This window comes from Triticum aestivum, chromosome 4B (genome assembly GCF_018294505.1).
Source record: "Triticum aestivum cultivar Chinese Spring chromosome 4B, IWGSC CS RefSeq v2.1, whole genome shotgun sequence".
Classification (NCBI taxonomy): domain Eukaryota; kingdom Viridiplantae; phylum Streptophyta; class Magnoliopsida; order Poales; family Poaceae; genus Triticum; species Triticum aestivum.
The window spans coordinates 385,974,812-386,046,170 of NC_057804.1; the positions used below are offsets into that span (position 1 = coordinate 385,974,812).

At 45.7% G+C, this 71,359-nt stretch overlaps 3 protein-coding genes and 2 pseudogenes across 5 annotated transcripts; 3 read left to right on the forward strand and 2 right to left on the reverse strand.

Moving 5' to 3' along the window:
* Positions 1-17,426: 17,426 nt before the first annotated feature.
* LOC123090121 (paramyosin-like) lies at positions 17,427-21,909 on the forward strand (annotated as a pseudogene).
* On the forward strand, positions 21,676-31,222 carry LOC123092274 (uncharacterized). The gene is made up of 3 exons (XM_044513993.1): positions 21,676-22,262; positions 22,583-22,789; positions 30,553-31,222. The coding sequence occupies exons 1-3, from the start codon at positions 22,005-22,007 to the stop codon at positions 30,886-30,888; spliced, it is 801 nt and encodes a 266-aa protein (XP_044369928.1). The 5' UTR covers positions 21,676-22,004; the 3' UTR covers positions 30,889-31,222.
* A 5,958-nt stretch (positions 31,223-37,180) lies between these two features.
* On the reverse strand, positions 37,181-40,677 carry LOC123092275 (tRNA-specific adenosine deaminase TAD2). 2 transcript variants are annotated; one of them, XM_044513995.1, is made up of 8 exons: positions 40,414-40,677; positions 39,171-39,208; positions 39,000-39,066; positions 38,767-38,881; positions 38,566-38,665; positions 38,194-38,297; positions 37,838-37,914; positions 37,181-37,492 (listed from the first exon to the last, which is right to left on the reverse strand). In XM_044513995.1, exons 1-7 carry the CDS (start codon positions 40,450-40,452, stop codon positions 37,874-37,876), a joined length of 504 nt encoding a protein of 167 aa, XP_044369930.1. In that variant the 5' UTR covers positions 40,453-40,677; the 3' UTR covers positions 37,181-37,492; positions 37,838-37,873. The 2 variants fall into 2 exon arrangements, with proteins under 2 accessions (XP_044369930.1, XP_044369929.1); XM_044513994.1 differs by having other exon boundaries at positions 37,278-37,492; positions 38,767-38,926.
* Positions 40,279-41,480, forward strand: LOC123092276 (octanoyltransferase LIP2, mitochondrial-like; annotated as a pseudogene). Its single transcript, XR_006444455.1, has 2 exons — positions 40,279-40,459; positions 40,571-41,480. The product of XR_006444455.1 is annotated as an octanoyltransferase LIP2, mitochondrial-like (transcript).
* A 1,018-nt stretch (positions 41,481-42,498) lies between these two features.
* LOC100192159 (transcription factor WRKY19) lies at positions 42,499-44,029 on the reverse strand. The gene is made up of 3 exons (XM_044513996.1): positions 43,707-44,029; positions 43,489-43,593; positions 42,499-43,226 (listed from the first exon to the last, which is right to left on the reverse strand). The coding sequence occupies exons 1-3, from the start codon at positions 43,757-43,759 to the stop codon at positions 42,764-42,766; spliced, it is 621 nt and encodes a 206-aa protein (XP_044369931.1). The 5' UTR covers positions 43,760-44,029; the 3' UTR covers positions 42,499-42,763.
* Positions 44,030-71,359: the final 27,330 nt, after the last annotated feature.

Genomic DNA, 71,359 nt, shown 5'->3' on the forward strand with positions numbered 1-71,359 from the left:
GTTGCAAAAATGCTTAATGTTAGTGCTGAAAATTTAAAATATCTCCGCCGTACTTGTGAACTTTGCAATGAACATGGTCATTTAAATCTCCGATGCAAACTGTTTCATGATCGAATCGTGTCCAAAAATTGTGATGATTTGATTTCCCTTGCACATCATAATGAACTTAGTTTGCTTTTGGGTTATGAAGAATTGAAACGTGCAACTAAGCATATTCCAGAATTTAACCTTAAGAATTTTCTTGATATTAATCTAGAGGAAATTTATATGTATTGTGCGGTGAATTGCATTGAAATCCTTATATTGCCAATTACCTAAAGAAAAGAAAGCAAATAGAAGATGAAGAGAATACTAATTAAAGGGAAGAGACTTCCCAATATCCTCCTATTATTTCTTATGATGAATCAGGTAACGAGGAGGAGCTTTCTATTCAACCAATCTCATCACTAAGGAGCTCAGAGAAGAAGGTTGAACCCACACATAATGTGAAGAAGAAAAAGAAAAAACGGAGAAGCAAAGGTAAAAAGGTATCCCTCCCAAATGATGTTGCTCCTACTACTCACTGTGATGATGATAATTGCTATACTATTGGTGCTATCCATAATATTAATGATGAGAATGATTATGCTTAGATATGAAAAGGACCAAGCTTGGGGAAGCTATGTTTGATGATGATGAAATATTTGAGAATATATTTGCTGAAATTAATGTTTGTCCCAAGCTTGGGGATGCTACGTTTAATGAAGATGATATTTTTAGCCTCCCAAGTTTTGATATGCAAAGTTGCTATGATGATAGCATGCCTCCTACTTATGATTATATTGATGAAAGTGGGTTTGGAAGAGTGTCAACTTTAGGAAGTAGTGATCCCACTATTTTGGAGGATGTTGAATCTTATTGTGATGAATATGAAAATGGATTTGGAGAGGTCATGACTTTATTTAGTGATGATTCCACTATCTTGGAAGAGGTTTCAATCGATTATGATGAGAACAAAGTTGCTACTTATGATGATTATTGTGATGAAACTTATGCCATAAAAAGTAGTGATGATTATATTTATAAAACTTGTCATGATTATGATTCCCCTTTTTCTGAACATTACTCTTTTAATGTGGAAACAATTTATAGTATTCAAGTCTCTTATGATATTCCCACTATTCCGAATGAGAAGAATTTTGCTTATTTGGTCATGAAAAGAATGCTTTAGGTGCTGATTATATGTTGAATTCATTCATGATGCTACTGAAAATTATTATGTGGGAGGAACATATGCTTGTAGGAATTGCAATACTATCAAGTTTCCTCTCTATGTGCTTAAAGTTTTGAAGTTATGCTTGTTTAGCCTTCCTATGCTAGTTAATTATTGTTCCCATAAGTTGTTTTCTCACAAAATCCCTATGCATAGGAAGTGGGTTAGACTTAAATGTGCTAGTCATATGCTTCATGATGCTCCCATTATGTTTCAATTCTTATCTTTTATGTGAGCATCATTGTCATAATCATGCCTAGCTAGAAAGGCATTAAAGAAAAGCGCTTGTTGGGAGATAACCCAATATTTAACTTTATTGTTTTTGTGTGTCCACATGATTATGCTACTATAGTAATCATGTTTTATAGCTTTTATTTCAATAAAGTGCCAAGTAAGACCTTTAGGATAGCTTACGGCGATAGTTGTGTTGATCCTGCTGAAAATCAGAAACTTTTTCACCCAGTAAATTAGTTTTGATAAGTAACAGAAACGTGATTTTGATCTGATTCTTTTTGCTCTGGATTGGTACAAAAATTTCTTAGGACTTCCTAATTTGTTAGGAGTTTTCGAGTTCCAGAAGTATACGTTTGATACATATTACTACAGACTGTTCTGTTTTTGACAGATTCTGTTTTCTATGTGTTGTCTGCTTATTTTGATGAATCTATGAGTAGTATCAGAGGGTATGAACCATAGAGAAGTTGGAATACAGTAGATATTACACCAATATGAATTTAGAATGAGTTCATTACAGTACCTAAGTGGTGATTTATTTTCTTATACTAACGGAGCTTACGAGTTTTCTGTTGAGTTTTGTGTTGTGAAGTTTTCAAGTTTTGGGTAAAGATTCGATGGACTATGGAATAAGGAGTGGCAAGAGCCTAAGCTTGGGGATGTCCAAGGAACCCCAAGGTAATATTCAAGGACAACAAAGAGCCTAAGCTTGGGGATGCCCTGGATGGCATCCCCTCTTTCGTCTTCGTTCATCGGTAACTTTACTTGGAGCTATATTTTTATTCACCACATGATATGTGTTTTGCTTGGAGCGTCATTTTGTTTTATTCTGTTTTGCTTGCTTTTTGAATAAAATACCAAGATCTGAAATTCTTAAATGTTAGAGAGTCTTCACATAGGTACATAATTATTTAACTACTCATTGATCTTCACTTATATCTTTTTGGAGTAGTTTGTCATTTACTCGTGTGCTTCAATTATATCCTATGAGTAAATGGTTGAAGGAGTTGAATATCATAAATCTGAAATTATATATGTTTCATATGCTTATCCCATGGGGAGTAATGACTTCACATATAAGAAGTAGAGGTAGTAAATTTATTGAAGGTTAGATTGTATTGGTCACTTGAACAATTCATGAAAGAATATTGAAGGAAGAGAAATTTCACATATAAATATACTATCTTGGACATCTTCTATGATTATGAGACCCATTAATTATTTTCAAACCTGAGCAAATTAGTTGAAGTTGGACAAGGAAGACAACGTAATGAGTTATGCTTGGGTGTATTTGTATAGAAGTTATATTGTTATAGATCCTCCAACATGTGGGGCTTGCTTTTTAGAATCCTTTGCTAGCCAAAATATATGTACTAAGCGGGAATACTACTTGTGCATCCAAATTCCTCCAACTGATGCAGCCGCCTTGCTCCGAGCACGACGCGAGCTCGGGGGCACGTAGCTGTCATCGCTCGTCTCCGGAGTCGCGAGGAGCTCGAGAGAGTCGCTGGACTCCCAGGCGTCTCCACTGCTGCCAGGGGAGCCGTTGGGGAAGCGGGTGGCAGGCCTAGCCCTTTCCACATCGACGTCCTGGCTGCCTCCTCTGGGGTAGCACTCCATCCAGTGGCCTTCTGCATCGAAGACCTTGAAGAGCATCAGGGAGGCGCCATCATATTCGAAATGAATCACGAGGGCACCTCCTGTTCGGCAGACCCGAGCGATCTCGCCCCAGCCCCGGGTCATGTAGACCTTGCCCGGAGCGAGGACTTCAACCTCCGCTCCGGTCGCCAGGGTACCGCAGTCGGCATGCTGTAGCCAAAGCTCGAGAGGCCCCCTCGGCGGCATCTCCAAGGCGAAGAAAGGAGGAAAGCGGATCCAGGAGCTCGGAGGCATCGCAGCATGGAGCACGAGCTTGCGAGAGGAGTCCGCGGCGTGGACTCTAGGGGCGACGGCGCGCATCGCCATGATTCGTCGGTGTCGCTCGGCATCTCCTTCTCTAGGGCCCTCAGCCTGGGCGTACAGGGGTAGCGGAAACCCAGGAGGTGGCCGCTCGTACCAAGGCCTTGACGTCTCCAGCCTTGCGACCTCGTCGCAGCGGCCGGGGACCGGCCGTTTCTTAGGCGGGAGTAGGTCGGGCCCCTCCCGGGGGGCCTTTCCTTTATCTGCTGAGAACCGGTGGATCGGTGCCATTGGTGGCAAGATGGAGGAGAAGCAAGGAAGAAGAAGCGAGCGGAGCGAGAAGAGATGGACTGCGGGGCTCGCGCCTCTCCGTACTTATAGTCCAGAGAAGGCCAACCGTCGGCCTCCACGATCGTAGGTAATCATAACTCTTTTTGCATGCAGCATGGACTCGTCAAATCGGGCAGTTGCCGAGGCAGCGTGGGGAAGCGGAGACGCCCACGTCCAATCAACCGCCACGGAGCGACTAGGGCCGCAAGCTGTTGGGGCCCGCGGCGCTCCGCACTTGCCCTTTGGCTTCACTGCTAAGCCAAGTCCGAGTGTGCCATGGGCCCGGGGGCTACTGTCAGCGTTCTGGGAACGGGGGTCTCCAGACTTGCCTGCCTGTGGCCTGCGGCGTGGCTCAAGGGGTGGCCCAGCATGGCCCGTCTTCATCAACCCAAGCTCAAGACCCTCGCGAGGGGCCAAGCCTCGCAGGGCGGACGACGCAAGGCTTCCTCAGGGGCGGCCTCACCAGGCAGGCTCGCGAGGAGGCGGAGAGATCAATGCAAGGAGTACCTCGCGAGGTGCTCGTGACGCAAGCCATGACGATCGAGACCAGGCGGGCGCCAGCCTGTGCAGTGTCCTTGTTTCCTCTTTGGTGCAAAGGGGGCGAGCACAGGCGCGGAGTACCGAGGCATCAAGCAAAGGTTATCATATTGGTGCAACGAGACCAAGACCAGCAGAGCGGCAGGAAGAAGGTCACCGTGGATCCCAAGACGGCGTCATCGCCACTGCCTTTGGCAGTCGGAGACCAACTTTAGTCAAGATAACTTGTACTAGCTGTCCCCCTTCAAAATGGCCGTTGTTGGTTGATACGTCTCCAACGTATCTATAATTTTTTATTGTTCCATGCTATTATATTACCCCTTTTAGATGTTTATGGGCTTTATTTTACACATTTATATCATTTTTGGGACTAACCTACTAACCGGAGGCCCAACCCATATTGTTGTTTTTTGCCTATTTCAGTATTTCGAAGAAAAGGAATATCAAACGGAGTCCAAACGGAATGAAACCTTCGGGAGCGTGATTTTTGGAACGAACATGATCAGGAGAGCTTGGAGTGCAAGTTAAGAAGCTCCCGAGGGCCCCACAAGATAGGGGGCCGCGCCCCCCCCCCCCTGTAGGGCGCGCCCCACCTGTCTTGTGGGCCCCTCGGGCGGCCACCGACGTACTTCTTCCTCCTATATATACCTGCGTACCCCGAAAACATCCAGGAGCACCACGAAACACAATTTCCACCGCCGTAACCTTCTGTATCCGCGAGATCTCATCTTGGAGCCTTCGCCGGCACTCTGCCGGAGGGGGAATCAACCACGGAGGACCTCTACATCAACATCTTTGCCCCTCCTATGAGTTATGAGTAGTTTACCACAGACCTACGGGTCCATAGTTATTAGCTAGATGGCTTCTTCTCTCTTTTTGGATCTCAATACAATGTTCTCCCCCTCTCTTGTGGAGATCTATTCGATATAAACTCTTTTTGCGGTGTTTTTGTCGAGATCCGATGAATTGTGGGTTTATGATCAAGTTTATCTATGAATAATATTTGAATATTCTCTGAATTCTTTTATGTATATTGAGTTATCTTTGCAAGTCTCTTCGAATTATCAGTTTGGTTTGGCCTACTAGATTGGTCTTTCTTGCCATGGGAGAAGTGCTTAGCTTTGGGTTCAATCTTGCGGTGTCCTTACCCAGTGACAGAAAGGGTTGCAAGGCACGTATTGTATTGTTGCCATCGAGGATAACAAGATGGGGTTTATATCATATTGCATGTGTTTATCCCTCTACATCATGTCATCTTGCTTAATGCGTTACTCTGTTCTTATGAACTTAATACTCTAGATGCAGGCAGGAGTCGGTCGATGTGTGGAGTAATAGTAGTAGATGCAGGCAGGAGTCGGTCTACTTGTTATGGACGTGATGCCTATATACATGATCATGCCTAGATAATCTCATAACTATGCGCTTTTCTATCAATTGCTCGACAGTAATTTGTTCACCCACCGTAATACTTATGCTATCTTGAGAGAAGCCTCTAGTGAAACCTATGGCCCCCGGGTCTATCTCTTATCATATTTGCTTTCAATCTACTTTATTTGCATCTTTACTTTTTGCATCTATATTATAAAATACCAAAAATATATTTATCTTATCATACTATCTTTATTAGATCTCACTTTCGCAAGTGGCCGTGAAGGGATTGACAACCCCTTTATTGCGTTGGTTGCGAGTTCTCAGTTTGTTTGTGTAGGTGCGTGGGACTTTTGAGGAGCCTCCTACTGGATTGATACCTTGGTTCTCAAAACTGAGGGAAATACTTACGCTACACTTTGCTGCATCACCCTCTCCTCTTCGAGGAAAACCAACGCAAGCTCAAGACGTAGCAAGAAGGATTTCTGGCGCCGTTGCCGGGGAGGTCTTCGCTCAAGTCAAGACATACCAAGTACCCATCACAAACCCATCTCCCTCGCATTTACATTATTTGCCATTTGCCTCTCGTTTTCCTCTCCCCCACTTCACCCTTGCCGTTTTATTCGCCCTCTCTTTCCCAATCTCCTCCTCTCTTTTCGCTTGCCGTTTTTCTGTTTGCTTGTGTGTTGGATTACTTGTTGCCATGGCGCAAGATAATACCAAATTGTGTGACTTCTCGAATACCAATAATAATGATTTCCTTAGTACTCCGATTGCTCCTCTTAATGATGTTGAGTCTTGTGAAATCAATACCGCTTTGCTGAATCTTGTTATGAAAGATCAATTTGCCGGCCTTCCTAGTGAAGATGCCGCTACTCATCTAAACAATTTTGTTGATTTGTGTGATATGCAAAAGAAGAAAGATACGGATAACAATATTGTCAAATTGAAGTTATTTCCGTTTTCACTTAGAGATCGTGCTAAAGTTTGGTTTTCGTCTTTGCCTAAAAATAGTATTGATTCTTGGAACAAGTGCAAAGATGCTTTTATCTCTAAGTATTTTCCTCCCGCTAAGATCATCACTCTTAGGAACGATATTATGAATTTTAAACAACTTGATCATGAGCATGTTGCCCAATCTTGGGAAAGAATGAAATTGATGCTTCGCAATTGCCCTACTCATGGTTTGAATTTATGGATGATCATACAAAAAATTTATGCCGGTTTGAACTTTGCTTCTAGAAATCTCTTAGATTCGGCCGCGGGAGGCACGTTTATGGAAATCACATTAGGAGATGCTACAAAATTGCTTGATAATATTATGGCTAATTATTCTCAATGGCACACCGAAAGATCTTCTAGTAAAAAAGTGCATGCTATAGAAGAAATCAATGTTTTGAGTGAAAAGATGGATGAACTTATGAAGATGTTTGCTACTAAAAATACTCCTCTTGATCCCAATGATATGCCTTTGTCTTCCTTGATTGAGAATAATAATGAATCTATGGATGTGAATTTTGTTGGTAGGAATAGTTTTGGAAATAATGCTTATAGAGGAAATTTTAATGCTAGACCGTTCCCTAGTAATCCCTCTAATAATTATGGAAATTCCTACAATAATTCTTATGGTAATTTTAATAAGATGCCCTCTGATTTTGATAATAGTGTGAAAGAGTTTATGATTTCTCAAAAGAATTTTAATGCTTTGCTTGAAGAAAAATTGCTCAAAGTTGATGATTTGGCTAGGAACGTTGATAGACTTTCGCTTGATGTTAATTCTCTTAAACTTGGATCTTCTTCTCCTAAGCATGATATCAATGAGTCTCTCAAAGTAATGAGAATTTCCATTGACGAGTGCAAGGAAAGAACCGCTAGATTGCGTGCTAAAAAAGAAAGCTTTATAAAAGCGTGTTCTTCTAGTTTCCATGAAAATAATGATGAGGATCTTAAAGTTATTGATGCGTCTCCGATTAGATCTATGTTTTGCAATATGAATTTTGATGATTATGGGAGTGATGATGAATCAACTTTGCCTAGAAGGCGTCCCAAAAATTCGGAGTCTTTAGATCTTGATGTTAAATTTGGTAAAAGTGAGATTGGAGAATCCTCAACTTCTAATAATGTTGAACCCACTATCTCGGATTTCAAGGAATTTGATTATGATAATTGTTCTTTAAAAGGTTGTATTTCCTTGTTGCAATCCGTTGTTAATTCTCCTCATGCTTATAGTCAAAATAAAGGTTTTACCAAACATATTGTTGATGCCTTGATGCAATCTTATGATGAAAAACTTAATTTGGAAGTTTCTATACCTAGAAAACTTAATGATGAGTGGGAACCTACTATAAAGATTAGAATTAAAGATTATGAGTGTTTTGCTTTGTGTGATTTGGGTGCTAGTGTTTCCACGATTCCGAAAACTTTATGTGATATTCTAGGTTTCCATGATCTTGATGATTGCTCTTTAAATTTGCACCTTGCGGATTCCACCATTAAAAAGCCTATGGGAAGGATCAATGATGTTCTTATTGCTGCAAATAGAAATTTGGTGCCCGTAGATTTTATCGTTCTTGATATAGATTGCAATCTTTCTTGCCCTATTATTCTTGGTAGACCTTTCCTTAGAACGATTGGTGCGATTATTGATATGAAGGAAGGGAATATTAGATTCCAATTTCCATTAAAGAAAGGCATGGAGCACTTTCCAAGAAAGAAAGTCAAATTACCTTATGAATATATCATGTGTGCTACTTATGAATTTAGTGCCAAAGATGGCACTCGTTAGTTCTATCCTTGCTTTTATGCCTAGCTAGGGGCGTTAAACGATAGCGCTAGTTGGGAGGCAACCCAATTTTCTTTATGTTTTTTGTTTTTGCTCCTGTTTAGTAATAATTCTTGCATCTATCTTCTGGTTAGATGTGTTTTTATCTTTTAATTAGTGTTTGTGCCAAGTAGAACCTATAGGATAACCTACGATGATAGTTGATTTGATTCTGCTGAAAAACAGAAACTTTGCGTGCACGAATATAATTTTGTTAAATCACAGAAACGTTCTTTTGCGTTGATTATTTTTTCTGCTGTTCAATAAACAAATTGTCCAGGACTTCCTATTTTTGTATGATTTTTAGAGTTCCAGAAGTTTGCGTTAGTTACAGATTGCTACAGACTGTTCTGTTTTTGATAGATTCTGTTTTTCGTGTGTTGTTTGCTTATTTCAATGCATCTATGGCTAGTAATTCAGTCTATGAACCATAAATAAGTTGGAATATAGTAGGTTTAACACCAAATTAAATAAAAAATGAGTTCATGGCAGTACCTTATGTGGTGGTTTTGTTTTCTTTCACTAACGGAGCTTATAAGATTCCCTGTTGAGTTTTTGTGTTGTGAAGTTTTCAAGTTCTGGGTAAAGCTTTTTATGGACTATGGAATAAGGAGTGGAAAGAGCCTAATCTTAGGGATGCCCATGGCACCCCAAGATATTCAAGGATATCCAAGAGCCTAAGCTTGGGGATGCCCCAGGAAGGCATCCCCTCTTTCATCTTCGTTCATTGGTAAACTTTACTTGGAGCTATATTTTTATTCGTCACATGATATGTGTTTTGCTTGGAGCGTCGTGTATTATATTAGTCTTTGCTTTTTAGTTTACCACAATCATCCTTGTTCTACACACCTTTTGGGAGAAGCCTATTTGATTAGAATTTGCTAGAATACTCTATGTGCTTCACTTATATCTTTTGAGCTTGATAGTTTTTGCTCTAGTGCTTCACTTATATCTTCTAGAGCACGGTGGTGTCTTAATTTTGAAGAAATTGCTAGTCTCTAATGCTTCACGTATATTATTTTGGGAGTCTTTTAGAACAGCATGGTATTTGCTATTATCATAAAGTTGGTCCTAGAATGATGAGCATCCAAGTTGGGTATAATAAAAACTATCATAGAAAGTGAATTGGATGCTATGATCAATTTGATACTTGATAATTGTTTTGAGATATGGAGGTAGTGATATTAAAGTCATGCTAGTTGTGTGATTATGAATTTAAAGAATGCTTGAGTTGAAGCTTGTGATTCCCGTAGCATGCACGTATGGTGAACCGCTTTGTGATGAAGTTGGAGCACAATTTTATTTATTGATTGTCTTCCTTATGAGTGGCGGTCGGGGACGAGCGATGGTCTTTTCCTACCAATCTATCCCCCTAGGAGCATGCGCATAGTACTTTGGTTTTTGATGACTTCTAAATTTTTGCAACAAGTATATGAGTTCTTTTGATTAATGTTGAGTCCATGGATTATACGCACTCTTTCACCCTTCCACCATTGCTAGCCTCTCTTGTACCGTGCAACTTTCGCCGGTACCATACACCCACCATATACCCTTCCTCAAAACAGCCACCATACCTACCTATTATGGCATTTCCATAGCCATTCCGAGATATATTGCCATGCAACTTTCCACCGTTCCGTTCATATGACACGCATTACTTTTGTCATATTGCTTTTTGCATGATCATGTAGTTGACATTGTATTTGTGGCAAGGCCACCTTCATAATTTTCATACATGTCGCTCTTGATTCATTCCATATCCCGGTACACCGCCGGAGACATTCATATAGAGTCATATCTTGTTCTAGCTTTGAGTTGTAAATCCATAAAAGTGTGATGATCTTCATTATTAGAGCATTGTCCTAGTGAGGAAAGGATGATAAAGACTATGATTCCCCCACAAGTCGGGATGAGGCTTCGGACTTTACAAAAAGAAAAAAAAGAAAAAAGGGAAAGGCCAAAGAAAAAAAAAGAAAAAAAAGGGCCAAAGAAAAACAAAAGAAAAAAATGAAAAGAAAAAATAAAATGAGAGAAAAAGAGAGAAGGGGCAATGCTACTATCTCTTTTTCCATACTTGTGCTTCAAAAAATAGCACCATGATCTTCATGTTAGAGAGTATCATATGTTGTCACTTTTATATACTAGTGGGGATTTTTTATTATAGAACTTGGTTTGTATATTCCAATGATGGGCTTCCTCAAAGTGCCCTAGGTCTTTGTGAGCAAGCAAGTTGGATGCACCCCACTTAGTTTCTTTTGTTGAGCTTTCATGTATTTATAGCTCTAGTGCATCCGTTGCATGGCAATCCCTACTCACTCACATTGATATCTATTAATGGGCATCTCCATAGCCCGTTGATACACCTAGTTGATGTGAGACTATCTTCTCCTTTTTGTCTTCTCCACAACCATCATTCTATTCCACATATAGTGCTATGTCCATGGCTCGCGCTCATGTATTGCCTGAAAGTTGAAAAAGTTTGAGATTATTAAAGTATGAAACAATTGCTTGGCTTGTCATCGGGGTTGTGCATGATTAAATACTTTGTGTGATGAAGATAGAGCAACAACCAGACTATATGATTTTGTAGGGATAACTTTCTTTAGCCATGTTATTTTGAGAAGACATGGTTACTTTGATTAGTATGCTTGAAGTATTACTATTTATTATGTCAATATGAACTTTTATTTTGTATTCATTTGGATATGAACATTCATGCCACAATAAAGAAAATTACATTATGAATTATGCTAGGTAGCATTCCACATCAAAATTTTCTTTTTTATCATTTACCTACTCGAGGACGAGCAGGAATTAAGCTTGGGGATGCTTGATACGTCTCCAACGTATTTATAATTTTTGATTGTTCCATGCTATTATATTACTTCTTTTGGATGTTTATGGGCTTTATTTTACATATTTATATCATTTTTGGGACTAACCTACTAACCGGAGGCCCAGCCCATATTGCTGTTTTTTTGCCTATTTCAGTATTTCGAAGAAAAGGAATATCAAACGGAGTTCAAACGGAATGAAACCTTCGGGAGCATGATTTTTGGAACGAACATGATCAGGAGAGCTTGGAGTGCAAGTCAAGAAGCTCCCGAGGGCCCCACGAGATAGGGGGGTCGCGCCCCCCTGTAGGGTGCGCCCCACCTGTCTTGTGGGCCCCTCGGGCAGCCACCGACGTACTTCTTCCTCCTATATATACCTACGTACCCCGAAAACATCCAGGAGCACCACGAAACACAATTTCCACCACCGTAACCTTCTGTATCCGCGAGATCTCATCTTATAGCCTTCGCCGGCACTCTGTCGGAGGGGGAATCAACCACGGAGGACCTCTACATCAACATCCTTGCCCCTCCTATGAGTTGTGAGTAGTTACCACAGACCTACGGGTCCATAGTTATTAGCTAGATGGCTTCTTCTCTCTTTTTGGATCTCAATACAATGTTCTCCCCATCTCTTGTGGAGATCTATTCGATATAAACTCTTTTTCGGTGTGTTTGTCGAGATCCGATGAATTGTGGGTTTATGATCAAGTTTATCTATGAATAATATTTGAATCTTCTCTGAATTCTTTTATGTATGATTGAGTTATCTTTGCAAGTCTCTTTGAATTATCAGTTTGGTTTGGCCTACTAGATTGGTCTTTCTTGCCATGGGAGAAGTGCTTAGCTTTGGGTTCAATCTTGCGGTGTCCTTACCCAGTGACAGAAAGGGTTGCAAGGCACGTATTGTATTGTTGCCATCGAGGATAACAAGATGGGGTTTATATCATATTGCATGTGTTTATCCCTCTACATCATGTCATCTTGCTTAATGCGTTACTCTGTTTTTATGAACTTAATACTCTAGATGCAGGCAGGAGTCGGTCGATATGTGGAGTAATAGTAGTAGATGCAGGCAGGAGTCGGTCTACTTGTTATGGACGTGATGTCTATATACATGTTCATGCCTAGATAATCTCATAACTATGCGCTTTTCTATCAATTGCTCGACAGTAATTTGTTCACCCACCGTAATACTTATGCTATCTTGAGAGAAGCCTCTAGTGAAACCTATGGCCCCCGGGTCTATCTCTTATCATATTTGCTTTCAATCTATCTTTATTTGCATCTTTACTTTTTGCATCTATATTATAAAATACCAAAAATATATTTATCTTATCATACTATCTTTATTAGATCTCACTTTCGCAAGTGGTCGTGAAGGGATTGACAACCCCTTTATTGCGTTGGTTGCGAGTTCTCAATTTGTTTGTGTAGGTGCGTGGGACTTTTGAGGAGCCTCCTACTGGATTGATACCTTGGTTCTCAAAACTGAGGGAAATACTTACGCTACACTTTAAGGCATCACCCTCTCCTCTTCGAGGAAAACCAACACAAGCTCAAGACGTAGCATTGGCTCCCTTCCCGCTTAATATTTGGGAAGAGGACCAGGGCCTCTATAAATAGAGATAGCCACCAAAGTAGATGGGGGGGGGGAGATTTCACCTAGAGCCAACAGAGACGGAGCCATTCCTCTCCAAGCACACCACCACAAGAACACCCCTCGCGAGGCTGTTCTTCCTCTATACTGTTCATTATCAGCCCCAGGGGCAATCTACCACCACACACTAGAGTAGGGTATTACACCACAACGGTGGCCCGAACTAGTATAAACCTTGTGTCCCTTGTGTTGTTCATCGTGTAGCTTAGATTCGCGGCGAGGCTTTGGGGCGTGGATCGGTAGGGAGAAGATCTTCGTGTGCACCACAGAGTTCGAACCTTAAGGGTTTTGCCGGAACCCGATATCCGACAGGGGGCACCCCAAACGCACACCAATTGTTTAGCCGTGTGCGGTGCCCCCTCCACTGTTTACTCCTCCGGTTATATCGTTGTAATGCTTAGGCGAAGCCCTGCGCGGATCACTTCACCAACACCGTCATCACGCCGCCGCGCTGACAGAACTCATCGACTCCATCGACACTGCTGGATCAAGAGTTTGAGGGACATCATCGAGTTGAACGTGTACAGAACTCGGAGGTGTCGTACGTTCGGTACTTGATTGGTTGATTCGAGAAGACGTTCGACTACATCAACCGCGTTAAGTTAACGCTTCCGCTTTCGGTCTACGAGGGTACGTGGACACACTCTCCCCCTCTCGTCGCTATGCATCTCCTAGATAGATCTTGCGTGAGCGTAATTTTTTTTTTAAATTGCATGCTACGTTACCCAACAAATCCTTTCAATCAAAGAGGGCTTTAAACACGTGCATCGATAACTCAGGCTACTGGGATCAAACACAAAACCAAACAATTTCAGGCATTTCTTGTGGTATAGTTTTGAAACTGAGATAAAAGCGTAGTTGATTTCGTAATCAAGGTGAAGCTGGCAAAAACACCGCAATATATCTCGAAACAAACTTCCGCCCCGCTTTACATATAAAGCAAAACCAAACAGAGTACACGGTCAAACGATACAAGGAGATGAGGTAACCCTCGCACAATGCCGATCCCAGGATAACCGGATCACGCATGACACACACGACTACGCTACCGAAAGGGAGTACAGGAAGAACTGAGTACAACACCACGCCAAGCCCCCTAAGCTCCACAACAACGCCCCGAGGAGAAAGAACCGCGCCAAGCGTCATCACTGTCGAGTCCACAATAAATATAGGTTTTCACTCGAAACCCGAGCACGAAGAGGAGCACCACGACGACGTCTTCAGAAAGATAACGGCGCCCACGAGGGTCACCGTAGAAATGGAAAATAACAGTTATATTGGTACCAATACACGCAGTTGTCGATAAACTGCTGGTACAGATTCCCGGATCACCGCAGCTCGCGCTCACATGAGTACTTTCGATCCGGATGCTTTTTTGATAAAGAAAACGACGAATATGGTCGATGCATGCTACAGAACCGCGAGCTCTGTTCATCAGCAGGCAGTGTCGCCGGAGGAGCGGCGGTGATGGACTTGCCGTTTTAAATCCGGGGCCCAGATAAAGCAGCAAACCAACGGCCAACGGCCTTTTTCCGCGAGCCCCCCACCACGACGCCACAACTTCGGATTTTGGCCGCCGCCGACTCCCCACGATTTCCACCTCCGGCCTCCGCTCCCCCGTTTCAAATCCCTTTGCCTTCCCTAAAATTCCGCCTCCCCACAGGATTCTCGTCTCCCATTCTTCACTTCGAAACCGGGCTAGTGCAATTTTGCTATTACTACGATTCATTGTCAGTCCAATCCCACCATCCCGACGGTTGCTAGGCTAGCGCACTCGTCTCGTGTGCTCTGCTGCTCTTCTCAGGGGGACGGCGACAACGTGGCCGCGCTCCGCATCCACCGGCCCCGTACCTCCCCGGCGGCACCTCTGCGACCTGTTTTTACTCCGGTTGCCCGGTCCGATCCTCCCGTACCCGACCTCCTCCGCAGCTGCGCTCCGCTACGGCGGCCGGCCTCACGAAATAGAGAAAAAAAAAATCCTCAACCTCTCTCTCAGGTAGGTGTCGAGTCCACCATGCTTACTTACTTCAACATGATTAGCGAATTTCCACCGCAAACGCAGTCGTGCACTGTAACTTTCCGTTGTCATTGGCTGTTCTCAATGTCTGTTTGCTGTTCAGTGGTTATTGCTTATTGAATTGATTTGTCCGATTTATACTGTTTGGTGTTGAACTGTTGCGGATCTGGTGGCATGATTACTTGTACGGATGCAGAGTGAGTGTCTTGACTGGATGTTACCACAGTAGTACTAGTTCATAGTAGCTCTGCAATAGTATAATACTCCATGATCTCATGTCCTGTTTTGATCCTAGCACACAGAAAAATGCACTGTCCCGCGATTGGCGAACTACCAGATTTTTTGGACGGAAGGCTTTGCCGCCCGATTTTGATAATCTAATATGAACCAAACCATATAGTCCAAGAAGACCGTGACCTGACAGTTTTGGCTTCTAGCTTTCCTTGAACAAAATTTCGACACCAGGTTTTATGTTCAGTTTGCCGCTAAGTTTAGTCAGTCTCAAATTTGTCAAGGCTACTTTCGGTTCTATTATTCTCTCCCGGTTCTTGTGTATACTTTTTTGTGTTTCATTGCCCATCAAAATCTCTGCCTGGAACCTGTTTGAAGGATTTTCTAAACCCAAATTTACCAGTGGGGGGCACTGAATTGTAACCATTTTACCCATATTTACGGACGTTTCCATTTTTTTTTAAAACATTGTGATTCGTTTGCTTTCTCCTAGATTTCTGCCCATACAGTTTTTAATACAGTTTAATTGGCAGTCATGTTGACTTGTCTAATGCACCACTCAGCTTGCAAATCATTTCGCACAGCTATGATCCAATCTTTTACTATTATCATCATCATTGCTATGTTTCGGTCTAGAACAATTCTATTATCTTTTTGGGCCGTAACATTGCCGCCCCATGCAGCAGATTACTGGACATTTCAGGAGATGAGAAGGTTCTTTCCATTCCGCTCGTTCACAAGCAATGCCGACAAACCAGCTCCAGCGCATGATAAAAGGAGTGAAAGCAAATTGGATGAGGGTGGGACTAATGGTGCGTCCCATTCCCCTGATACTAGGGCACGCAGGTCCAGAAGGAGGCACGGAAAATTGAGCAGCGAGGAATCGCCCAATCCGCAGCTCAGGAGATGCCTGTCGTTCACATCCTCGGCAATTGATCGTTCCTTGGATGAAAGGGCAATGGGATTTTCAGGCGATATTCCATGGTTTAATAGTTCTGACGTGCCTCGTCATGTTTCTGATATTGAGTAAGTGGGTCGATTACCTATGTTTCTGATATTCCATGGTTTAATAGTTCTGACGTGCCTCGTCATGTTTCCGATATTGAGTAAGTGGGTCGATTACCTATGCTTGGTACCCCCCCCCCCCCCCCCCTCCTTATAAGTCACTTTACTGCACGAACATCAATTGCCACTCCCTGTTCGCAAAAAATTTGGAAAACCACCGATCAAATGTTAGCAATATAATTATAAGTGGTATAATGTTGTACTTCGAATTCAATGTAATCAAAAGCAAATTGAAATCTGATAGTATATACTCCCTCCGTTTGGAATTACTTGTCGTAGAAATGGATGTATCTAGATGTATTTTAGTTCTAGATACATCCATTTTCGAGACAAGTAATTCCGAACGGAGGGAGTAGATGCTAGCGGCTGTGTGTCATAAGTTGTACTGTAGCAAAGTTTAGGTTCAATTGGAAGTTCATCTTTAGCACACCAAACGATTGCTCATGTGAACCACTAACATGCCCCTGTTGAGATTTTTTTTTTCAAGAAACGTCTTGAGAATTTTTCTCTACAGAAATATCACAGTTAGCGTTGTCATAATCTGCAGCCACCAGCTCATTCTTTGAATTAAATTCCCGTTGGACATACCATAACATTGTTGTAGACGATCTCTGTTACTTATAGTCGTGACATAATTGTGCGCGTTATACCTGAATAAAACCTGAATGTTATTCTTTGGAGCATGTTTTGTAGAAAATGTTAGTGATAGAGATTACTGTCTGCAGGTGCTACACATGGTCACCAGAAAGACATCCTAATGTATTGGAATGCATGATAAAGGTTCCAAAAGCACATGGCGTACAGGAAACTGATTCACCACGTTCAAGATGCTACTCATGCTCATCAACAGGACACTCTCCTCTTAGCTCTACTGTTGCATTCAAATGCAGACCTGCCAGGTTGACCAATTTACTGGACAAAAATGAAGTGCTAGATCTGTACATTGATGGGGAGCAAGAAGCAAACATATTAAATGAGAAACATAAGCAGAAAATCCCCGTCAGAACTGCAGCTCCTCATTCGGGATGTGGAAGACCACCTCGACCTCATTCTACAGCTCCATCTTCACCAAAATCTTGCAAAGAAATATATGAGAACTACTCAAACATAGACAAGACTTTGCAAGATTTGGAGGATGGAACCTAACCTACCACCATCAACTTGCTCAGGAAGAGGCAATGGACACCTTGAAGGTGGGATCTATGCGTGATTCAGATGGAAATGACACGAGTCTATTTGAAGGATCTTCTGATAGTTTTTCTCACTCAGAGGAGTGCAAATCATATAGCGTGACTACACTGGAAGATATCTATGAGGACTCACGAGATCTACAACCTCAATGCTTCTATGGATTTTCAGTGAATCCACTTTTCGGGGCAACCTCAAGATGCTCTGCTGCTGATACTTATCATCATGATGGGTCTTGTGGTTTTCATGACAAGAACTTGGAACCAGACACTGATGATAAATTGCTTAGAAGAACTAAAGAATTGGATGCATGCTTTATGGTTCCTTCTGAAGAAATGAGCGAGCTTAACATGCTCAGGGATAAGAGATTGAACTCAACTGACATTATGCAGCTGGTTCTCAGCTTGATTGAAGATAGAAAACAACTGGCGCTTGAACTATCTTCACAGATTAAGGCGCGTCTTACAGAAAGGTTTGCAGCCAAAGAACAATACAAGCGATCCAGGGTAGAATTAGACTCTAGAACTAGAAGGATGGAGAATGAGAAGACTTATGTGCAAACTACCTTGGAACGGGAGCTTGACAGAAGGTCAGATGATTGGTCAGCCAGGCTAGCAAGATTTCAAGCCGAAGAACAGAGACTACGGGATAGAGTAATGGAGCTAGCAGAGCAGAATGTGTTATTTCAGAGAGAAGTTAATTTGCTTGAATCAAATCGAGATGAGGCTTCTAACAGGATTACAAGTTTGGAACTGCAAAACAAACAACTGAATGATGAGCTGGAGAAAGTTAAAGGTGAGCACACCAGTCTTCACAGATCCTCAGTAGAGTTGCATGATAGCTTTACAAAAGCTGCAGAAGAAAGGGACCAAATCCAAGAATGCTTAAAATCCAAGGAAGATAACAGTAGGGCACTACACAAGGTGATTGCAAGGTTACAAAGGGCATCAAATGAGCAGGAGAAAACAATAAATGGGCTGAGACAAGGATTTAGTGCTGAATTAGAAAAGAGATCTGCCGGAAGTAGCGAAAGCATCACAAGGACACAAATGGAACTTTTGAGACTTACTGGAGTTGAGCAAAAGCTGAGAAAAGAAATTCAGTCCTGTAACCTTGAAGTAGAGTCTCTTAACTCCGCCTATGTTGTCTCAACATAGCCGGTCCCAAGCCCGGGTAAAGGAGGAGGGTTGTGATAGGCTTGGCGAGCCAACGTAAAAACTCAGCCACTCTTATGGAGATGAAACCCAAAAGATTTTCGTTGGGGCGTAACTCTCTCAGCGACGCGCCACATCGGAACCCGGGTGTGGTGGAAAATGGGCAAGGGCCGGGCCGTCACCCCCAAGTGGCGCGCCGTATCTTGATCCGGATACGGTGGCAAGTGAGCGAGGATCGGGTCGTCGCATCCTTAGTGGCGCGCTACATCGGCGCCCGGATGTAGTGGAAAATGAGCAAGGGTCTTCGCATTTGACTCGACGAGTGCGAAGGGTAAGGAAGCTAGCCGAGCCTAGGAGGATTCACTTAGGTAGCTGGAACGTAGGGTCTCTGACAGGGAAGCTTCGGGAGCTAGTTGATGCAGCAGTGAGGAGAGGTGTTGATATCCTTTGCGTCCAAGAAACCAAATGGAGAGGAAAGAAGGCGAAGGAGGTGGAGGATACCGGCTTCAAGCTGTGGTACACGGGGACGGCTGCAAACAGAAATGGCGTAGGCATCTTGATCAACAAGAGCCTCAAGTATGGAGTGGTAGACGCCAGGAGACGTGGGGACCGGATTATCCTGGTCAAGCTGGTAGCTGAGGACTTGGTTCTCAATGTTATCAGCGCATATGCCCCGCAAGTAGGCCACAATGAGAACACCAAGAGAGAGTTCTGGGAAGGCTTGGAAGACATGGTTAGGAGTGTACCGATTGGTGAGAAGCTCTTCATAGGAGGAGACCTCAATGGCCACGTGGGTACATCTAACACAGGTTTTGAAGGGGCGCATGGGGGCTTTGGCTATGGCATCAGGAATCAAGAAGGAGAAGATGTCTTAAGCTTTGCTCTAGCCTACAACATGATTGTAGCTAACACCCTCTTTAGAAAGAGAGAATCACATCTGGTGACTTTTAGTAGTGGCCAACACTCTAGCCAGATTGATTTCATCCTCTCGAGAAGAGAAGATAGGCGTGCGTGCCTAGACTGTAAGGTGATACCTGGGGAGAGTGTTGTACCCCAGCATAAGCTGGTGGTTGCTGACTTCCGCTTTCGGATTCGTGTCCAGCGGGATAAGCGTGCCAAGGTCGCTAGAACGAAGTGGTGGAAGCTCAAGGGGGAGGTAGCTCAGGTGTTCAAGGAGAGGGTATTTAAGGAGGGCCCTTGGGAGGAAGGAGGGGATGCGGACAATGTGTGGATGAAGATGGCGACTTGCATTTGTAAGGTGGCCTTGGAGGAGTTTGGAGTGTCCAGGGGAAGGAGAAGCGAAGATAAGGATACCTGGTGGTGGAATGATGATGTCCAGAAGGCGCTTAAAGAGAAGAAAGATTGCTTCAGACGCCTATACCTGGATAGGAGTGCAGACAACATAGAGAAGTACAAGATGGCGAAGAAGGCCGCAAAGCAAGCTGTTGGTGAAGCAAGGGGTCGGGCATATGAGGACCTCTACCAACGGTTAGGCACGAAGGAAGGTGAAAGGGACATCTATAAGATGGCTAAGATCCGGGAGAGGAAGACGAGGGATATTGGCCAAGTCAAATGCATCAAGGACGGAGCAGGCCAACTCTTGGTGAAGGACGAAAAGATTAAGCATAGATGGCGGGAGTACTTCGACAAGCTGTTCAATGGGGAGAATGAGAGTTCTACCATTGAACTGAATGACTCCTTTGATGAGACCAGCATGCGTTTTGTGCGGCGCATCCAGGAGTCTGAGGTGAAGGAGGCTTTAAAAAGGATGAAAGGAGGCAAGGCGATGGGCCCTGATTGTATCCCCATTGAGGTGTGGAAAGGTCTCGGGGACATAGCGATAGTATGGCTAACCAAACTTTTCAACCTCATTTTTTGGGCAAACAAGATGCCAGAAGAATGGAGACGGAGTATATTAGTACCAATCTTCAAGAACAAGGGGGATGTTCAGAGTTGTACTAATTACCGTGGAATTAAGCTGATGAGCCATACAATGAAGCTATGGGAGAGAGTCATTGAGCACCGCTTAAGAAGAATGACAAGCGTGACCAAAAATCAGTTTGGTTTCATGCCTGGGAGGTCGACCATGGAAGCCATTTTCTTGGTACGACAACTTATGAAGAGATATAGGGAGCATAAGAAGGACTTGCATATGGTGTTCATTGACTTGGAGAAGGCCTATGATAAGATACCGCGGAATGTCATGTGGTGGGCCTTGGAGAAACACAAAGTCCCAGCAAAGTACATTACCCTCATCAAGGACATGTACAATAATGTTGTGACAAGTGTTCGAACAAGTGATGTCGACACCGATGACTTCCCGATTAAGATAGGACTGCATCAGGGGTCAGCTTTGAGCCCTTATCTTTTTGCATTGGTGATGGATGAGGTCACAATGGGTATACAAGGAGATATCCCATGGTGTATGCTCTTTGCAGATGATGTGGTGCTAGTTGACGATAGTCGGACGGGGGTAAATAGGAAGTTAGAGTTATGGAGACAAACCTTGGAATCGAAAGGGTTTAGGCTTAGTAGAACTAAAACCGAGTACATGATGTGCGGTTTCAGTACTACTAGCTGTGAGGAGGAGGAGGTTAGCCTTGATGGCCAGGTGGTACCTCGGAAGGACACCTTTCGGTATTTGGGGTCAATGTTGCAGGAGGATGGGGGTATTGATGAAGATGTGAACCATCGAATCAAAGCCGGATGGATGAAGTGGCGCCAAGCTTCTGGCATTCTCTGTGACAAGAGAGTGCCACAAAAGCTAAAAGGCAAGTTCTACAGGACGGCGGTTCGACCCGCAATGTTGTATGGCGTGGAGTGTTGGCCGACTAAAAGGCGACATGTTCAACAGTTAGGTGTGGCGGAGATGCGTATGTTGAGATGGATGTGTGGCCACACGAGGAAGGATCGAGTCCGGAATGATGATATACGAGATAGAGTTGGGGTAGCACCAATTGAGGAGAAGCTTGTCCAACATCGTTTGAGATGGTTTGGGCATATTCAGCGCAGGCCTCCAGAAGCTCCAGTGCATAGCGGACGGCTAAAGCGTGCGGAGAATGTCAAGAGAGGGCGGGGTCGACCGATTTTGACATGGGAGGAGTCCGTTAAGAGAGACCTGAAGGATTGGAGTATCGACAAAGAGCTAGCTATGGACAGGGGTGCGTGGAAGCTTGCTATCCATGTGCGAGAGCCATGAGTTGGTTGCGAGATCTTATGGGTTTCACCTCTAGCCTACCCCAACTTGTTTGAGACTAAAGGCTTTGTTGTTGTTGTTGTTGTAACCTTGAAGTAGAGTCTCTTCAGCAAGAGAACATAGGGATTTTAAATCATCTAGAAAGTAGTGGGAATGGATTAAGTTTATCCTTGCTTCGTGTTGACCTCGAACTTCACGCTAGAGTGGACAACTTGCAGATGCAAGGCTTATCATTACTTGAAGATACTAGTTGTCTTTGTGGCAAGTTGTTGGACGTCATGAAATCCAAGAGTGAGAATATTCGCAGTGTTGATGCACTAGCAGCCATTGAATACACTTTGAAGTACCAGAACATAAGACAAGGAATGGACAATTTAGCCCTTAGTCTGAGAAAAGTTAAGTCTGTGTTGGTTGAAAAGCACAACGAAGAAGACAACACAGTGGGTGTTCCTGTGAGACATGATACATTATATAGGGTATGAAATCTGCTTTGTATATGGCTGTTCTTGAGTAAAGTGTATGTTGTTCAGTGGTTTATCATTCTGCATTCGAGAATAACATGAAGCTAGCAACATTCTTTTAGAACTTATATAGTAAAATTTGTGTTACCATGAAATGTGCTCAAGAAAAATATGTTAATTTATATAATACAAATATATTATGAAGCCAAGTTACTGAAAGAAGTACTCTATAACATTAAAATACCGGATTATATTTAAGTTGGCATGGCCAGCTGAAGCTAGTAGCAGAAGCAGAAATCTAACCAAGCTTTCTTATTTTATTTTCGGCGATGTAGGATGACTTCGAAATTAAGCTGAAAGAAGAAGCTTTACTCAACAGAGTATTGAAGGAGAAGCTATTGTCAAGGGAACTGGACATTGAACAATTGCAGGCAGATGTAGCATCTTTTGTCCGGATCCAAGATGCCATGGAAAATGAGATCCATAGAACTCAGGATGAATTATGTCGCGCAACCCACAAGTTTAAGCATTTTGAACTTCAGGTAACCATACATCTGCTAATGTTGTTTGTTCATAAGTTATTGGTGCTAAGTCCACATGCATATTCAGATACCAAAAAGGACGGCATGCATGTTTGCTATCCGTGGCACTATTAAGCTATTACTGAGATTTTCCATTAAAAAAGCTATTACCAAGGTTAAGTTGGCTCATATCTTGAGTGGCGTAGAATAAGATCCAATTTCAATAGACCACCCCCCCTCCCGGGGCGGCTCGGGTGGAGCCCAATCCCGCCGCAGCCACCCACCACCCCTCCTCTCCTCCACCCCCTCGACGCCGCCGAATGACGCGGACGGCGGCGGCGGGGCTCTCCCATCCCGTGAAGGCGCGGTCGGAGTGCTAGATCCTGGGCAGCGGCCCCGGCTTCGTGGCAGCAGACGAGCAGCCGCAGTGGCTGCGGGGGCGGCGCGGTGGTTGGGCCTGGTGACGCTCCGGTCTCCCCCATGGCAGCGGGTCGGCGTGAGAGGACGTGGCGCTCTGGATCTCGATGCTGGCAGCTCTCCGACTTGGCCTCCTGCTTCGCTCGGTGCGACGGTTGGGCCTGGTGACGCTCCGGTCTCCCCCATGGCAGCGGGCCGGCGTGAGAGGGCGTGGTGCTCTGGATCTCGATGCTGGCGGCTCTCCGACTGGGCCTCCTGCTTCGCTCGGTGTGGCGGCGCGGGGGCCTTGGTGGAGCGATGGTGGTCCACGGGAGGGCTGGCCGTTGCCGGATCTGGGCGGGCGTGGTTAAATTCGCCGGCCAGCGGTGGTTTCTTGCTACGGTCTTGTCTTCGCGTGGTGCGGTGACTATAGCGTAGCGGGGCGACCTCTTGTCCCCGGGCCTAGTGTGGCGATGTTGGACTTCGGGGCGGCGGCCCTAGGACGATGGTTGATGTGTCGGCAGCCATGGAGTTCGCGCGGGCAACGCGCCGGCTGCAGTGTTGTTGGTGGAGGGAGGCTCGTCTCTCCTGTCTGGACAAGCTCGGTTGGCTCGGCAACGAGGCATGGTGGTGGTCCTTTCATGGAGATGGCGCGGTTGCTGTGCAGGGGTGCGCAGGTTAGTGGAGGTGCTGGTTGGCGTCGGTCGACCGAGTGGGACTGGTGGTGTTGCTGATCTGGGCGAAAGCTTGGCCGGTGCTCGTGGGTGTCGCTTTCTTCTTTGGAGGCGCCGTCGTGGTGATTTGTGCATCCTCAACTCTCGGGTCAAGATCTCCGGGCCGAAGTCAGGATCTTGGTTGAATCAGACGGTGGTGTCGTCTTCAACGTCATTTTCCCTCTTGGGGGCGCCATCTTGGAGATCTTGATCCCTTTTGTGCTTCCTACAGGCTAGACGTGCACGGCATCGCGGTCGGCAGATGCCCGACCGGCGATGAGGTTGGTGTGGCGTTGCGACGCCTGTGGCAACGACGATGGTGGTGAGAAAAACCGAATCGCTGCTTGTCCTTTTGATGTCGAAGGTCCGGTGCGCCAATGGGTGTGCCCATACTGTGATAGGAACTACTAGCTTTCCTTACTCAAAATCACATGAATTCGGTCGAGTTACATGCTCAACGAGCCAGATCTACAGAGGAAGGGAAGGAAAGTAACTCAGAGTCGCCGCCGCCAAGTTCTTGATCCTCTCCATACCCTAGCTCTCGGGGGAGGAGGGGACTATATAGGGGCGGGCCTTTACTTGCGCGGGCCGATCGTCCATTCGGGCCCTGCGTACTTGCTGTTGGGCTTTCGATCGCGCCTGGGCCTGGTGGCCTCCTTCTCCTAGGGTGGCCCAGTCTCACTTGTGGTGGTCGTGTTAGCAGCCGTCTCCTGGGTGTTGCTGACAATCCCCTCATCTTGAAAAACGACTTGTCCCCAAGCCGGAGCATCAGGGAAATGGTGCTTGAGGCGGCTGATGTTCTCCCATTTGGCCTTGTCAGCCGAAGAGTAGGACCAATGAGTGAGGCCCTGGCGCACGGTCGTACGCCATGTTGTCTTGTCACGGAAGCTGAGGATGCGCAACGGAACCCACGTCGGGGCACGCGGGAAACACCGGTGGAGGTCTTCCAGGTCCTCCCAAGTGGTGTCCTCCGCTGGAGTGCCCGTCCAGCGAATCTTGCCCTGACGGACCATCTTGTTGGGGGCCTTGCGCCATCGGTAGTCGATCACCTCGAGTGGCACCTGAAACGCAGACACATTAGCCGGCAGCGTGCTGATCGGGTCTTCGGGCCGGAGGTGAGCCGCCTTGAGTTGTGACACATGGAAGACCGGATGGACTGCTGAGTCTTCTGGGAGTTGCAAACGGTAAGCCACTGCCCCAATCTTGGCTAGAATCTGGAAAGGACCAAAAAATTTGAAGGACAGCTTGTGGCATGCTCGCCGCGCAATGGAGGTCTGGACGTAAGGCTGGAGCTTCAGGTACACTTGATCTCCGGGCTTGCTCCTTCATCCGCTGTTGCGCCCTGTGCAAGTGCTGCTTCACCAGTTCCAGCATGAGTTGCCGCTCCTCTAGCCATGCGCGGACGTCAAGCGGTTGACAGTTGTCTTCAGTGACTATTCCCAGGGTCCGAGGCTCCCTCCCGTACAGTACAGCAAAGGGTGACTTGCCCAGGCTGGAGTGGGTGCTCGTATTGTACCAGAATTCTGCCAACGACAGCCATTTGGACCACTGTTGTGGGGAAGCCTGTGAGTAGCAGCGCAAGAATGTCTCGAGGCATTGGTTGACGCGTTCCGTTTGGCCATCAGTTTGAGGGTGGCGAGCCATGCTCATGAGAAGCTCCGTGCTCGTGAGCTTGAAGAGATGCTGCCAGAACCGACTAGTGAAGAGCGGGTCACGGTCGGAGATAATGTACCTGGGCATCCCATGGTGTTTGTAGATGTGATCCATGAACTGTTGGGCCACGATCTGGGCGGTGAAGGGGTGCACGAGAGGCACAAAATGGGAGTACTTGGTCAGTTTATCCACGACCACCATGATGCAATTGTACCGGCCGGACGGAGGTAAACCGTCAATGAAATCCATAGTGGCCAGTTCCCAGGGCTGACTTGGTATTGGCAAGGGTTGTAGGAGGCCGGGATAGCATGCCCTGTCGGGTTTAGCTTGCTGGCAGATGGAGCAGGTGCGGACAAACTCCTTGATAGTGCGGCGCATCCCCGGCCAAGCAAAGTGTTGTTTGACCCGAGCCAGGGTCACCGGGTAGCCTGAGTGCCCCCCTGTTGCTGCATCATGCAAGGCTGAGGTAATCTTGGTTTGCAGCGCTCGGTTTTGCCCCAGCCACAATCTGCCTTTGTAGCGCAGCAGTCCTTGTTGTAGGGTGAAAGCTCCTTGCCGCGGTGTCGTGGCCAGGCTGGTGAGAAGCTTTTGGCACTGAACATCCTCTGCGTATCCTTGCTGTACCTCTGTCAACCACGCAGGCTTGCATTCAGTGATGGATAGGGCGGTCTCTTGTTGGCCGTGGTGGCGACGCGAAAGGGCGTCGGCCGCCTTGTTGTCCTCCCCTTTCTTGTAGCAGATTCTGTATTGCAGCCCAAGCAACTTGGTGAATGCCTTGTGTTGCCATACTGTCGACATGCGTTGATCTTCAAGGTGTACCATACTTTTTTGGTCCGTCTTGATCACAAATTCAGCCATTTGCAAGTAGTGGCGCCATTGGTCAACTGCGTGCAGAATCGCCATGCACTCTTCTCATAGGTGGAGAGGCCCGCCGCCTTTGGCCCCAGGGCTTTGCTAAGGAAAGCGATGGGGTGGCCGTCCTGCTGCAACACCGCCCCAATCCCCTTGTCACACGCATCAGTCTCGACCACAAAAGTTTTGGTGAAGTCGGGCAGGGCCAATACCAGGGCCGAAATCAGAGCTTCCTTGAGGGCCGTAAAGGCCTTGTGACTTTCGTCAGTCCACACAAAGAGTGCCCCTTTACGCAGCAGCTGAGTCAGGGGTTTGCTGATCATCCCGAAGTGACGAACAAACTTCCTGTAGTAACCTGCAAGCCCAAGGAAGCCCTTGAGTTTCCTCACTGATTCAGGTACTGGCCAATCGCGGACTGTAGCGATCTTGCTTTCTTCGGTTGTGACTCCTTCCGCGCTGATGCGGTGGCCCAAGTAAGATAGTTGCTGTTGTGCGAACAAGCACTTGGATTCATTCACCTGCCACTGGTCTTTCTTCAATAGCCCGAGTACTTCTTCCAAATCTCTCAAGTGATCCTCGAAGGTCACACTGAACACCAAGATGTTGTCGAAGAACACGAGTACGCACTTGCGGGAAACTGGAGACAGGGTGACATTCATTGCACCTTGGAAGGTGGCTGGTGCATAGGCGAGGCCGAAGGACACCACCTTGTATTCGTAATGGCCGCTGTGCGTCTGGAATGCTGTCTTTGGGGCCTCGCCCTCGGCAAGCCGAATTTGATGGTATCCCGAGCGGAGATCTAACTTTGAAAACCAGCGTGCGCCTGCTAATTCATCCAAAAGCTCATCAATTACCGGAATAGGGAAGGTAGTCTTGCAAGTCAGGGCGTTGAGGCGCCGGTAATCGACGCACATCCGCCAGGTCAGGTCCTTCTTGCGCACCAAGACCACGGGCGAGGAGAAAGGGCTCTGACTGACTTGTATGATCCCTTTCTGCAGGAGGTCAGCCACTTGTCGCTCAATCTCAGTCTTGAGAGCTGGGGAGTAACGGTACGGCCGGATAGCAAACGGTTGAGCGCCCGGCAGCAGGGGTATGCGGTGGTCGCAAGCCCGCTTTGGGGGCATTCCTGTTGGTTCATCAAAGACCTCTTTGTAGCGGCTAAGTAACTCTGCGACTTGGGGAGGCATGGGCAGAGGCTGCTGCTGAACCACTTGGCACAGTTGGAGAACCAGCAGACTGGCATTCTCTTTGCAAAGCGCCTGGAGTTGCATTGCCGAAACTGTGGCGCACGTAGTGTCACTGCTGGGCAGACCTTGCAAGCGGATCGTGCTCCCATGATGTTGGAACTCGACGTACTTCTTCTCCCAGTCAACTTGCATTGGGCTGTGGCTTTCTAGCCAGTCCATTCCCAGGATAATGTCATAGCTGAGTAATGGGAGAACCTTCAGGTTGCAACGAAATTCCTGACCATGACTCCACCATTGGCAATCCGGCACCTCCTGAGTACATGCAAGTTCTCCCCCATCAGCTACACGCACTCGAAGACGACGAGCGAGAGGGACCGATTGGATTTCTCCCCGGACCAAGTCGTTCCTGATGAAGGACGACGAGCTGCCCGAGTCAATGAGCAGCAACACCTTGGTGTCGCCTAACCAACCTTGCAGCTGCAGGGCTTTGGGAGATGCCGTACCCTCCAATGTGTGGCACGAGATGGCCGCGCAGTTGGCATCGTCTTGTTGTTCCCCGGCCGGCGGGGTGTACTCTTCCTCTGATTCCAGCATCTGGAGCAGCTCCTCGATGACGTGGAGGGGAACATTGGCTGGGCAGCGGTGGTCGCGCCCCCAACGTTCGCCACAGGTGAAGCAGAGACCCTTAGCGCGCCGGTAGGCACGCAGAGTCGCAACCTTGTCTGCGTCTTGGGCGGGACGCGCTGCCTCCAAGGCGCGCCGGTCTTCCGCGCCAGCCAGCCCTCCTCCTCGGGAAGGAGCGGCCGGCAATGGTAGGGGTGCCGTTCGTACAGCGGCTCTGGGTGTAGGCGCGTCGGAACGGCGCGGCCGCTCCCTCCGGAAACCCTCCGCAAGCTCCTCTTGCAGCAGGGCCAGGGATCCAGCCGCCTCCAGGTCGATGGGCCGCTGGATCAGCACGACCGCCCGGATATCAGCACGCAGGCCCTCCACGAACCTCGTCAAAAAATACAGGGGGTGAATGGCTTCAGAGTAAGACAACAAATGGTTCATTAATGCATCAAATTGCTCAATGTACTCCGCGACGGTCCCTGTCTGCCTAGTGTGATAAAATTGCCTAATCAGTTGCTGGTGCTGGTCGCGTCCGAACTTGCTACAGAGAAATTCGCAGAATCCCCCCAGTCTAGGCCGGCGACCTTGCGCTGAACGGACTACAGCCAAATGGCCGTGGTCGTGGAGAAGTTCAGCATGGCCATAGGTAACCAAAAGGACTGATCAACCCCGTACATGGCAAAGTACTGCTCGCACATCCCCTTCCACAACCGCGGGTTTTCCCCATCGAATTGTGGAAATGCCATGGCTGGGAATGCATGGCTGTTGCCCCCACCCGCAGATGCAGAAGCATAACCCCCAGCTGATAGTGGGCCAGTGAACGGAAACGGCGAGGAGGGTTAGGGGGGGGGGGGGGGGCGACTGACCTATGCCCGGGGTAGTTCCTGAGAACTGCCCCCGGGGTTGCAGATGATCGCCGTGGCCATCTGGCCTGGAGGAGGGCCTCCATGGTGCGACGGGTGCAGGTGGAACGGCGGCCTTGTTCTTGTCCACCGCCCTGCCAGACGCCTCGGGGATGTCGATGACGACGTGGGGCTGGTATCCTGGCACCGCACGTTGGAGCGCCCCGACCGCGTCCTGCAGATCGGCGACGCGGGCCTCCAGCTCCGGCCTCCACTCCTGGATGGCCTCCACCTTGGAGCTCAGATCTCGGATGGACTCCTTGATTTCCCCGGAGAACTCACCCAGAAGCTCTCTCATGAACTTCTTGGCCTCGTCGTCCATGGCGAGCCTTCGCTGTTTCTCCTTCCGCGTCTCGATGATAGAGCGAAAGGTAGAGGCCAGATTTGCGGTGGGGAGGGAAAAAAAACCTGGCTCTAGATACCAATTGATAGGAACTACTAGCTTTCCTTACTCAAAATCACATGAATTCGGTCGAGTTACATGCTCAACGAGCCAGATCTACAGAGGAAGGGAAGGAAAGTAACTGAGAGTCGCCGCCGCGCGCCAAGTTCTTGATCCTCTCCATACCCTAGCTCTCGGGGGAGGAGGGGACTATATAGGGGCAGGCCTTTACTTGCGCGGGCCGATCGTCCATTCGGGCCCTGCGTACTTGCTGTTGGGCTTTCGATCGCGCCTGGGCCTGGTGGCCTCCTTCTCCTGGGGTGGCCCAGTGTCACTTGTGGTGGTCGTGTCAGCAGCCGTCTCCTGGGTGTTGCTGACATACTGGTTTCTGGCTATGACAGAGAAATCGGAGCTACGGACAGCAGGGCCGCTGCGGCAACGATGACTCCATGAGGGCAGTTTTCAGCGGGCGGTGCTCTCCGGATGTTGCGCTGGACTAGGTCGGTGCGAGGCTAGCAACTTTCTCTTGTGAAGCTCGTCGGCAAAATCGGAGCTGCCATGTCCTCGACGCTGCGGTCGACTGTTTGGCGTTGTTGTGGCCAGGTCGTCCGTGTTTGCCCCTTTGGGGTTTGTATCTAGGTTTTCGCCCGGTTTTCCTCTAATTAACCGGGTAACTCCCTTCATCTTATTCAATGAAAATGGTAAATCTTTTGCCTCGTTTCATAAAAAAAAAGATCCAAATTCAGCTGGCGGTGGTGTAGCTATTCATAACTTTAGCAAACCCATACTTGTCATGTATTATCTCTAAAGATGAATGGTAAATTGTTTTAGAGCTACACGCTGCTCTAATCCCTCTGAAGTTGGTCTCAGCTATTGCTTTATGTACATACTTCTCAACAAATCTTGTTTGTTGCTTCAGTTAATGAATGAGCAGAAAGCAAGTGCTTCTATCCTCTGGTCAAGAATGCACAAAATTCTAAAGCTGCAGCAGATCCATATTAAGAACTGCGTCCCCAATTCCCATTTATTGAGCATCTCATTATGCATGTGCATGTCACTGACATTATACGTATTTGGTTGCAACTTGCAGGTTTTGAAGAAAGACGAGAGCATTAACCAGATAGAACAGGATTTTCAGGAATCTGCAAAGGAGTTGACCACTCTCCGGTGCACCCTTAAATCAGTAAGTGATGAAAGGGATGCCTTGTGGCAGGAAACAAAGCATTTGCGGAAAACTGTTAGCGTGCTGCAAAATGATGTTGCCTCATTAAAGCAGAAGATCAAATCGCTTGACGAAGACATACAGCTGAAGGAAGGCGAGATACTGCTGCGTGAGGGTGAGATTTCCATATTACAGGACAGCATCGATAGGCCACTCGACATCATCTGCACTCCTCGGTCAATGAAACAGTTTGACATGGAGTAAATTTGCGTAGTTCACATCCTTCTGGCTGGATTCTTCAATGGCCTTTTCCTTCTGTCCAATCTTTTAGAAGCATAGAAACTCGGGCTGGATTCTAAAATGGCCTTTTCCTTCTGTCTCTACTTTTAGAAACATAGAAGAAGCTCAGGCTGGATTCTCAAATGGCTTTTTCCTCCTGTCCCTTCTTTTAGAAACATACTGTAGTTCACATCCTTTATCCGTCCTTAAATATAGTTCACTATATTGGTAGTTGGATAATGGTCTATCCTTCTTGTTTGCACTATGACGGTGCAACCTGTGTTGCTACCTTCATTTAGTTTTGTGATACTGCACTTTGTCTAAATCTAATTGTTTGTTGAAAAGGAGTAGTCAGATCTTTCTCATATGCAGTTATTTATTAAACAAGCAGGCTTAAAACACATAACGGTCCATTACTTGTTCATTACTGATATGTACACACAAGAAAAGCATGGAGATAAGTTCAATGTCAACTATAGATGATATAACAAACAGCGCATAATTATGATCACAGGCCTAATAAATTCATACTCTTTTAGCGTGTCCATGGATATATAACCCACCATGCAGATTCAAGTCCTCATGAACGCTTGTGGCCAAGGTTAAAACCACAAAAATTGCAGCTAAGGATCCATCCTAGCGGGTTTGCAATGCAAGAAATCCCTGTATATGCAGCCATCATTCAAAACCATACACGACGGCATGACAGAAACTAAAGGTTTGAAGGTAGCGTGATTCCACCGGCCATAGTTACATCATGAATACAGAAGAAGTGAAGAGAGTGAAGTAAAGCTACCCCTAAGCTTATAACACACGTGAGGGGGCACGTCCGCCCTATCATGCATAGGAGTTACACATCATTAGAGCATCTCCAGCCGTTGCCCCCCTCCCCTGAAAAACCGCCGCCTGGGGGCGAACCGGCGCAAAAAATCGGCTTGGGGGTGATTGGTTTCCAGCCGCCCCCCCCCCAGGCGCCGATATCGGCCTAATCTTGACGCAAATTTCCCCGCTGTTCAGCCCATTTTCGGCGCAAAATCGGCCCGCTATCAGCGCAAATCGGCCCATATTCGCCGTGCTTGGCGCAAATTCAACAGAAATTATTTTTTAACACATAGTTCATCATAAAAAATCAATAAAAATCAAATAGTTCAACAACAAATAGTTCAATACAAATTATATAATTCAACAAATAAAAACTCATATTTCATCACACGTCGAGCAAGGCGTTGCCCTTGAGCCTCCATAGGTGCTCCACCAGATCCTGCTGCAGTTGTTGATGCACCTGTGGATCTCGGATCTCCTGACTCATATTGAGGAAGGCAGTCCAGGTTGCCGGTAGTTGGTGATCAATTTGGGCAAGAGGACCCTGCCTGTAATATGGTTCAATGTCAAACACTGGCTCTTCCTGCTCGCTCTCAATGATCATGTTGTGCAAGATGACACAGCAAGTCATAATCTCCCATATTTGATCTTTCGACCAGGTCTGAGCGGGGTACCGAACAACAGCAAATCAAGATTGGAGCACACCAAATGCCTGCTCGACATCCTTCATGCAAGCCTCCTGAACCTTCGCAAAGTGGGAGTTCTTGCCTCCTGGCACAGGGTTTGAGATAGTCTTCACAAATGTAGACCATCTCGGATAGATGCCATCTGCTAGGTAGTATCCCTTGTTATAGTGCCGCCCATTGACCTCGAAGTTCACCGGAGGAGAATGACCTTCAACAAGCTTGGCAAAGACAGGGGAGCACTGCAACACATTGATGTCATTGTGAGTTCCTGGCATACCAAAGAAGGAGTGCCAAATCCAAAGGTCCTGTGTGGCCACACTGCAACCGCTTTTGGCGCCTTTGTACATCCCCTGCCAAGCAAATGGGCAGTTTTTCCATTTCCAATGCATGCAGTCGATGCTTCCAAGCATCCCAGAAAATCCTCTTGCTGCATTTTGTGCTAGGATACGAGTAGTGTCTTCAGCATTGGGTGATTGCAAGTATTGCAGTCCAAACACTGCCACCACTGACCTGCAGAACTTGTAGAAACACTCAATGGTCGTGGACTCGGCCATGCGCCCATAGTCGTCGAGTGAATCACTGGGAGCTCCATACGCAAGCATCCTCATAGCTGTCGTGCACTCCTGGATTGAGGTGAATCCAAGTTTGCCGGTGCAATCCTTCGTGCACTTGAAGGAGCTGTCGAACTCCCGGATGGAATTCACAATCATGAGGAAAAGCTTTCGGCTCATCCGATAACGGCGCCGAAATACTCTGTCGTCGTGCAGTGGAGCGTCGGCGAAGTAGCCGGAGTAGAGCATGCAATAGCCTTCCAGACGATGTCGGTCCTTTGCTTTCAGCCGCCTCGACGCCGAGCCACCTCGCCGCGGCTTTGCATTGCTCGCGAGCAGGCCAACCAGGGCGGCGAGGACCATGAGATGCTCTTCATCCTGGACGTCGACATCGGCTACCTGCTCCAGTAGCGCCGTGAGCGCCTCCTCATCGTCCGAGTCCATCGCCGAGCAGACAAATCGTCGAACACCTGACGGGCGTGGTGGGCGCACGTCCGCCGGTGTCCCACCCTGCGCGGCCGGAGCACCGGAAAACTCGCCTAGGAAGGTGGTGGAGAGGTTGCCGCGGCGAAACCCCTCTCTTTTCCGGCGGGGAATGGCCTATCTAGGGGTGGTGGGCGGTGGGCTGCGCCGGGATCGGCAAGGTGGCGGGAGGTGAATCTAGGCGTTTGTCTTGACTTTTCGCCTGATACTGTGGCCCATACGTGGTTTTCCCTTCTGCCGGACCCCCTGAGCGCCGCCTAGTGCGCTGGGTTCGGCCTGGGATCACCGGGCGCAAAAACGGGCCGAGCCGGCGGATCTCGGCGTTTTGGGGGCGTGATTGGGGGGATTTTTTGGTGCCGGCGCGAAAAATGTCGCCCTAGGGGGCCTGTTGGGCGCGCGGCTGGAGATGTTCTTAGGGTATTGTTCGGTTAAACCCCTTCCAAGAGGATTGGAGAGGATTTGAGGTAATTGGTCTCAATCCTCTCTAAGTGGAACATGCATGTGTTTATGGTGTGATGAACCGATGCCATTCGCTAATAGATGTATTTTCTTCTGGACCATTGACATGTGTCTAAGGTTATACAACAACCATTTTTTCATGGATGTTAATGGGAGCTAACGCTCCTTGGCTAGTGCCTCCGGCGTGTACGCCTCGCATGCATCATGCATGAAGCATAAAAAGGAAATGGCATCAATATCCTAAATGCCTTTTGGAAACTCTAAAATTGTTTAACTCCCAAACGCCATATTCGATTTTACTAACCGTCTTCACCGTTGGCTTTGTCTCGACGAGAGGTTTGATACTAGATCGCATATGTGTAAATTTCGACCAAAAAAATCATCTTAAAAATTGCCACCTAGTAATTAATAACATTGTGATGATATTGGTATTAAAATTGTCACCTAGTAACTTTCCTTATTGTGGGGTGGTAACAAATCCATCTTAACAGTTGTCGGTAATGAAGTTGTCATTGTGTTAATATCAAAGTTGCCACATGATAACTTTTTTAGTAATTGTCTCCTCTTTTATTCATTTATAAGAATTGTTGCATCGATTACAATCATGGATACCACCGCCTCAGGGGGGTGACTCCATTGACATAAGGAGGAGAGAACCTAGCTAACCTAGCTAGTTCATGAGCTACCTGATTTCCCTCTCCATTATTGTGATCATAAATAACATGATGAAAATCTAACGACATGTAGAAACAATCATCAAAGATGGCACTGGCTATTGAGCAAGAGATGCCCTCTTGCAAAGCCGAAATGACCTCCGCACTATCGGATGTAATATTAATCTTGCTACAACCAACAGTTCGTGCAAGGTCCATACCAAATCCCACCGCTATCGCCTCTGTTGTGAAGGAATCGAAGCAGATGTCCACTTTTTCGTTTGCTGCAAGTATGAACTTGTCGTTATGGTCCTGGAGGATGGCACCTAGAGTCCCTTCTAGCAAATCCTAATCGAACCCAGCATCAACATTTTACTTCATGTAACCTGCCCATGGCTTCGTCCATCCAACAGTTCGAACCTTTGCCTTAGGCTTGCATTGAATAACATAATTTGCTGCCAACCCTCTTACCGCAAGATTAATTTGGGAAGCACTTTGGGCTGTTCTCCATGAATAAATTTCCTACACTCATACCACAAATACCATCTTGTTGTAGCCCTTGTTTCTTTTAGTCTAGGCAACCCGAGGGCATGAATATCATGGTACGTCACCTCATAAATCAACCTGGCAGACTCCTTTTATGATATCATAGACGCCTAGAAGCTTTCAAACTTCATGTACTTTGCCACATGGTAACTTTGATACCAAAACAGTGGTAACTTTGACAATAATTGAATAATACCACGACAACTTCATTTATCATGGATCCATCTCCAACTAATCCTCCCCCTGATTTTTAGGGGTGGGCCCTCCTCCTCCCCTAAATATCAAACCATAATTTGCCACCCTCGTCGGTAAATTCAATCCCATGTGAATCCGTAGCGCTAGCATTTCTCAATCAGAGTTCCTATAGCTTTTTCTCAGAGACAAACAACTTAGACCTCCTCCAATGCATTGGTGCTAAAGTGAGGTGCTAAGTGCATTAAAATGCTTAGCAACTAATGTCCCCAATGCATCGGTGCTTAGCTTTTGTAGCTAAGCTACCTTTATTTAATTGTTTAGTGACAAAACTCCTTGTATTGGTTGGTAGTCCTTTTGCATAGGGCCACGTGCTTAGCATTGGTTCTTCTTGGGGTCACTATAATGCTCTCTCTCCTCTTTAATTGTTTTGCCACATCATTTTTTGCCTATGTAGCACTCTTAGCACATGTACACCGTGGAGCACTGGGAAGGGCCTTAGACAACAACACTTCTAGGTAGTGCTAACAACAACTAATTTCTAAACCAAATATTATGCAAGTCACAGTCATAACTAGATAAACAAAAATTAAATTAGATGGGGCAGAATTACATAACGAATTGCATTATATTTTGCAGAAGAATATTTGTCACTTCTGTTTAAGCGAGCCAAAAGCTTTGCCTTTTTCATTGATTAAGAAGAAGATGGTTGCCCAGTTAATTATAAAAAACTAAGCGAAAACCGATACAAACAAGAATCCGCTTGACATCAGAAGGCACCCATGGCCACGCCCGCTCTCGCCAGCAACACGGCAAACACCCAGAAGACGCTCACCACCGCGCATCACACAACACAAATCTCAAGCCGACTACTCCCAAAATAAAGAAAAAACACCAGAGCAAGAAACACATCCTTGAGACTAACATCTTGCAAGGTTGTCACATTGCCCAAGGCGACATTAATCCCCTGGTTGACATTCTTGACTTTACTCTCATTGACAAGGCGGCTCAAACCTTGGGTGATCGAAGGCATGACAAGCAGACCTTTGATCAGCTTAGAGGGGGCATGAACAATGGCATCGTCCCATGTCGTCAATGTGGCACCCTTTTTAACAGCCAACACATCATCAGAACCAGAAGTAGCAAGGTTGAACTCAGCAGCCACCTTGCCAATGGAGACCAACTTGGGCTCCATAGCTTCAACCAACTCTTATGACCTCAACCGAACACAGTGGAAGTTGCCCACAACACCTTGATACCCATCTTCTGCCACCAGTGGCGCCTGCATCGCCGGCAATGGGCCATCAACGACGCTGTCTGATGAGCAAGGTCCCTGGGAGCCTGTGCTCAACCTTCTCTCACCATCGGACACATCCGCAAACTCCAATAGGATGGTAGCACATGCCAACCACGAGCACAAATAGTCCTCTAGCATGCGCAGAGGGAGGAGAGCCGTCTCCAACATGCCTTGCAGCTCAGCACCAAGCGATGAACACAGAGTGTCTGGAGACCTTGCAACTGTCGTGCCCAGCACAACCTTTACTGGAGCTTGGGCGTTCAACAAGGGCAGCTGGGCACAACCTTTACTGGAGCTTGGGCGTTCAACAAGGGCAGCTGGGCACAACCTTTACTGGAGCTTGGGCGTTCAACAAGGGCAGCCCCCGAGTGTCTCCATGGAAGGGCATGGCCGGTCCAGAGGGGCGCGTGCACAGTGACTAGGAGCTCTGCTGGTGGGATGTACGGTCCCATTCGCGGTGCCCAGAGGCAGGCGAGGCATCTGACCGGGTCACCACAGCAAGAGGCAGCCCAGTGGTCAGGAGCCAAATAATGGAAGCATCAAATGATGTTGTGTTAATAACATGGAAATGTACTGCCAAAGTGCAAGTTATATTCAAAGCCAACTTCTCTATTTCACATTTCAGTCAAACAAATTGCAAGAGACTCAATTAGTAGCAAGGTAGGGAACAGGAAATGTGCTGCAATGATCAAACTATCAATTGAATTGCATTTAAGAGCAATAGTAATATATAACAATTTGCGTAACACATTTGGTTTCTCTTTTATTTTCCCATAAAGGAGAAACCAAATGTCTAGATGATAGATAGCTGCAACTGAGTAAGGCTGTATTCAGTGTTAACACAAGCTAATCAATAGTGGAGAGAATCTTCTTGAATCGCCTGACCTGTAGGATGTAGATCTGCAAAAGAACAACAGCAGCCTCAAAAACAAATGATGTACAGTAGTAGTTTAGATCAGCAAAAGAACAACAGCAAGCCCATATAGCAAACTACTCCCTTCGTTCCTAAATATAAGCCCTTTTAGAGATTCCAATAAGGACTACATACAGAGCAAATGAGTGAATCTACACTCTAAAATACGTCTATATACATCCGTATGTAGTCCATATTGGAATCGCTAAAAGGGCTTATATTTAGAAACGGAGGAAGTACACAGATACGTACAATTCAACACAGCAATGCTCAACTCTAAATCACCGGACAAACCTAAAGCAGCTTGCCATCCATTGTTTAAATCGGAATACCTGAGATCTTCCTCGTCAGCACGACTAACAAACCAGTCACTGCTGATCCACTCGGACAGGTCTGTGAGGCTTCGGTGCTGAAATGCATGAGAAAGCCGTCGTCATCATATATAACATTAAAGGACATGGCAGAAGTTTCTTTGATGCTTACATTTGTGGTTCAGATTCTAATAGAATATGGAAGTACACTGACCGGATCCCTAGTGCTAACTTCTACGAGACCCCAACTCATATAAACAGAACCGGTACAGTTCGAACTTTAAACAACATTTTAACACGGAAGTAAGAACTGAATTAAAGCAACCATGCCAGGAACTGTGGAATAATATGTGAAATGTGAATGTAAAAGAACAAACCATTCGGGTTTCCTTGTTCATAGAAATTTCTAAAAAGAGCGACTGCCTCTTCCGCCATTATCCCACCAGTACATTTAAAACCTCTTGATCTGGTATCTTGGCTCCTAGCAAAAGAAACGCATGAGCATATTAGTTGCACAATTTGTGAGTAACCTAAATAACTAACATAATTTGGAATTAGAAGAATGCATGAGAACTCAATAAGCATGTATGGCATTCAATGCAAACAGAAAGATTATGCAAGCCCAACTTTGTCATGACACATCATAGAATATTTAACTACTGGTAGAAAGGCATTATTAACATTCAAAGTATAAGAAGGTTTGTTCACATGAGCAGAGAGCTTTCAATTTGCCGCTGATATCCCCTCACCCTGTCAAGTCATCCGACGAAAGGCTCTCATGCAGTGACATGACTGATCCACATCCCCCGAATTTATCATTCGGACACCCAAAGTATACTTCCCTGATTCCTACCAAAAATATCATAAATTCTTACTGGCTAATATAGTTTCAACAGGAGAAATAGAATAATCAAGACGGGGCTAACAGCAGAAATAGAACAATCACAGACCTAGTATCGACAATGCTGATGCACACATTATGCATGGCTCGCACGTGACATAGAGGTCACATCCTGCAAACTTATCCGCGACCAGTGTCTGGTCAAGGCCAATACTCTGCCACTCCTGGAGAAGGATATCGATTGCTTCCATCTCAGCATGTCTCGTAGCCTTACAATTGAAGTAATTTATTTCAGAGGAAAAAACACAAAAATGTCTCAAAGCACAAAGGAGAATAGCATACATTCCGGGTGGCATTGGTCCTGTTGCTACCAGAGGCAATAACCTTCCCGTCCTCCACAATCACACATCTATCTTGACAGGGATGAAACAATACAATTAGCACATTAGGAACTACAAATTTACCTTCCACCGAGTGAACTGTGAACTATATTCAAGGGAAACCAGAGCATACCCTACAGGAACCTCGAGGTTGTCCAGCGCAAACTTGGCCTACAAAAAAAAAGCAACCAGCAGGAGCTCTCCCTTCAATAATGAAGTAGGAAAAAACCGACCAGTTTATGATGGAAACCTGTCGGAAACGATACAATTGGATCAACCCGCCTAGCTAAACTAGGCCCAAAGCTCCACGCTCATAGACAACACAATGAACCCAAAACACCCACAAACCTAAGAACAATTGATGACAGGTAGAAGATACAACTCTGTCAAAAGATGTCACTGTCACGCCGTAGACACACTACACCCTCATCAAGCAGACCAGATCTGGCATGAACCACACAAATGAAGGTCGCAAGATTCCTGGAAGGTTTCAAAGAAGCACGAAAGACAACCTGCCAAGAGGCGGGGGCTCTGACGACCACCAAAAAGCTGTGCCACTATGTGAGGGGTGTATCTGGGTCACTCCTACCTCGATGACCGCACTTACAAGGGAATCCAAACCCGTCCCGAGTACCATGCAAGACGACTCGAAAGAGGTGCACCAACTGAGCCAACAATGCCGCCACCCACATAGCACAAAGCCAAAACCTCACCCCTCTAGGGCGCCACTGTGTCGCTTTTCAGGGATGGTGCCCCGGCATCCACTGCCTCGGCCTCACTGGTAGAGCACCCGCATGCCAAGGCCTTCCCACGCACCTGGGCAAGGGAGAAGCCACGGCCGCACCAGGCACGCTTTCCAAGGTTCAGCGCCAGATTCGAAGCCACCACATCAAATGGTTTTTCTTCTCCCTGCAGCTAACTAGCCTGAGATAATGCCAGCAACTCTGCTCGGTAGCTTTCTTAAGAAGGCCTTAACGTTTTGCTGCTACACTCATTGGCCTGTACCGGGTCCGATTAACCCGGATTACACTCAATCACACGTACTGGTTGTTGAACCATCTAAATTAAGCATGTGCAGGATGATCTGAGTATGAAGCTACTCTACAAAACTAGTTTCAGAGAGCCGATGAAATAATTTCAGTAAATCAGGCTCCTATAGGGAGAAGAAAAAACACTTGAATCAGGGGAACACGCCGACCACCGCACTCGCAATCCGTGGGAACGAACAAGCCCGACGCCACATGCCCACCACAGCAGGAACTCGACAACGCCGCCGCGCTAGACTGGCCGCTCCGGCGTCGAGGACAACGCAGCCACAGTTCAGAAATACTGGCACGCATGTTCTACTCGTACGACAAGCAGGATTTGAGCCATACCTGGTCGAGCGCCAGCTCCATAAACGCCGTAGCGGACATTGGAAGGGTCAGCGAGCGAGCGCAGGAAGACGGCGCACCGGAGATGCGGCGAACGAACTGCTCGAGTGCGGACGTCTAGGTTTCTCCTTATTTTTCCGTTCCTTCTCTCTTTATTTAGGCCGTGGGCCGGGCCCTGAGAGCCCATGTACTTCGTCGTCTTCTGACTGGGCAACAAAGCCGCCGGGTCTCACCCACCAGCGGCGGAGATGGGTGGTGGTGCCGCGAGGAGGGTTCTCGAGGCGTGGAAGCTCGGGGTGGTCAAGTACGGCGACGCCCTCAGGCTCCAGGAGAGGCTCGTCGCCGACCGGAGAGCCGGCAGGGTCCCGGACCTCGTGCTCTCGCTGCAGCATCCGCCTACCTACACCCTCGGCAAGCGGCGCACCGACCACAACCTGCTCGTGCCGGAGTCAAGCCTCGCGGGCATCGGCGCCGAGCTCTACCGCACGGAGCGGGGCGGTGACGTCACCTTCCACGGGCCGCGCCAGGCCGTGCTCTACCCCATCCTCTCGCTGCGGGACATTGGGCTAGGCGCGCGGAGGTATGTCGAGGGGCTCGAGTCCGCCATGATCGAGGTGGCCTCTCTGTACGGCGTCAAGGCGCGGCCGGGGGGCGCCTGCGAGACCGGCGTGTGGGTCGGGGACAGGAAGATTGGGACCATCGGGGTCAGGATCTCGTCAGGTTTTACCTGCCATGGCCTGGCGTTCAACATCGACCCTGATTTGGGGTACTTCAAGCACATCGTGCCCTGCGGCATTGCTGACAAGGAGGTCACGTCGCTGCGGCGGGAGGCGGCAGTGGAACTCCCTCCTGACGAGGTGATCCATGATCAGCTCGTGCAGAGCTTGGCGGCAACCTTCCGGTTCGGTGATGTTAAAGTCAAGGATGATTCAGAGTGTGCAAACATGATTAGCTCAGCTGCAACTGGGCAACACTGATATATGTATTTTGCTCTTTGTACTTTTGTATACTGGGATTTTGCCTCGACACCCTGTTATAAACTTTTGGGTATCAAAAATTTCCTCTGATAATGTTGGTCTCAAATGAAGGTGCTTCCCATGCTGTTGGCAAGAGCTAACATCTGAACCATCCTATTAGTGTGGTGTCTTCTTGGTGTTGCTTTAAACAGCATCCTGCTTCATGAAGATAATAATTATGTGTGGATATATATCAGCTTGTTGAAATATATGGGACTGGGAGAACACCTTGCCATGGTAACAACATTGGAGAAATCGTCAGGTTTTGCTTGTTTCAGATAAGCGGAAACAAAGGTAATCTTCATATGGTATAGGCCAACAGTGAAAACCTGAACAAGCCTATTTGTCTCTGCTTGGTATTCTTTTGACCGGAGATGGCAAATTCTGTGGATATAGTACTACGTTGTTAACAGATGATGTGGGTGTTATATGGAGCTACCAAATGTTGATACTGAAATTTTCCTCTATTATTGAGCATGCAGACCTTTTGTCTGATTTGATGTCTTGTCCTTGTTTTGTTCTCTCTTCATGATCAGGTCCATTTGGACAAGCCCTGGCTGCTGCAGGATGCTTGAAGGCAAAGAGGTCTTTAAGAATGTAATTCATGTGTAAATTTGCACCAATGACCTCTCCAACTGTGGAATATAATCTATTTTCGTTCCTCCAACTTCATCAGGCAAAGAGGTCTCCTGAAATATTGCATAATATTGATTTTTCGCTGAGATGGTAAAGCTGGTATGTTGTTACGCCATGCACAAATAAAATGATATTACACTGGATTTTGCTTATTGCATTGGCATCCCTGAACTGGATTTTGCTTATTGCATTGGCATCCTGCTATTGATGGCCAATGTACAAAATATGGTTTGGAATAAGATTGCTGCCCATCTTTCATGTTCATATACTCGTGGTCTTTTCTATGTTGTGCTTCATATCACCAAGATGTTTGGTAACTTGTTTATGACCGTGCTGCATATATTTATACTATGATGATTTGAGAGCTCCGCCCTCTGTCACCGTGTGTGTGTTCCTACCCTAATCGTCTAATCCATTCTTATTGTGTACTAGTATGTAGCATAATAATAGGGTAAGGAATGTATTCATTGCTTTTGAAGGTACAAGATGCTGCAGTGTCTCAACAGAAATAACATGAGAGTTTGCAGAAATGAAGTCTGCCTTCTGAATTAGCAGTGGTATTTCATTTCAATTGAACTAAGAAAATCTTGGCTACATCCCACATGCAAGTATCTGGTGCTCTAGCATGCGTGTAGATGGGAAAAAACATGTGTATCATATTAGTTCTTTGAGGTAAGATCAATTGCCTTCCACTGATCCATTTACAAAAAATGGAAGAATCTGATAGAACCGAATCTCCCTGCATCTATGTCTTCGGAAATGTATGCATCTTGGCACTCGGTGCTGCAGGACTGGAGATCAGCACAGGCTGTCTTTTGCTCCACAACGCCAGGGGCCCAGGAAGAAAGCGCCTCTGAACGCAGCGCAAGGGGCTTGTTCTTGCTCTCGGAAGGCGTGCCGCGTGGCGCCGCACTCGAAGATGGCGAGCTGGCATTGGCTCCGGGCTCCTGAGCCCCGGATGAATCAAAGCAGATGGAGACTGCCTTCCCAGATGCGGTCTGCAGCTGGAACTCTGTAGGGGTGAGGGCAAGGAAGGCGCTGTTGCATGAATGCTCGTTGTAGTATGTGACTTGGTACAATGGGGGGTCGCTGTGATCTTTCTGCTGAATCTGCTTGGTGGCCGGGCAATTCATGTTGTCTTTGTAGGTGCATCTGTAGTAGTACCTGTGGCAGGATAGAAAGAAGAAGACGAATCTGTGAGTAAATGGCTTCTTCATATCTTGGTAAGTTTGTTACACTATGCATCCCTATGGTAGATTTGGATGTGAAGAATGAAAAGCCCTCCCTATCAGAGAGAGGGGGCTGAAAGATTTGTGATATGCCACGAAAAGACGGATGCTAGATACTACTAATGGTTTTTTGGGAACCTATGCAGATGCAGATCACCAAATGAGGATGAGGATGAGACCAAAGGTGGGCTGCGAACCTGGGAAAGTTGCAGTTGTTAATCTTCTTCTCGCCGTACTTCCTCCATTGGTGGCCGTCGTTGTGCGGCGCAAAGGTATCCACCTTCCTCATGCGCTTCTCTTTCCTGCAAGTTTTGTTTGTTTCATTTCAGAAGAAACAAATCAAGAGAGGTTACTCGGATTGAACTGACCGCACACATATATAGAAAAGAAAGATAAAAAGAAGCAGAAAACTGACCTTGATTCATGGCCTAGAAGTTGTGATTGATGCGGGCTTGGCACGGGGGACATTGTTGCCCAGTCCCAGAGCAAGAAAGGAAGCGCAGAGGAGAGGAGAGGAGAGGAAGACGAAGGAGGAGGAAGAAGAAAGGAAAAGAAAGGTATGAGGAGCTAGCCTTAATCAGAAGCGTACTAGACCAGGGCGCCCCTTTTAGCTTAACGTCAAGACCTCTATAATTGAGTCCCTGATGCAGCGTATGGATTATAAAACTCCCGCTCCCCCTCATAAACTGAGACCGGCGAGGGAGAGATGCAAAGATAATCTTGTCCTCCTTCCCTCCCTCCCTACCCGGCTCCCAAGTCCCAGTCCCAGAGGAGCAGAGCGTATCGCTATCACGTGCTCCCCCGCACCGACGGGGCCCCGAGAAATTTCTCCGCACCTTCTTCAGGGAAAGCCCTGCAAGTGGCCTCGGGTGATGTGTTCCGGGCCTTTTTTTATGGCGCCAAGCACTGTCATCGATCTCGCAACTGGGTCTAACAATAATAATCCTCCCTTCGCCCCTCCGTTGATCGGGACTCGCCCGGCTATATCGTTGTATATTGTATTCGGCCGGACCGGTTCAAATCTTGTCCAAAATGGAAGTTTGGTAGCGCCCGGCGATTAAACTAGTCGCCGGGCCTGGCCGGATTCTTCTTGGCTCGCGGAGGCCGGGAATCGTCTCGTTGCTTGGGAGGGGAGACTAGCTAGCTAAGCTGAGCTGATACCTAACGCACATCCACGGCTTGCGTGGTTTTTTTTTATAAGACCTGCACATGCCGCACAGCCAACTTGAGGCGGGAAGGAATCTCTAAAGCTCTCCCCCTAAATTAGGACCCCCCCCCAAACATGAGATCATCCGTGAGGTTTTCTCCTTCTCCCAACTGCAACTGGATGGATGCCCGGTCACCCCCAGCATTATGTTATGCTGCAAATGCAAATGGCCCTCTGCTCTGCATCAGGATGCCGCTCTGGCTAGTCGATGCGTCGGTTCGGGTCTTCCCAACCAGTAAAAGCATCTCTTGCCGCTCTCCTCTATAGAAATAACTCCTATGTTTCTGAGAGCTCTGAAATAGTATTCTCTTGTGAAATGTTGACTGGCAAGCCAGGCACAGTACCATGTCCATGTTATTGTTTCCAGCCAGAATGGCAACCATGACCTACTACTACTACTATTTTTTTGTTTTTCTTTTCTTCTCTAAAATGAAATGATAACAAAAAAAAAACGAGGCGTTGATACTTGACCATGTACTCCAAGACAGCTCACAAATGCTGCAAGGTCAAAGAATTCAGAGAGAAGGAAACCAAGTGTTACCAGATCACATACTTTATTCCTCGCGGGAAGAAAAGATCACATTGTTTATTCTACCAGCATGTTACTATAATTAAGACCTGCTTAGCCAAAGCTCTGACCTTTTAACCCATTTCCTCCCCCTGTAGTAATTTACAAACACTATGAGGCGGGGACACGTAGCCTCTTTTTTAATTGGCTTCTTCTAGAAGTAGGACAGGTAACGCCTTCTGATTGGCCATCCAGCAGAGAGGGGGAAAAGGGGGATGCATGCCATCCAGATCTTGGCTTATTCATTGACTTTGCACACTATTTTTATTTATGCAATATAGTAAATGTCCAGCTAATTGAGTTGGTTACCGACTAAAATAGGGCGTCACAGTCCTCATGAGAAAACAGATAAAATAAGCCTACAAGTGTGGCCACAATGAACTACACGATTAACAATCCAGAGCCAAGAGATATAAAAAGTGTGCAAGTGCGGCGCGTCGACGTTCAGACCTGCAAATATCAGCGAGCGACATAGACTCGTTGTTAAATAATATACAGAGTAACTAACCCAAAAACATGGAAATATACGTACTAGTAGTTTTTTTTTTGCCGGGAAAAATATGGAGTGGTATATACAGTAAATGGTTAGGCACTAAAACCTACTCCTCCCAAGAATATATATGTTGCGGCACATGGATATAGTCTTTGAAACCCAACTTTGACGTCTTTAGTGTATTGGTCTGTGAAAACAATTTAGAAATGTCTCAATTCTAGAATATACCTTTTCATTTTGATCAGTCAAAGTGATCTTTTTTATGTACCAACAGTCAAAGGGAGATATTTGACTACACATTGTTGTGTCATCCCCCCACACCACCCAAATGGTTGTACCGGACATTGTGGTGGTAGTCGATTGATATATTTCAATGAGATTTTGTTGTATGAGACATGAATATTTGGATAAATAATATAAAAACAATAACTGAAAGTACATATGATTTAATGTGTTTAATTATTGTGAGGTTGTAAAATATTTATTATACATAAGTACATAATATATGTAGCATAATATTGCATGCATAGTTGCATGTTGAGGTAGACTTTTTCAAGCATAGCTGCATGATATGATGAACCTTTTCCCATAGATGATTGCATGTTGAGATAAATAAGTTAATGGAGATCATCTATCATTTCTTTAATTTTGATCTCGTATAATCAACAAGACAGCAGATGATATACATCTAAAATTCAATCTAGTCTCGCCTATGTATATAAGAAATATTACTATTCCATGGTAATGCATGGGATGAAGTGGTCATCTTGTTATCTTTTAGAGATAGGGGAAATTAATATGTACGCCGACGGTTTAGTACAACAAGCTTGGCCCGGCTTCGGTGAGGTAGGGATGATGATGGTGGCGCATCCTTGACTCGTGTCCGTACTTGTAGTCTTCGCTAGGTCTCCTACGGACATGGATGTAATCTTTATTATTTTTATGCCCTTTGTACTGCCATGGCATGATGAGTAGATAGAAAGTTTCCTCGCAAAAAAAAAAGACGCTGAATTGCTTTGAGAAAGATTGAAACAAGATACAAGCATCGACCTTTAGTAAAAGAACTTGAAATATCCCGTCCGAGTATAGTAATGCTTGCTAGTCCTAGTAAAACTTTGTGGAAGTAAATTAACACTGGGTTGTGAGCCGCCGGCACTAGGGCCAAACACTAGACTGCAAAGTTTTGGTTAGAGAATAGCGCCAAGCTGCATAATATCTCGTGGAAAATGATTGTACGAACCAGGGCACATTTCTTAGCTCAGTCGTTACTTATGTGGAAGGTAGCACTTGTTATTCGTTGATTGGTCTTTGTTAAGAACTGACCCCACTTTTTCGAGTCAAAATAAACTAAATCTCTAAGTGGTGCAAGCCGGCAGGTCTGGTCGCCAATAAAAAGTAGGGAGTATTTCGTCATAGCTTCTTCATCCATTAACTAAGACAGAGACGAGAAGATTGAAACTTTCTTGAGCTGCTCTGCTTTTTCTTCAGCAAATTGATGTGCTTCTAGCTGGAACTCAATACTAGTATTTGTTTAGGAAGTCTCTTGGGCGGACGAAGACGGACCACCGTTGGTCAGAGTAAATTAGATTGGGCAGTAGCTCGAAATGTCTCTGCTGGGAGCCTGGGAGGCTAGAACTGGGAAAAAGCAACAGAAAAGAAATGCCGACAATCCTGTTGGCGCCCATGGTTAACTTTCCCGGTTGGGCGGATTAGTCATGCGTGATAAGGTGGCCGGTGCTCAGTGTTAGCAGCTGTTCTTCCCACGTCGTCACCACACCCCCAGTTTATTCATTCCTTTATTTAAAATGCCGTCAAACTTTTTGCAACAACAAATGTGTGTCAATATTTCGTTTCTTTATCCATTGTTTTTTTTTCATTGTCCTGCACGGCTGCACGCCACCCCCTCCCGTTCTTTTTCCTTTTTTTCGAGAGGCATCTCCTCCCCACCTTTTTTTTCCCTTCTTTTTAGGAATCTGCAGCGCCCAAACGTCACGTGGCAAATCAAATGTTTTCGATGGCAAGTTTCTTGACGCGAGGACGTTCGGTAGAAGGAAGCAAGAAAGAAGTCATGACATAGCATTTTAACCCACACCTTCTTTTTTCATGCTGAGTAGCGTATCATTTCATTGATAGATGGAGAGAAAGAGTACACGGTGCAGCTCTCGCGGGCGTACACACAATGGCGTCCGAGAGAGTGCAGAGCGAGCAGCGGAGGAGGATGCTCAGCCTCAATACATCATGGTGAGGCTACAGGGATGATTCTATCTAATCCTCGATCGCCAGCCTTAGCCCACTAGCGCGCGTCGTCCTTGATTAGCTGCACAAGGTCGTCCGTGGATGGTCGGGCACCATCGAAAATGGCTGCCTTTGGTGTTTCCAGATAGCCCAAGTTGTGAGAGCGACGATAGAGTTTAGGCCTCGCACCCACACTTTACTTCCCCATTTGTTTGCACCCGCCATTGAGACAACTTTGGGTCAAATCATTAAACCCCTAATAAAGTGGAGCAAATAATTTAATACCCCGAAAAAACTTAGGTTACTCAGAAACAACTTATGAAAGTCTATTTGTAATGGTCCTCGCAAAAAAAAATCTATTGTAATCAGGGATTCAGGGTTGGCAACTGAGCAAAGCTCAAGCACCTTCAAAAAACAAACCTTCAAGACTGATGGTCTCTTTGATTCGCATGATTCTAAAAACACGGGAATAGGAAAAACATAGAATTGGAATGTCATGCTTATCTTAGTTCTGTGGGATTTTAGTTTGTTTGATTGCATCACAGAAAATACGAAGGATTATTTAAAGAGGTTTGAGTGGATGCTAAAATTTCTATAAAATATAATGCAAAGGAGTCCTTAGGGAAAATTCATATAGGATTCAATCAACACAGGAAGAACTCCTAAGAATTCCAATCCTATAAACTTCATATAAAATCCTTTATACCAAAGCAACTCCGAAAATGAAGATGGGCATTGAGCAATTGAGGTTGAACAATAGATTCTTTTTTTAATCAATTCTAATAGGCTTACTCGCGACGCGTCGGTCGCGCATGCGCATGGTATGCGTCACAGTGGGCCCTTCGCATATTCCCCTTTCCCCTCTTTTTGCCTTCATCTCTTCGCCCACCACTCCGTGGTCGCATTCCCCAATTCCCCATTCTGCTCTTCTTCTTTCCACCAGCGGCCACCGTTTGCTCCAAATCCGCACGCGCGACCAATGTTGTGAGAGGTTCCCACCACACACCCGACGTGATGGCCACTAACGATGCTATGTATGGAGGCATCGAGGATGCAAGGAGAAGCCTGCACGCATAGGTCATAGGGGGATCCATTCCATCCATGACGCGATAAAGGGCGGGAGGAGGGGCGATGCTAGTTCAGGCGGCAAACCATTGTTTGCTATGATGATGGTGGCTCACCAAGCTATGAGATGTTGGTTGCGCTACTACTAGCAATGCCATGCCCTCCGACAAAGACGGAAGAGTGACCTTGCTGTAGTGGCTGCGACCACCCAATGCTGCCACCACTGAGGTGTGGGGTTGCGGCTGACCTCACGAGATGCTTGTAGCATCGTCCGTCGGTGCATGAAGCGACCACGACCATGCATCGATGCTGTAACCGGAGAGGTGCGGGGCTGCGACCGACAATTCAAGATGTTGGGACGGCCTTGTGAGATGCTGGAAGCGGTGTCTTGATATGCTAGGAATGATGTCATGACATGCTAGGACCGGTTACTGCCGAAGTTGGACCGACGATGTGGGATGCTAGAACCGTCACAGGCGAAGCTCCAACCATAGACTTTTTGTCGGGACCAACTACTACCGGAGCTGCAACCGGCAGTGCGGAATGCTGGAACCGTCTATTGGTGCAATAATTTGCCTCCTTGTGTTTTGGAGATTGTTGTCATAAATAGTGTGGGACTAATGTGTTCGCTAGTGCACACGAAGTGATAAAGTCCCTGAGTCATGAGGAGTTTGGAACAAACTTCGAAGAAAATCTCCTGCAAGGCAGCGAGGATTATCATCGAAGATTGTGCGTGAAAAAAGTGACCCCCAAAAATTATTGACGCAAAGCAATTGGTTAGGTGCTTGTCCGAAGAAATTGATTGGAGCCGAGAATGTTGAAGACGGAGAAAAGACGTAGCATTTTCTTTCATTGTTCTCCTATATCTTAAACACTGTTTTCTTTCATTGTTCTCCTATATCTTAAACACTGTTCAAAAAATCTTCTGATTCAGTGATTTATCGTCCGAATTTATCACTACTCATGGAGTGACCGATAAGATTATGCCTTATCTTCATCGTTTATTGTTTGGGCCGATTTATCACTGTGACAAGCGATTTATTAGGAATCTACCAATAAATCAGGCATATTCCTACCATTATGTTTGCAAAAACTATGTTTATTTGTGTTTTCTGGACCTTGTTTTGCAATATGTACTATTGTCTTACTTTATTTGTCACTATAAGAGGATTCAAAGACTAGGAATCAAGGTAACACATCTGTACAATATTATTTTGGTGTTAAATATAACATATTCTAGTGTTGGGAACCTCGGATTTACAAAAAAAGGTCGACTAATAGTCGGCCGACAAAATCGACAGCCGGTTTCCGATTAATCTCTAATCCCGGCTAACTGGGACGCTGATGATAAGCGATACCCTCAACATTGATCTTGAGTCATAGGACCACCATACTAATGAGGGGTATAGTGTTCGATACTTGTGCTTCTCTGATGCTAGATTGTGTTAGAATAAATTCGAGGTACACGATCGATCCACCGAGGAACAAGCAATCACAGCACAATGATGACACCGAGATTTGTTAACGAGGTTCAGCGAACTCGCCTACTCTCCGGGGCAATTACTACGGGCGCTCCTCCCCGAGATACCGCAACACCGGCCACCCCCTAGCGTGCCTGTCGCTATCTAGTCGTCATAGGCTAGAACGTGGGGTGCCTCCTCATATATAAGAGGTCAAGGGTACAACGTGTCCGACTCCGACACTACACGTATCCTACCCACAGTACAACACCAAGTCCAAACGTAACCCAACTTGTACACAATATTCGACACAAACATAATAAACTTCACCTTGGCGAATATTCTCCATCACCTTGAATTTGTCCATGCGTCAAACTTCCATGTACTCCGGACTTGTGTTGTCTTCTTTATAGCTTACTGAGAGCTACTCGACGAGTCTGCCCCAGACCCGCCGTCACCGTGGAACCCCGTTGTTACTCCCGCAACTCCAGTCTCCGTGACTCCACCAGCAATAGTGCTTCCTTGCAACTTGTAACAATGTGAAGCCGTCCTCCCTCCAATCATCAGGTCACCTCATCTTCCATGATTCTCATGGTATTCCTATCCCGATCACAATGAAATACCATACCACCATCATGAAGAACTCCAAGCGAAATTAGATTCCTCCTTAGCACATGCCTGGCTCCCTGACGCATCCGCTCAACTCCGTCAAACATCTTAATTTTGATGTCACATACTCCAGCAACACGATAACCCGTGTCATCGCCCACATAGGCTAAACCAAACTCACCAGACTTGTACGAAGAGAACCACCTGTTGGGTGTCGCATGAAAAGAGCAAGCTGAATCCAACATCCACGCTTCACTTTTGGTTGACCGCCTGTTGATACTATGAGGAGATCACTACTGTTGTCTGAGTCATCACGATGAGTTGCCACATTAGCACTTGTCCCACCATTGAGTTCCGGAAAATCCTTTCTCATATGTCCCCGCTGCTTACACTTGTGACACTATATTTTCTTTTTCTTGTTCTTGTTCTTCCCTGCCTCATATCCCTTCTGCCACTCCTCACCCTTGACTAGCAAACCTTCACCATGAGAGACTTCCACCACGTTCTTATTTCTCATATAATAAGATAGCAATGCCACAGTAATATCCTCATTCTTGACGGTCTCCTTGCCATGCGTCAAAGTAGTGATCAAATGGTCATAGGATGATGGCAATGAACAAAGAAGCATAATTGCCCTATCCTCGCCATCAACCATCACACCCAAGCATGCTAGATCCGTCATGACTTGATTAAAGGCGTTCATATACTCCACAAGATCTGACCCCTCATGCATCTTCAGCACATACAAATTTTGCTTCAGATACACCTTGGTCATTGTGTTGGACATAAATTGACTTTCCAGCTTCTCCCAGATCTTCTTCGGCAAATTCTCATCCATCACATGATAAATAACCCGGTCCGATAGACACAACCGTATAGTCCCGACCGCTTTCATCTGTAACTCCTCCCAGTCATCAACGTCCATCTTAGCTGGCTTGGCTTTCTGCAACAACGCCTTCAAGCATCCCTGTTGTGCCAACAAATCCTTCACCCTTGTCTGCCATGACCCAAAGCTTCCAGTTCCGTTGAACTTCTTGACCTCAAACCTGATATCCGATGGCGCCATGGTTCTTTGTACGGCTGACCCTACCAAAAATAACTGAACAGTCTTCCCATGATCCCCAACTCCAAGTGCACGGACGTAACCTCCGCGTACTACTAGCAATTCCAACTGCCTGGTCTTCACGTGAATTTTGCTCCTGTCTTGGCTCAATTTCTGATGCTAGCAATTGTCTTATCTGCCAAAGCCTCCTGCCACTCAATGGGTGCCCACAATGATGGAATTTTCCTCCGCTGATCTGATCTGTTGTTTGCCTCCGTCTCGTCCGGTGACCCGGCCCATGCGGCTACTTATACGACCTCTTTCAATGCATGGGTGCTTAGATGAGGTGCTAAATGCATTTAAAATCTTAGCAACTAGTATCCACAATGCATAGGTGCTTGCTTTGGTAGATAAGCTTCCTTCATGAAATTGTTTAATAATTAAACTCCCTCATGTATTGGTTAGTAGTTTTTTTACATAGGTTCGCATGCTTAGCACCATCTCTTTCTAGGGTCATCATAATGTTGTCTCTCCCCTTTAATTGCTTTGCTGCATCACTTTTTTTGCCTATATGACGTCCTTAGCACCTGTACACCTTGAAGCACTGAAAAAGGCCTACTAGCGCACCTGCAGGTTTCCTATCCAACGTGACGCGAGGACTTACAGGACTCGGTCCTGTTTCTTTTTGTCCAAAACAAACTCGGTTTGCGATGTACGTGTACCTCAGAGTCCAGCGCCTCCACGTACTCATACGTACGCCTGCTCGCCTGTTACGACCCACGCTAGCCATGCTCCAGGCGCCTGCCACCTGCCGTGCATGCGCGCCCCTGACGGGCCACACGCGTTGCCGCACACAGCGCCTTGTGCTCATGCCACCGCTGTTACACGAACCAGCTACCGACTGCCTCCACTGCCGAGAAGATTTCGAGTTCCCGTCGATTTTCATGCCTCCCATCAACACCGATCTCTTCCGAGCTTTGATGCCCGCAATCGCTCCATTGTAGCTTCAATAAAACTGATCTTTATCCTCTCGGCTCTTCCTCCAAATCAACATGCAACAACCTCTTCGTAACCTTGCTCATAATGCCACTTGTTAGAATAAATCTAAGGTACACAGTCGATCCACCGAGGAACAAGCAATCACAGCACAATGACGACACCAAGATTTGTTAACGAGGTTCGACGAACTCGCCTACTCCCTGGGGAAATGACTACGAGCGCTCCTCCCCGAGGTACTGCAAGACTGGCCACCCAGGCGCCGGCACAAGCCACCGGCACCCCCTTGCGTGCATGTCGCTATCTAGTCGCCATAGATTACAACGTGGGGTGCCTCCTCATATATAAGAGGCCAAGGGTAGAACATGGCCGACTCCGACACTATACTTATCCTACCTACAGTACAACACCAAGTCCAAACGTAACCCAACTCGTAAACAATATTCGACACAAACACAACAAACTGAAACATATGACGGCTGAGAGAAATCTCTTTGTGTTCCGAACAAATACTAGCCAGGAAGAGACACACTTTTTCTTCGCTGCAAGAGATTTGATTCAAACCGAGGAGTTAGCATTATTTATTTCCCAAGTAACAGAGAAATCTTTGTGTTCAGAATAAATACTAGCCAGCAAGAGACACAGTTCTTTTTCGATGCGAGAGATTTGATTCGGACCGAGGAGTTAGCATTACTTATGCCCCAAGTAATGTTACCGTTGTGCTCAAAATCCGCCCGTTGGATACGTGTTAATTGGTGATATGTCCCCAATGTATGTATAATTTATGAAGTATCCATGCTATATTTACATCAATTATATATGGTGCACTTTTATATTATTTTAATGGACTAACATATTAATCTAGTGCCCAACGCCATTTGTTTTTCTGCTTGTTTTTGGTTTTACAGAAAAACCATACCAAATGAAGTTCAACCACAACAATTTTTTTTGACAATTTTTTGGAACATAAGAGACCCCCAAAGCTCCGGGGAAGGATCAGAAGACCCATGAGGTGTCCACAAGTTCACATGGCGCGCCCTTGGGGGTATGAGTGCCATCTGAGTTGTGGGTCCCTTATAACTCCTTTTGGCGTGATTCCAACGTTGAAAAATCTTATAAATGGAGAAACCCCGGAAAGAAACCTAGAAATTTTACTCCGCCGCCGCAAGCCTCTGTTCCAAAGTGATCTCATCTGGAGACCTTTTCTGGCACCCTGCCGGAGGGGGAAGCCATCACGGAGGCTATCTTCATCATCCTTGTTGCCTCCGTGGTGATGCATGAGCCGTTCATCCTCGGGGCTAAGGGTTTGTACTAGTAGCTATATGTTTGATCTTTCTCTCTCTCTCTCTCTCTCTCTCTCTCTCGTGTTCTTGCTTTGACACGATCTTTATGTACCATGAGCTTTATCAATATAGTTGGATCACATGATGTTCACCTCCCTCTCTTATTCTCGTGGTGAATTGAGTCTTGCTCTTTGAGGTTTCTTTATGTTGGATTGAATATTTTTTATTTGAGATCACGTGATGCATGTCTCACTCGCGGATACTCGTGATGACATTGGGGTATATAGGTGACATTAGAGTTGATTGATGTGTATCATATGGTGTTGTCATAGTATGATCTCTAGAATTATTCGTGACACTTTGAGGTGGTTCATAAGATTGATTGGAAACACAACTTTGAGGTGGTTTACTGCTTACATGATTTAATCCTAATTTCTCCGATAGGAATAGAGACTTTGGAGTGATTCTTTGTCGCACTTTGAGGGATTGTTATGTGATTCAATTATGTTAATGATGTTGAGAGATTGCACTAGTGAAAGTATTGTAACGCCCCGGATGCAACTTTCCATATTCGTAACTCCGACTCTTGCCATTTCCGGCTATGTGATTTATTATTTCCTCCATGGTTGGGTTTTTGTCTGTTGTTTTGCATTTTGTCCTTGTTATGCATCTCGTCTCATGTCATCATCTGCACTTCATCTGCATTTCATCTGCATGTCTTTCAAAACTTGCATCCGTTCGGGTTCCGCCGGTTCTCTCCGTTGTTCGTTCTGAGCCCGACAACACTCGCATGTGCCCGCGGCACCTCCGAAATATTATTTTATAAGTGGCATAAAAATGTTCTCGGAATGGGTTGCAACTTGTCGTGCGGTCTTATTATAGTGTAGACGGAGCGCCTGCCAAGTTTCATCGCATTCGGAGTTCGTTTGACTGCCCAACCGTTAAATATATAACCGCGATATAGTCGGTATATACGTCGGACGTTTTCGGTATCCGGAAACCGTGCCGGGCCGCACTTCATCCCTCTCTTCTCAGCCCAAGGCATTCTACACAGCCCTCTAGGTCCAACATACCCCCCCTCGCGTCTGGAGCCGCCAGATCGAGATCCGAGGGTCTGAAACCCCTCCAAACCCCCCTAACCCTAGCCTTACCCCTATATAAACACCCCTCCTTCCTAAATTGGGCAACCCTAGCCCCTAGCCTCCCCTAACCTCCCAGCCGCCGGCGCCTCATTTTCCGCGCCCGGCCACCTCCTGTCCGCCACTTGTCGCTGACCCAGAGGCCGCGCCGCCACCTGAGGCGTCGCCCCGGCCAACCGGGCGCCGCCACGTCGCCTTCCCCGCCTCCCGCAGCCACTCGCAGCCCTCCACGCGTCCCCAGCACGCCCCTGCCCACTTCCCCGCCGCCGCGGCCCTGCCAGGCCCATCTGGAGCCCATCGAAGCCCGCCCGGGGCCCGGATCTCAGCCGCGCGCCGCCCGGGAGCGCTCGCTCCCCGCGCGCCTCCTCCTGCCGACCAGCTCGCCGGAGCCTCGCTGCTCCCGCGCCGCAGGCCGGAGCCTCGCCGCCTCCCTGCTCCGTCGTCCTCTCCTCCTCCGTTTTGCTCTCTCTCTCTCTCTCTCTCTCTCCTGTCTCAACGTCTCTCTCTGTCCCCGTCGCAGGTCCGCCGCCGCCCGTGGAGCTCGCCGTCGACGCCGCCTTCATCGGATCCGGCCGGGAACCACCGGATCCGGTTGCCCCCGCGCCGATCTATCCGTTCCCGGCCTCCTCGCCATCCCTCCGTCGCCGGAGCTTCGCCCCCGCCCCGCCGGAATCCGCCACCGGCCGGCCTTCCTCTTCCGTGCGTGCGTGTGGGCGCACGCGCAACCGCACCCGCGTGGGCCTCCCGTGCTGCAGGCCCAGCCAGCGCCAGGAGAGCCCAGCCTCCTCGGCCCAGCCCAGCTACCGCAGCGCCAGCGTGGCCGGCCTCCAAGTCCCAGTGCCCCTCCAGCCGCAGCGCTCGACCGCACGCGCCTGGGCCGGCTTCGCCTCGGCCCAGCTAGCTCCGCCGGCTCCAGCCTCCTGCTCCACCGACCGGGCCAAAGCCCATGGGTGAGCAGCTCCCCAGCCCAGTGCCCTCTCCTGTACACATTCGGGCCTGCCAGATTCGGCCCAATGTTATTTTTTTTCCTGTCCTGCGAATTTGCTATTTATCCAGTGAATTAACGAATTTGCAGAAAACCCCTCATACATCATACATTTAATAACTCACAAACCGTGCATCACATGTAAATAATTTATATATGTAAAATGCTCAGAAAATTGTGTAGATTAATAATATGCCACTTTCATCCATGTTTAAAATGTTTAAACTTGTTGTTTGTTTAAATTTGCTTAAATAATAGGCTAAAATGATTTATTTCATAACTAAATAACCGTAGCTCGGATTTAAATAAACTTTATATGTAAATGGGGTGGAAAAATGACTAGATTGACATGGTGCACTTTGTTTTACTGTTTAACAACATTAAAATTGTGTTTAGGGCAGAACAGTACCGAATCTAAAATATGCATATGGGGATTTTCCGGACTTGTTGTTTATTATTCCGGCCTCATTTAAACTTGTCTAGATAGGTAGTTTTTCATGTGCTTCACCTCTTGCCATGTTAACCAACATTTAATATTGTTGAGTAGTTTAAACGGGAGAGAACTAAATAATGGTTGTGGTGTTTCGTCAATATGCAACTCGTTGCATATTGAGCTCCACTTAACTTGTAGTATTGTTTGTTGCACTTTGCCATGTCATGCCTCATTAAACCGGACATGCATCATACTTGATTGTGCATCATGCCATGTTTATGTGATGGTTGTTTACCATGTTGTTTGTTTCTTTCCGGTGTTGCTTCTTAGTTCCGGTAATGTTGCGATTGTGAGGATTTGTTCGACTACTCCCGTTCGTCTTCTTCATGGACTCGTTCTTCTTCCTTGCGGAATTTCAGGCAAGATGACCGCTACCCTGGATCTCACTACTATCATTGCTATGCTAGTTGCTTCGTTCTATCGCTATGCTGCGCTACCTATCATTTGTTCTTCAAGCCTCCCCAAATTGCCATGAACCTCTAACCTTTGACACCCTTCCTAGCAAACCATTGCTTGGCTATGTTACCCCTTTGCTCAGCCCTCTTATAGCGTTGCTAGTTGCAGGCGAAGTTGAAGATTGCTCCATGGTGGACAGGATTTTGGTTGGGATATCACAATATCTCTTATTTTAATTAATGCATCTATATACTTGGTAAAGGGTGGAAGACTCGGCCTTATGCCTGGTGTTTTGTTCCACTCTTGCCGCCCTAGTTTCCGTCATACCGGTGTTATGTTCCCGGATTTTGCGTTCCTTACGCGGTTGGGTGATTTATGGGACCCCCTTGACAGTTCGCTTTGAATAAAACTCCTCCAGCAAGGCCCAACATTGGTTTTACCATTTGCCTCACCTAGCCCTTTTTCCCTTGGGTTTCCGGAGCCCGAGGGTCATCTTTATTTTAGCCCCCCCGGGCCAGTGCTTGTCTAAGTGTTGGTCCAAACCGAGCGATGTTCGGCGCCCCCTGGGCAACCAGGGTCTATGCCAACCCGTCGTCTTGCTCACCCGGTGTGCCCTGAGAACGAGATATGTGCAGCTCCTATCAGGATTTGTCGGCACAGCGGGTGGCTTTGCTGGTCTTGTTTTACCATTGTCGAAATGTCTTGTAAACCGGGATTCCGAGTCTGATCGGGTCTTCCTGGGAGAAGGTCTATTCCTTTGTCGATCGCGAGAGCTTGTCATGGGCTAAGTTGGGACACCCCTACAGGGTATAATCTTTCGAAAGCCATGCCTGCGGTTATAGGCAGATGGGAATTTGTTAATGTCCGATTGTAGATAACTTGACACCAGATCCGAATTAAAACGCATCAACCGCGTGTGTAGCCGTGATGGTCTCTTTTCGGCGGAGTCCGGGAAGTGAACACGGTTTCTGGGTTATGTTTGACGTAAGTAGGAGTTCAGGATCACTTCTTGATCATTGCTAGTTTCACGACCGTTCTGATTGCTCTCTTCTCGCTCTTATTTGCGTATGTTAGCCACCATATATGCTTAGTCGCTGCTGCAGCCTCATCACTTTACCCCCTTCCTTCCCTTTAAGCTTTGCTAGTCTTGATACCCATGGTAATGGGATTGCTGAGTCCTCGTGGCTCACAGATTACTACAACAACAATTGCAGGTACAGGTTTATGCGATGATCATGACGCGAGAGCGATGCTTGCTTGCGTTGAGTTCTTCTTCTGCTTCTTCTTCGATTAGGGGATAGGTTCCAGGTCGGCAGCCTGGGCTAGCAGGGTGGATGTCGTTTGAGTTACTGTTTGTGTTTCATCCGTAGTTCGGATGTTGATCTTATGTATAATGTATTGTGATGTTATATTCGTGTGACATTGTATGCCTTATGTATGTATCCCCATCTATTATGTAATGTTGATGTAATGATATCCACCTTGCAAAAGCGTTTCAATATGCGGTTTTATCCTTAGTGGGACCTTCGAGTCTCTTTAGGATAGTATCGCATATTGGGCGTGACAAGTATTAACCCTAGGCCTTGCTTCAACGCATTGAGACAACGTTTTCACACACTTTTGTTAGTTGCTACCTTGCTGTTTTTAATTGTTTAGTTTATAGAGACCCATTTCTACAATCCGTATTGCACATCTATGATATGTCCATTTTGCATCATGTTTACCTACTATTATTTATATTGTTTTTATGCATAATAATGCTCATTGGAGTAATTCTAATGCCTTTTCTCTCATAATTTGCAAGGTTCACACAAAGAGGGAGAATTCCGACAGCTGGAAATCTGGACCTGAAAAAGCTAAGTAAGGCTACCTATTTTGCGCAACTCCAAATGAGCTGAAACTTCACGAGGAGTTTTTATGGAATAAATAAGAAATAATGGAGAAAATAACTACCGGAGGGGGGCTCCTGGTGAGCACAAGACACCAGGGCACGCCAGGGCCCCCAGGCGTGCCCTGGTGGGTTGTGCTCAGCCCAGCCCACCTCCGGTGCCCCTCTTCTAGTATTTAAGTCATTTTGACCTAAAAAAATAAGAGAGGACTTTCAGGACGAAGCGCCGCCATCTCGAGGCGGAACTTGGGCAGGAGCACTTTTGCCCTCTGGCGGAGCGATTCCGTCGGGGGAACTTCCCTCCCAGTGGGGGAAATCATCATCATCATCATCACCAACAACTCTCCCATCTTGGGGAGGGCAATCTCCATCAACATCTTCAAGATAACCATCTCCTCTCAAACCCTAGTTCATCTCTTGTGTTCAATCGTTGTATCGGAACTATAGATTGGTAATTGTGGGTGACTGGTAGTGTTGATTACATATTGTAGTTGATTACTATATGGTTTATTTGGTGGAAGATTATATGTTCAGATCCATTATGCTATTTAATACCCCTATGATCTTGAGCATGATTATCATTTATGAGTATTTACTTTTGTTCTTGAGGTCACGGGAGAAATCTTGTTGCAAGTAATCATGTGAATTTTATATGTGTTCGATATTTTGATAGTATGCATGTATGTTGTGATTCCCTTAGTGGTGTCATGTGAACGTCGACTACATGACACTTCACAATATTTGGGCCTAAGGGAATGCATTGTGGAGTCGTTATTAGATGATGGGTTGCGAGAGTGACAGAAGCTTAACCCTAGTTTATGCGCTATTCCGTAAGGGACTGATTTGGATCCAAGAGTTTAATCCTATGTTTAGAATTTCTTCTTAATACTTTTCTCGTAGTTGCGGATGCTTGCGAGGGGGTTAATCATAAGTAGGTGGTTTGTTCAAGTAAGAACAACACCTAATCACCGGTCCACCCACATATCAAATTTTCAAAGTAGCGAACACAAATCAAACCAACATGATGAAAATGACTAGATGAAATTCCCATGTACCCTCAAGAACACTTTGCTTATCATAAGAGACTGTTTTGGCCTGTCCTTTGCCTCAAAAGGATTGGGCTACCTTGCTGCACTTTTGTTACCATTACCATACTAGCTCGTTACAAATTATCTTGCTATCAAACTACTCGTTACTTATAATTTCAATGATTGCAGACATTACCTTGCTGAAAACCGCTTGTCATTTCATTCTGCTCCTCGTTGGGTTAGACACTCTTACTTATCGAAAGGACTAGATTGATCGCCTATACATGTGCGTCATAAAGGCTCTTTTCTGGCGCCGTTTCCGGGGAGTGAAGCGCTCTTGGTAAGTGGAAATTAGTAAGGAAAAATTATTACTACATGCTAAAATTTATTGTCACTTGTTACTATGGAGAACAATCCTTTGAGGGGTTTGTTCGGGGTATCTTCACCTCAACCGGAACCACAATTAGTTACCCCTCAACCTACTGCACCTACTGAAAATATTGAATATGAAATTCCTTCGGGTATGATAGAACAACTGCTAGCTAATCCTTATGCAGGAGATGGAACCGAACATCCTGATATGCACTTGATATATGTTGATGAAATTTGTGGATTATTTAAGCTTGCAGGTTTACCCGGAGATGAAGCTAAGAAGAAGGTTTTCCCTTTATCTTTGAAGGGGAAACATTGGCATGGTATAGGCTATGTGATGATATTGGATCTTTGAATTGGAATCGATTAGAATTGAAATTTCACCAAAAAAATTACCCTATGCATCTAGCTCGTCGTGATCGGAATTATATATATAATTTTTGGCCTCATGAAGGAGAAAGTATCGATCTAGCTTGGGGGAGGCTTAAGTCAATGTTATATTCATGCCCCAATCATGAGCTTTCTCATAACGATCGATCCATGCTCGATACTTCTTGTACTTGTTCCTTTGTGAAGAAGACTATTGAATTCCGGTGGGATCTTTTGGAAAGAATTAAACACAACTCTGAAGATTGGGAACTCGACGAAGGTAAAGAGTCAGGTATTAAGCTTGAGTTTGATTGTGTTAAATCTTTTATGAATACCGATGCTTTTCAAAAGTTTAGCACTAAATATGGACTAGGCTCTGAGATAGTAGCCTCCTTTTGTGAATCTTTTGCTACTCATGTTGACCTCCCTAAGGAGAAGTGGTTTAAATATCACCCACCTATCAAAGAAGAAATTAAAGAACTAGTAGTTGCTAAAGAAGAAACTATCATTTACAATGTTGATCCAGTTGTTCCTACTGCTTATATTGAAAAACCACCTTTCCCTGTTAGGATGAAGGAACATGTTAAAGTTTCAACTGTGGTCAATAAAAGTTATATTAGAACACCTAAACCGGCTGAACAAATCAAAGTAGAACCTAGTGTTGCTATGGTTAAAGATCTCTTGGTCGATAATGTTGATGGGCATGTTATTTACTTCATTGGTGAAGCTACTAAAATTGCCAAACCCGATGGGAAAGATAAACATAGACCCATTGTTGGCATGCCCGTTGTCTCGGTTAAAATAGGAGATCACTGTTATCATGGTTTATGTGACATAGGTGCTAGCGTTAGTGCTATTCTTTTTACTCTATATCAAGAAATTATGAATGAAATAGCACCCACTGAGATAGAAGACATAGATGTTACTATTAAACTTGCCAATAGAGACACCATCACACAACTTGGGATTGTTAGAGATGTTGAAGTCTTGTGTGGGAAAATAAAATACTCTACTCATTTTCTTGTTCTTGGTTCCCCATAGGATGACTTTTGTCCCATTATCTTTGGCATACCTTTCCTGAACACCGTGAATGCTAAAATAGACCGTGAGAAACAAACTGTCAGTGTTAGTTTTGGTGATGAGTCTCATGAGTTTAATTTTTCCAAGTTTAGTAGAAAGCATCATAAGAAAGAATTGCCTAGTAAGGATGAAATAATTGGTCTTGCTTCTATTGTTGTGCCTCCTACTGATCCTTTAGAACAATATCTGCTAGACCATGAAAATGATTTGCATATGCACAAAATAAATGAAATAGTTAGAATCTTGTTCGAACAACAACCTCTGCTTAAACACAATTTGCCTATTGAAACTCTAGGAGGTCCTCCTCCACCTAAAGGTGATCCTGTGTTTGAATTAAAACAATTGCCAGACACTTTGAAATATTCTTACCTTGATGAGAAGAAGATATATCCTGTTATTATTAGTGCTAAACTTTCAGAACACAAAGAAGAAATATTATTGAAAATTCTAAGGAAGCACCGAGCTGCTATTGGATATACTCTTGATGATCTTATAAGGGTATCAGTCCCACTCTATGTTAGCAGAAGATTAATATGGAACCTAATGCTAAACCTGTTGTTGATCACCAACGTCGGTTGAATCCGAAGATGAAAGAAGTGGTAAGGACGGAAATATTAAAACTTTTGGAAGCAGGTATAATCTATCTTATAGATCATAGCAGATGGGTAAGTCATGTCCATTATGTCCCTAAGAAAGGAGGTATTACTGTTGTTCCTAATGATAAGAATGAACTTATTCCACAAAGAATTGTTACAGGCTATAGAATTATAACGCCCTCGATGCGGCTATAGCTCCCACGTGTCGAGGCACGACTTAGAGGCATAACCGCATTGAAAGCAATGTCGCAAGTCAGGCAATCATTACAACATCCCATGTAATATATAATAAAAGGGGGAGATAACATAGTTGGCTTACACTTGCCACGTCACATCAGAGTACATAAATAACATCCATCAAACAAACACTCATGGCCCGACTACGGCGCCAAAATAGAAAAGAACCCAACGTGCGACAAGGTCCTGAATCGATAACCCCAACTAGGCACCACTACTGATCATCCGGAAAAGACACGTAGTATCGCTGAGAGTCCTCGTCGTACTCCCACTTGAGCTCGTACTCGTCACCTGGAGCGAAATCACCTGGACCTTCATCTGGAGTTGTAGTATCTGTGAGCCACAGGGACTCAGCAATCTCACACCCACGCGATCAAGACTATTTAAGCTTATAGGACAGGTACGGCAATATAAGTGGAGCTGCAGCAAGCGACTATCATATGTGGTGGCTAACTTATACGCAAAAGAGAGCGAGAAGAGAAGGCGAAGCACGAGCGAGAATCTAAAGGAACAACCTGCGCAAGCATAACTCCAACACCGTGTCCACTTCCCAGACTCCGCCGAGAAGGGGCCATCACGGTAACACACACGGTTGATTCATTTTAATTAAGTTTAGTTCAAGTAATCTACAACCGGACATTAACAAATTCCCATCCGCCCATAACCGCGGGCACGACTTTCGAAAGTTCAATCCCTGCAGGGGGGTCCCAACTTAGCCCATAACAAGCTCTCACGGTCAACGAAGGAATAGACCTCCACCCAAGACACACCGATCAGACTCGGTATCCCGGTACAACAAGATGATTCGACAGGTCAAAACAAGTCCAGCAATACCGCCCGAATGTGCCGACAAATCCCGATAGGAGCTGCACATATCTCTTTCTCAGGACACGCTCGGATAGGTCAAGCTACGAGTAAAACCAATCCTCAAGTTTCCCCGAGGTGGCCCCGCAGGCTGCCTGGTTCGGACCAACACTCAGAGGAGCACTGGCCCGGGGGGGGGGGGGGTTAAAATAAGATGACCCTCGGGCTCCGGAAACCCAAGGGAAAAAGAGGCTAGGTGGCAAATGGTAAAACCAATGTTGGGCATTGCTGGAAAAGCTTTAATCAAGGCGAACTATCAAGGGGTTCCCATTATAGCCCAACCACGTAAGGGACGCACAATCCGGGAACATAACACCGATATGACAGAAACTAGGGCGGCAAGAGTAGAACAAAACACTAGGCGAGAGGCCGAGCCTTCCACCCTTTACCAAGTATATAGATGCATTAAGATAACATAGCAATATAATGATATCCCAACAAGTAAAATAAATGTTCCAACAAGGAACGGCTCCAACCTTCACCTGCAACTAACAACGCTATAAGAAGGGCTGAGCAAAGCGGTAACATAGCCAAGCAACGGTTTGCTAGGACAATGGTGGGTTAGAGGTTCAACATGGCAATTGGGAGGCTGACAAGCAAATGGTAGGCATCGTAGCAGTGGCAAAGCAAAAGAGCGAGCAATCTAGCATAGCAAAGATAGTAGTGATTTCGAGGGTATGATCATCTTGCCTGCACAGTTGTCAGAGTTGACTGGATCCTCACAAGAAAACTCAACGGGCTCCTCGGTAGCGAATTCGTCTCCCGGCTCTACCCAACAAGAAAAACAAGCAACAAGGATATAATTAACCACGGGCAAGACCAAGCAATATGATGAAATGACGATATGCTATGCGGGATGCGATGCGGGATGCAAAATGCAAGATATGACAGGAAATGCATGAACCTGGCATCAACTTGGAAAACCAAGTGTGCCACTGGATAGAGGGGAAGAAATCACCTGAAAACGATATAAAGATCATAGGAATCGGAGCTACGGTTTGGAAATGGCGAGCGTTTTACGAAACGAACCGATCTGCGATATACAGCAAGTAGGCTCCTAAATGCAACGAAATGAACATGCTACAGCCACCCAACATGAAAAAAAATACATGGCAGTGATGTACACAAGATGGTTAACAAAACACTAGCACTGAGCCATAGGCAAATTCATCCATTAAGAGGTTCAAACAAGCATGGCTAAAACGCAAATGCAAAACAGATTCCAGACTTAGTGAAATTAACACTAGTCTGAAATTTCAGATCACGATGCTCTCTTCGGAGCAGCAAAACAACATGATAGAAAACCTGAACATGACAAGTAAGAACATGGCATGGAGCTACTCAACAAGCTTAACAAAACACCCAAAGTGACCTGGGGCCAAAAGGGTTCACAAAATATATTAACGGGCACACGAACATAGCTAAAACACAATCAGTTTTCAGACTTAGTGAAAACTTAGACAAGCTGAAATATAACTCACGAAGGCATGTAAACGAGCTCGATGCACTCACCATGGTGCAAGTCACAGCAAGGTAAGCATACATCCATTAAGAAGGCACAAAATACAAGCTATACATGGCAAGAACACTGGCATAGCATGCACGGATCACTAACAATAGCATCGGCAAAATCGCAAACAAGTTGACGATCTGCCCAGATTAACAACGAAGCAAAAGTTGAGCTCGATTGAGTCAACCTAGAGCACTCCACATATGCAAACAAAGACATGGATGGATAGAGCATAACATAAATATCAAAACTCCCTTACTGATCATCTTCAAAAGAGGCACGGTTCACTAGGAAACAAGCTGGACATATAGCATCATGAACTAAGATATCCCAGACTTAGTGAAAATCACTAAGTCCCTGAAATCTGCAATCTCAGGTACCTCTCTTCGCAAGCTTGCACAAGACAATACACACATCCTAAAAATGCATGGCTGGCACCTCTGGAAAGAAGACAAAATGCTTAACAATTCATCCTAAAGGGGCACAGGCATATCATGGACGAATTAAACATGGCAAAAATGACAAAAGTGCATGATGAACTAACGGATCTGCAATCTAACTCACGAAGCCTCCTTCTAACAGCATTTTGGGCATCAAAATGACATCAAATGCAAATGATGCAATGGTATGAAATGATGTACATGTCAAGACAAAGATTTTGATATATCATACGCCCAAAACGAAGCTACGGTTGCAGAGATACGAGCAGTCAAAGAATGCATAAAAACTTAGGGTTTGAAAGGGAAAAGTCAACCGTCGGGTCAAAATATCTCAGATCCAGATCGGGATCTCGCGGGCACGGACTTCGAGGTTGACCGCGGGGCACTGTTCACCGGAGTTGGAGCTCACCGGCGGAGGACCGCAGGGGCGTGGGGAGGCTCGCCGGAGCCCGACCCGGCCGCCGGAGGAGCCGGACGAGGGCGGCGGGGCCCGGTGGTGGCCATGGCGAGGTTGGGCGGCGGCGGGCGCGCCGGCGGACGGCGGGGCCGCGGCTCGAGGTGCGGGACAGCGACGATGGCGAGCGGCGGCGCCGGTGCCCCGGGTGGCCGGCCGCGAGGAGGGTGGCGGCGGCTGCGGGCGTGAGGCGGCGGGGCGATGACGCGGGCTGGGAGGGCCCCGCGTGGGCCTGCAGGCCGGCGGCCGCGGCGATGTGGTCCTGCCACGTGGCGGCACCAGAGTGGTCGGGGGCGCCGGCAGACGTGTCCGGTCAGGCGGCGGACATGTCCGTCGGTGGCTGGGAGCTGTTTTTTTTAGCTAGGGTTTGAGACGAGGGGATCGGGGATTTGGAGGAGGGGGTCTATATATAGGCATAGAGGGAGCTAGGAGAGTCCAAATGAGGTGCGGTTTTCACCCACACGATCGTGATCGAACGCTCTAGGACATGGAGCAGAGTTTGGTGGGTTTTTGGGCCAAATTTGGGGGGTGTTGGGCTGCAACACACACGAGACCTTTTCGGTCCCTCGGTTAACCGTTGGACTATCAAACGAAGTCCAAAAGGTACGAAACTTGACAGGTGGTCTACCGGTAGTAAACCAAGGCCGCTTGGCAAGTCTCGGTCCAATCCGGAAATGTTTAATTCCCAAACACGAAAGAAAGCTAGAAATGACCACCGGAGGAGAACGAAGCGCCGGAATGCAAAACAGACAACGGGGAAAATGCTCGAATGCATGAGATGACCATGTATGCAAATGCAATGCACGTGATGACATGATAAGAGATGCACGAAAAAGAAAAACAACACACGGAGACAAAGACCCGAACCCGAGAAATAAATATAACTTAGCGCCGAAGACGGCAAGAGTTGGATACAAATATGGAAAGTATATCTGGGGCGTTACAAGAATGGTAATTGATGTTAGAAAATTAAAAAAAGCAACTAGAAAATATCATTACCCTTTGCCTTTTATTGATCAAATGCTAGAAATATTATCGAAGCACACACATTTTCGCTTCCTTGATGGATATTCTGGTTTTTCACAAATACCTATTTCTCAACCTGATCAAGAAAAGACCACTTTTACTTGTCCTTTTGGAACTTATGCTTATAGATGTATGCCTTTTGGTTTATGCAATGCACCTTCTACCTTTCAAAGATGTATGACTGCTATATTATCTGACTTCTGTGAAAAGATTGTTGAGGTTTTCATGGATGACTTTTATGTTTATGGGAAGTCTTTTGATGATTGTTTGAGCAACCTTGATCGAGTTTTGCAGAGATGTGAGCAAACTAATCTTGTCTTGATTTGGGAGAAGTGCCACTTTATGGTTAATGAAGGTATTGTTTTGGGCCATAAAATTTCTGAAAAAGGTATTGAGGTGGACAAAGCTAAGACTGATGCAATTGAGAAAATGCCATGTCCTAAAGATATCAAAGGTATTCGTAGTTTCCTTGGTCATGCTAATTTCTATAGGAGATTTATCAAAGACTTTTCTAAAATTTCTAGGACTCTTACAAATATTTTGCAAAAAGATATTCCTTTTGTTTTTCATGATGATTGTTTAGAAGCCTTTGAAACACTCAAGAAGCCTTAATTTCTGCACCTATTGTTCAACCACCTAATTGGAACTTGCCTTTTGAAATTATTTGTGATGCTAGTGATTATGTTGTTGGTGTTGTTCTAGGACAAACAATTGATAAGAAGTTGAACGTTATTCATTATGCTAATAAACTCTAGACATTGCACAAAGAAATTATGCTACTACTGAAAAGGAATTTTTAGTAGTTGTGTTTGCTTGTGATAAATTTATATCCTATATTATAGATTCAAAAGTAATTGTTCACACTGATCATGCTGCTATAAAATATCTTATGGAAAAGAAAAATGCCAAACCTAGGCTTATTCGATGGGTTCTCTTGCTACAAGAATTTGATTTGCATATCACTAGTAGAAAAGGAGCTGAGAACCCCGTGGCTGATAACTTTTCTATGCTTGAAAATACTCTTGATGACCCACAACCTATTAATGATAGTTTTCCTGATGAGCAGTTGGTTGCAATAAATGTTTCTAATAGTACACCTTGGTATGTTGACTATGCTAATTATATTGTTGCTAAATACATCCCCCTAGCTTTACATACCAACAAAAGAAAAAGATTCTTCTATGATTTAAGACATTACTTTTGGGATGACCCACATCTTTATAAAGAAGGAGTAGATGGTATTATTAGACATTGTGTACCTGAGCATGAACGGGGACAAATCCTACGGAACTCCGAAGCTTATGGAGGACATCATGCGGGAGACAAAACTTCTCACAAGGTATTGCAATCTAAGTTTTATTGGCCTACTCTCTTCAAGGATGCCCATAAGTTCGTCTTATCTAGTGATGAATGTCAAAGAATAGGTAATATCGGTAAGCGTCAAGAAATGCCTATGAATTATTCACTTGCTGTTGAACCATTTGATGTTTGGGGATTTGATTTCATGGGACCTTTTCCTTCCTCTAATGGATATACTCATATTTTGGTCACTATTGATTATGTTACTAAATGGGTAGAAGCTATTCCAACTGGTAGTGCTGATCACAACACCTCTATTAAAATGCTTAAGGAAGTTATTTTCCCAAGGTTTGAAGTCCCTAGATATTTAATGATTGATGGTGGTTCACACTTTATTCATGGTGCTTTCCGTAAAATTCTTGCCAAGTATGATGTTAACCATAGAATCGCATCACTCTATCATCCTCAGTCTAGTGGTCAGGTTGAACTTAGCAATAGAGAAATAAAATTAATTTTACAAAAGACTGTCAATAGGTCCCGGAAGAATTGGTCTAAGAAGTTATATGATGCACTTTGGGCCTATAGAACAACATATAAAAATCCTATGGGTATGTCTCCATATAAAATGGTTTATGGAAAAGCTTGTCATTTGCCTCTTGAGTTAGAACATAAAGCATATTAGGCAATTAAAGAACTCAACTATGATTTCAAACTTGCTGGTGAGAAGAGGTTATTTGATATTAGCTCATTAGATGAATGGAGAACCCAAGCTTATGAAAATGCCAAGTTATTTAAAGAAAAAGTTAAAAGATGGCATGATAAAAGAATCCAAAAGCGTGAGTTCAAAGTTGGAGAATATGTTTTTTTACTATAAATAGTAGGTTAAAACCCCACTGCAATTTTTATATATAAAAAAAGCAAATAAACAAGAAGTCATACAGGCTTGAGGTAAGCCTATAGAAAGAAAACTAAAAAACTAGAAACTAGAGACTAAAAAAGAAAGAAAGAACTAGGCTAAGAAAAAAAGAAAATTACAGCAGGGCCTCAAGCCAAAGATTGAAATGACTCTCATGCTTTTTCTTCATTCTGAACCTTAAAAGCTTTAGCTCCTCCAGGAAAATGAACTTCCATCCTTGAAAAGATGGAGCAATGTTTTAAAAAAATTTGTTGTTTCTAGTTATCCAGATGGCCCATGCACCAAGAATGATGATCTCCATGTAGAAGGGGTAATTTAGCTTGTCCTTTAGATCTTGGAATGCTTCTAGCACTGATAGATTCAGTGTTCTTGTTGGACAAATAAAGTCCCAGCATTGTTGCACAAATGGGCATCCCCGAAAAAGATGATGAAGTGTTTCCTCCTGTTGACAGTCACTAACTGCACAGTTGTATGCTTCCAGAACAAAATTCTTCCTTCTCAGCAGGTTTCTTGTGTTAACTCTGTCATGAAGTAGTTGCCAGAAAAAAACTTTGTGTTTTGGCTGACATGATCTTTGCCAGATCTAGTTGAAATGAGGAGGTGTTTGCTTGTGACCTATTAACACTTTATATGCTTTGATGGATGAGTATATTTCATTTCCCCAGATATAACTCCATGTGTCTAAAGATCCCAGAAATTCAGATTGCCTCATAGAGATGCAAATGTCCTCCATGTCTAAGAATTCCCCATATGCCTCTGTTGTTAATGGTAGGAAGAAAAGATCTTGAAGGTATTCTGTCTGCAATACCTGCTGTATGTTCAACTGAGGATTTTTCACAAAGGAGTATAGGTGATGGAATTTGTGTTTGAGTATAGCATGGTGCCATAGATCATCCAAAAAAGAAGCACTGACCCCATCTCCCACATTACATCTAGCAATAGCTTTGTAATAGTCTAGAAGTGCTAAGTTTGATTTCCACCAAAAAGAACCCACCATGTTGTCACCTGGCAATTTCCCATCACTGTAGTAGGTTTCCCAAATCAAGTTGACCCATGGTATGTCATGTCAGTTGAAAAATTTATGCAAATTCTTCATTAGCAGGGTTTTATTATGGATATATATATATCCAAAACACCTAGTCCTCCCTGATCTTTGGGCCTGCACACAGTGGTCCAAGCAACTAAAGCAGGTCTACGGTCTTCCATGTCTGGGCCTCTCCAAAGACAGTGTGTAAGGTATTTTACTATCTGCTTCTTAATTGTGATTGGGATATCCAGACATGACATGAAGAAAATTGCCAAAGAAGTTAGCACTAACTTGACCAGCAGCAATTTACCTGCCTGGGTCATGAAGATTGAAATGCCTGCCAACCTTTGAGCAATCTTGTTGACAAGAGGTAAACATTGTTCCACAGTGGGCTTGTAAATTCCCAATGGAAGACCCATGTAATTGAAAGGGAAGTGTCCTCTAGCACATTGTAGTGTGTTTGTGAATAGTTCAACCCTGTCTTCATTAATGTTTAGAGGAACCAGAAATGACTTCCCATAATTCACTTTGAGCCCTGTTACAGAAGCAAAAGTGTTGAGTAAAGCTTTCAGACAGAAGAGATGCCCAGTATCTGCTTGCATAATCACCAGAGTGTCATCTGCATACTGCACAATTGGGAAGTGTGGGCAAGAGTTCACTTGCAGTGGTGCAGAGAGTAGGTTTATCCGCATTGCTTTGTTAAGAATAGATTGTAACAGGTCAGCTGCCAGCACAAAAATTAGAGGAGAGCAAGGATCTCCCTGTCTTACTCCTCTTTTGATGTAGAATTTTTTCCCTGGGACTCCATTCAGCAAAACAGAGGATGATGCTGTTGAAAATAAAAGTTTCATCCAAGAGATCCATCTGTCACCAAAACCTTTAGCCTTAAAAATGTCCAATATTGCCTCATGCTCAATTGTATCAAAAGCCTTTTCAAAATCCAGTTTAATAACTAAAATTTCCTCCCTGGACTTGTGGCATTGGTGAATAT

Bases quoted from the DNA above. Each gene is read 5' to 3' on its own strand.
- LOC123092275 (XM_044513994.1), bottom strand. From the start codon at position 40,452: ATGTCCGCTACGGCGTTTATGGAGCTGGCGCTCGACCAG. The intron at 38,927-38,999 runs GTATGCTATTCT...TTCAATTGTAAG, and splicing joins GGACCAATGCCACCCGGAAT to GCTACGAGACATGCTGAGAT. The intron at 38,298-38,565 runs GTGAGGGGATAT...TTCTTTTGCTAG, and splicing joins TCGTCGGATGACTTGACAGG to GAGCCAAGATACCAGATCAA.
- LOC123092274 (XM_044513993.1), top strand. From the start codon at position 22,005: ATGCAAGGCTTATCATTACTTGAAGATACTAGTTGTCTTTGTGGCAAG. The intron at 22,263-22,582 runs GTATGAAATCTG...TCGGCGATGTAG, and splicing joins GACATGATACATTATATAGG to GATGACTTCGAAATTAAGCT. The intron at 22,790-30,552 runs GTAACCATACAT...TGCAACTTGCAG, and splicing joins TTAAGCATTTTGAACTTCAG to GTTTTGAAGAAAGACGAGAG.
- LOC100192159 (XM_044513996.1), bottom strand. From the start codon at position 43,759: ATGTCCCCCGTGCCAAGCCCGCATCAATCACAACTTCTAGGCCATGAA. The intron at 43,594-43,706 runs GTCAGTTTTCTG...CAAAACTTGCAG, and splicing joins CTTCTAGGCCATGAATCAAG to GAAAGAGAAGCGCATGAGGA. The intron at 43,227-43,488 runs GTTCGCAGCCCA...ATCCTGCCACAG, and splicing joins AACAACTGCAACTTTCCCAG to GTACTACTACAGATGCACCT.